Source organism: Triticum urartu, chromosome 3 (genome assembly GCF_003073215.2).
Source record: "Triticum urartu cultivar G1812 chromosome 3, Tu2.1, whole genome shotgun sequence".
NCBI lineage: Eukaryota > Viridiplantae > Streptophyta > Magnoliopsida > Poales > Poaceae > Triticum > Triticum urartu.
In genome coordinates this window covers 462368112-462440200 of record NC_053024.1, presented here as the reverse complement: position 1 = coordinate 462440200, position 72089 = coordinate 462368112, and the positions used below count along the sequence as shown (strand labels likewise).

The 72089-nt window shown below is 43.5% G+C and overlaps 1 protein-coding gene across 2 annotated transcripts; it reads left to right on the top strand.

Annotated features, from left to right (window-relative positions):
* Positions 1-41379: 41379 nt before the first annotated feature.
* Positions 41380-55566, top strand: LOC125544345 (homeobox-DDT domain protein RLT2-like). 2 transcript variants are annotated; one of them, XM_048707996.1, is made up of 18 exons: positions 41380-42223; positions 42325-42852; positions 44417-44493; positions 45288-45797; positions 45887-45979; positions 46063-46227; positions 46333-46555; positions 48146-48246; positions 48851-48937; positions 49389-49523; positions 49616-49771; positions 49857-50063; positions 50154-50858; positions 50932-51474; positions 52339-52962; positions 53049-53153; positions 53845-54096; positions 54407-55566. In XM_048707996.1, exons 1-18 carry the CDS (start codon positions 42022-42024, stop codon positions 55253-55255), a joined length of 5562 nt encoding a protein of 1853 aa, XP_048563953.1. In that variant the 5' UTR covers positions 41380-42021; the 3' UTR covers positions 55256-55566. The 2 variants fall into 2 exon arrangements, with proteins under 2 accessions (XP_048563953.1, XP_048563952.1); XM_048707995.1 differs by having other exon boundaries at positions 41384-42223; positions 54404-55566.
* Positions 55567-72089: the final 16523 nt, after the last annotated feature.

Here is a 72089-nt window from a genome sequence, read left to right as displayed (position 1 = left end):
CCGTTTGATATTCCTTTTCTTCGAAACCCTAAAACAGGAAAAAAAGCAATTCTGGGCTGGGCCTCCGGTTAATATGTTAGTCCCAAAAATAATATAAAAGTGGATAATAAAGCCCAATAATGTCCAAAACAGTAGATAATATAGCATGGAGCAATCAAAAATTATAGATACATTGGAGACGTGTCGGTGAGCGCCTCGCGCTAGTGCGCCACGTGCTCTCCGCCATGCCCGTGCACATCCTCATGCCCATCACCATCAACCTGACTATTCTCAAGAAGATCACGTGGATCATCCGTGACTTCCTATGGCACAGCCGGCGTGACACCAAATCCAACGGCTGCCTTGTTAGTTGGTCGCGTGTTTGTCGACCTCTCGAGTTTGGCGGACTTGGCGTGCGTGACTTGCACCTCACTGGGATCTCCCTGCGCTACTACTGGCTTTGGCTCAAAGCCACCGACCCCTCACGGCCTTGGCATCATCTTCAGCTCCCGATCGACAATGTGACGTCCCGCTTCTTCTGCGCATCCACAACCTGGCACCTTGGTAACGGGAGAACCTGCCTCTTTTGGAGCAACCACTGGCTCGACGGCTAGGTCGTCTTCGACCTCGCCCCCGGCCTTTTCTCTCTTGTGCCGAGTCGGCGCAGGTGACACACCTTGGTATGGGAGGGCCTCGAGCAGCATGCCTGGATTCAAGACATCCACGGCACACTTGGGCTCCCGGAGGTCCTCGAGTACGTCAATCTTTCGCGCAAGCTCCAAGGCGTGATCCTAGCCCCCACGCCTGACAACATATCCTGGCGTTGGATGACTAATGGCATTTACTCGGCCAAATCTTGCTATCATGCTCTCTTTCACGGATCCACTACACCACCCTCCTGGAAGCTTCTATGGAAGAGTTGGGCTCCTATCAATAGCAAGATTTTCCTCTGGCTTGCCTCCCTGGACCGGTGCTGGACGGCCGAGCGCCGCGCATGCCACGGCCTCACGCACGACACCATTTGCATCCTATGCCATCAGGAGACGGAATCCATCGACCACCTCTTAGCTGGATGCGTTTTCACTCGGGTTACCTGGCACGAAATCCTGGCCTGGTGCCGGCTCATCTCCCCGCCCATGGATAGCACGACGACCTTCTTCGCTTGGTGGGCGCTCGCGGCCGACACCTCACCGAGCGGCCTGCGCAAAGGGCTCAACTCCATCGTCACTCTGACCGCTTGGGCCATCTGGAAGCATCGCAACATCGTCATCTTCGACGGCCTTCACCCCTCCACCTATGGTCTTGTGCTTTCCCTCCAGGATGACGCTCGCCTATGGGCTAAGGCCAGCGCCAAGGGACTAGCCGCTATTATTCCTGTAACCTGATCATCTGTAACGAGGCTGAGCATCCTCCTTCCCCTGCTCGCTGCATCCCTCCAAACGCCTTCTTGTGTACGTCTGCATGGATGCCACCTGTACCAACTTCTTTCCCCCTCTATCAATGAAATGATACGCTACTAAGCGTATTCACCAAAAAAACTTAACGATCATTATGCTAAGCTAACGGATGGGTCTTGTCCATCACATCATTATCCTAATGATGTGATCCCGCTCATCAAATGACAACACATGCTATGGTCAGGAAACTTAACTATCTTTGGTTAACGAGCTAGTCTAGTAGAGGCATACTAGGGACACCTTGTTTTGTCTATGTATTCATACATGTATCAAGTTTCCGGTTAATACAATTATAGCATGAATAATAAACATTTATCATGATATAAGGAAATATAAATAACAACTTTATTATTGCCTCTAGGGCATATTTCCTTCACGGGAATGTCGTCGTCGCTGGCCAAGGACTTCAGCAACGCCAGCTCGTCGCGATCGCCGACGCGGTGAGTGCTCTTGTGAGAGCCCTCGTGTACCCATGAGAGCTCGTTCGAGGGCTCCGCGGCGCGCCGGGATATCTCTGCTGCGGCCGTCGCTTCGCGGCGGGACCTGTCTAGTGCTTCTGCGGCCTTGGTCTTTGCTTCCTGATTATATGTCCACCCAAAACTCCTCCTACCGGTCATGGCAGAATGACTTGATAGGAAAGACTAGTTTTGTGGGTGATGAGGAGAGGAACTGTGAAGTAATTTTCGAGTGCGTAGTTTTTATAGCCCGGTGCTAAGTGTGAACACATTTTAGTTTGATAGGTGTGAACAGATTTGCAATTACTTATTACGTTGTAATCTGCAATGTGACGAGAAACAAAGTCAAAATTTATTGATGGTTCTGGGCCTACAAAGCCCATTTCTGTTTTTCTGGCTCATCGCAAACAGTTCTTTTGGATCAACCGTATGCCACGTTCCGGCGCATCAGAAGCCCAAAAAGTGGGCCCACGTTCCCGGATGTATGTGTATGTGTCTGCCCACTATCACACACGGTCAAGATATCACTATCGTGTCCTATGGATGCGCCCTCACGTCTCCCACGGGGTGCCAGAAGGTTGACCACATGGTTGCTCGTCGTTGAGGCGGCCGCGGCGTGCTTTGCTCGCGCTTGTCCGCAGTTTGCTCGCCATTGAGGCGGCTACGGCGCGCTCCGCTCTGGCATCCCTGCGCGCGCTCTGCTCGTCGTTGAGGCAAATTTACAATGGAAATGGTTAATAATTGTCTTACATATTCAAGATAATTTAAAATGCCACATGCGGCAAGGCCCAAAACACTCACGACCTATGTATGCATACAATTATAATAAAATATAGGCTAAAAGGCTGAGCTGGTGGCCTTCCAACGACAGTCTTCTCGGACTCCATGGTCAGCATAGCACCCTTGCAGCCGTTCATTCCAGGTGTCTTGACCCACTTCCGTGTACGCAGCTGCTGGCGCTGGGAGGCTCTTGGGGCTGCTGGGCCTCTTCCAAGAGAGCTTGCCAGCGTTCAATCGCGTGCATGATATCTCCACGGAACCGCTCCAATTCCATGTCTCTGGCCTGGTAGCAAATTTGGTCCATCACCTGCATCCTCAAGATATCACGTTGGCGATGTTCTACTTCATCGGGGACGTCAACTCCGCCAAGGATGTGCTCAAGCCTGGCCACCACATCGTCGGGGTCGAGGTTGACGCGGCTGCCACGGGCAATGATGAAGCCGCAGGCTGCCTGTGTCTTGACTAAATCGCAGAGGTCCTCTGCCCATTCCTTGTGGGGCGTCGGGCTCTCGATGAGCACTGGTGACGGCGGCTCTTCGGGTTGGTCATCGATCATGCCGCCGAGCAGCTCTGGATCTTTTGCACGGTGGAAGGCAAACTTCTCAGCACACCTCCTTTGCAATATGTCGCTTGTGCGCCCAAGGACTGTCACGCCGATATCGTTGTCGATGGATCATGGTGCCTGCATCGACCGATGAAGCTCTTGTTGCCCGACCTGCTCTGGCTCGTTCTCCTCGCCGAAGATGTAATGCAGGTAGGGGTCTACATCAAAGCTTTGGTCATTGCCTGGCATGCTTGGAATAACTAATAGTAGATGGGTGAGGACTAGATTCACGCAGAGTGTCGCGACGGTGTGTTATCGCCTGGGTTATATGCAGCAAGCCATTAGCTGATGGCGGGAAACTGATGAGGTAAGAGGCGTGGATTTTACAATTCACCCATGTGGAGCGTGAGAAGGATTTGCCGGAGCACGGGAATACTAAGTGGAGCACACACACAACCCGAATATCGTATGCGGTGCCACGTGTTATTTATCACACACGTGTTAACATAAGGAAACGTATGCGTAACTTACTAATCATCGCACACGAGTACTCGCAGACGCATCGTGTGCGATACTCCTAGCCACCGCAAGCAACTAGTTTGCATTTTTCAAAGTTTTTTGTACGAACAAAATCACACACGAACTAACTATAGTAACTGTCTGTGTTATAATTTCTCACCGCAAACAGTTCATCTGAGTGGGTTGTTTGCTGCGTATCACACACATCTTGTTTACATGAACCGTTTGTGTTCTTTTGGCTCATCGCAAATGCCGCATATCACATACATCTTGTTAAGTTGAACCGTTTCTGTTCTCTTCCCTAATCGAAAACAGTGTATCCAAGTGAACTGCATGCCGTATATCACACACACCTTGATCTGGATGACTATTTCTGTTGCATTCCCTAATAGCACACAGTTCATTGGAGCGAACTGTATGTTGTATATCGCACACACAATGATATGGCTGCCCATTTATGTTGTTCTGCCTGATCACAAACAGTTCTTCTGGATCAACCGTATGCCCCGCATCGCACACATAACTAAAATATGAACCGTGTTTGATGTCTCCGCCATCGCAAACATTTTGCATCTTTTTTGATGGTTTTTTACATCACCATTTGCGATTAATGCATCGCACGTAGTTTCGTCAAAGGATCTCTGATCGTAGTGTCGCGTTAGCAGCATCCTACATTAGTGAATTCCAAATTTTAACACGGCACTCATATAGTTCTATGTTGCCTCTGTAAAAAATCAAGGGGGGGAGGCAGCGTATATCGTTTCGCACACAAAGGTGACACGTCCCCCCTCGGGAACCATGAGTCTTCTCGAGAGAAGCTCCGGTTTGCAAGAATCTTATACCAAAACTTGTCCAAATGCGGCCAATTTTTTTACCACAGCATGTTGGTGCCATGAAATGACACTATGCCAAGTTTCATGATTTTCAAGCGAGTTTTGAATTTCCAGGAATTTAAAAACCAAGTTTCGCAATGTTCCTGGCCGAGCCACGATACCCAGATGTTCGAATTTCATTCCCATCTCTTGCATGGGACCTATAAATTCGCCCAAAGACACATATGTGTTTTTTCAACAAACTTTGGTGCACTGGAGCATGTGCTTGTAGTTCAAATTTGAACTATGCACATTAAATGCCTAGAAACTCAATTAATGCATTAAAATGCCAAACAAACCCTGAATAATTCCAAATTTAAACACGACACTCATGTAGTTGCATGTTCACTGTACATAAATGTTCTACAATTCAAACACCATCCTTTCCCTCCGTAACGCCATTTTGTCTTTCAAAAGACAAAACATAATGAAAAATCAGGTATACCACAAACAGTTTACTAGAAAAAATCGTGTGGGATGCAATATAAAATATCTTGGTGTGCCGACATGTCTGGCTTACGCAGGAAGCTTTGTCGTCTACAGTCCACCACCCACGCTTGAACCACACTTGCGTGCCAGTTTCTCGCGGCACCGAGCGAAATTTTTCTGCCACCATGAAAATATCTATGTCCCCGCCCCTCCCTCCCACCAAAAGCCACATTTTGACTGTTCCTCCTTGCTTTCCAAGTTCAAACCATCACTGCTGCTTACTGGCAGCTCAGCCTCCTCGTCGGCGATCCTTCTTCTTGCAGCGTCGCCTCCTCGCCGGCTACCCTTCTTCTTGAAGCGCCACCTCCTCGCCTCCGACCCTTCTTCTTGCTGCATGGCCTCCTCGTCGCCGATCCTTCTTCTTGTTGCGGGGCCTCATCGATATGGTCAGGTAATCCACACCCCAACCGCACCATCCTCCTCCTTCCCTGTCCCACATGCCCCGACCGACGTGTGACACCTTTTGCCAAAATCATTGTGTCAGTCCTCCGATTAAGCGCCGCCCACATCCATTTTGCACACAGTATAACGTGGAGCTCAGTAGCATCTGGCAGCAGAGAAGCAAATCACGGCCGCACGTGCGCACGAGGTCGCTATGGCTGCCATGCGTGCCGACCGCCGGATCTTGGAGGAGCACCTCATCTTTGAGGCCACCGTCGACACCGCCACGCGATTGTGTACTTTAAAATATAGCTCGTGTTGTTTTCTCGAGGCCACCGCCAGTGCCTTCTAGCAATTTGTCCTCTATAATGTTAATATGCAATATGATGTTCAGTTAACAGTTTGGTCCTCTGAAATGTAATGTTCACTTAACAGTTTGGTCCAACAATTGCTACATTTTGTAGTACTGTTCTCAAGCATTCTTTGTTTTGTTAACTGTTTTATCTTCTAGTACATGTTTCTATTCTGCAATGTCGTGCCCAGTTAACTGTTTTGGTTCATTTGGTCAGCTGTCCATTTAACTGTTTGGTTCAATTCTGCAATTTGATTTTCATTCATTGTGGGTACAGTTTTTTATTGTTATGCATGTGAGAAATAAATCGAATTTGGCTGTACTCAATACATATTCTACTGATAGTATGGCAACTCTTAGTTAACCTGATCAAGATCTTCCTTATGTGTGTTGCAGGGAAACAATGGGAGACACTGCGGTTTACCATCGAGGTTTGCTCATGCATGGTCCTTTCGCTGATAGCACATTATTGTGCAGTTGCAGGAATGATTCTAATATTTAGGTTTCTTACGATTTGGTCTTGCACATGTAGGTCCTGTTGTCAGAGGCTTAGACCCACTGTTCGACCCATTTTGCATATGGGAAAATGAGATGTCCATGAATATCAGTCAAGTCAAGAAACTCAGAAAGGTTGTTAGGATGAAGAAACTTGCGACGAATAACAGCAAGATCTTTGTTTGCACAATGACGAAGAAATCAGTCAACTATAGGATGGTACTAACTCTTTTACCTTGTTTTTACCCCTTGCGCCATTTCAAAATTTATAACAGCGATTTATGCATATCTTTGTTTTCGGTACTTTTCAAAGCAGTTCACCGATGATTACCTCTCAAACCACCTGCATGGTCAAGAGGCGAGGAAGGTATTCATTCAACACCGACGGTACAATATTGAAGTCTTCCTGAAGAGGACAAAGGTTGGGCGGACAATTATCCATAGCCACTGGCCTAAAGTTGCAAGGACATTCAACATCACTGAAGGCTCAATATTTGCCTTCCACTTCTGCAGTTTCCCAGATGAGATTCATCCGTCTATTTACCATGTATGATGCTACTTTCCAAAGTTTTTTGATGTTGCATGTGAAACTTGGTGGTGTTGTGTAATGGCGTAACCGAGTGCCGAAGCTATCTGATGTAATTCAATTATGAAATCCTGGTTGCCTTTATACGGATATGAAATATCTGGTGTGCTTTATAAGAAATATCAATTTGATTACTACATGGATTATCAATAATAGGCTAATTACTCTATTTATTGGGGTTTTCTATTGCAGAAGGTTACTCAAACAACACCATGGGCGATGAACTCAAACAACCCACACGGTTTCTAGAAAGTAGGTGTGTTCGATCAACTAACAATCTCACACGGCTTCCGGCAGAGAACTGTTTGCGTTAGGACACCTTGCACAAACGTTTCCACACAAAAAACTGTGTGTGATATACATACGAATGGAAATGTTTTTCTGGGATTCACCGTGTGGGATGTACATACTAACGGAAACGGTTGGGTTTTGATGCCTCGCCAGATCGCACACGAGCTCATTTTGCTCAAGCCTGTGTGCCAGGAGGGCCTATCCCCGATGGTTTCTGGGTCGTGTGGGAAGGACCCCCCCCCCTATCGCCCACACTCACTTGGCGACGGTTCCAAACACCGTCACAGAAAGGGGTTAAAAACCATTTGTATAGCAGGTATATGCACTAGTGTTACCCCTGTAAGCATTACTATTGAAATTATTTCGTGAGACAAAATTCACATCTATGGGATCATTATTTTTCTCAATCAAAGTAGATAATGGCACATCATTAGGATCAATATGAGCATTTTTACTAGCAACCAATTTCATAAGTACATCTACTTTATCACTCAAAGTGCTAATTTCTTCAACAGAATTCACCTTTTTACTAGTAGGTGTTCTTTCAGTATGCCATTGTGAATAACTTTTCAATAATATTATCAAGCAATTTGGTAGCTTCTACTAATGTAATTTCCATAAAAGTATCTCCCACGGCGGAATCTAATAGATTTCTAGAAACAAAGTTCAATCCCGCATATTTTTTTATATAAGCATCCACAAACTTAAACCATGAGTAGGGCAATTTCTTATCATTAATTTCATCCTTTCCCAAGATTGGGCAACATGTTCATGATCAAGTTGCTTAAAATTCATAATTTTATTTCTAAGAGAAATAATTTTCGCATGAGGAAAAATACTTGGCAATAAAAGCATCTTTACACTTATCCCAAGAATCAATACTATTTTGTGGCAAAGATGAAAACCAAGTTTTAGCGTGAACTTGTAGTGAGAACAGAAATAATTTTAATTTCACAATATCATTGTCCACATCTTTTTTCTTTTGCATGTCACGCAATTCAACAAAAGTGTTCAGATGGGACGCGACATCTTCATTAGGACTACCGTAAAATTGTTCTTTCATAACAAGATTTAACAAAGCGACATTAATATCACAAGACTCCGCACTAGTGGCGGGAGGAGCAATCGGAGTACTAATGTAATCATTATTATTAGTATTGGAAAAATCACACAATTTGGAATTTTTTTGAGACATCGTAACTAGGAAAATGAGATAACAAACAAATAAAAAGCAAACAAAAAATATTTTTGTATTTTTTTGAAAATGTCTTAGGGTTTAGAAATGTAGGGCACCTGCGTGAAAAGGTCCATGGGCCTCCTGCGGACCTTAGGATCCACGGTCCTCCCACAGGACTTACGATCCATGGGCCTCCTACGGGCCTTAGGATCGATGGGCCTCTTACGGGCCTTAGGATCCATGGGCCGTACTGACCATGCGACAAAACCGGACTGCGGTATGGGCCTTAAATGGGCCAAAATCAGAACGATCCATTTATGGGCTCAGACCATAACGGGTCGTTAGCAGTCTGTAAGACAAGACATACTTAATTCATTCAACGGGCATAATGCGTTGCTAATGGGTCTGATTACATGACATGGTGAAAACGGCCCAATGTGTTAACGGGCCACAAACATACCGATTGTAACCATGGGCCGAATTTGGCCCATTAGCCGAACAAGCTAGTTACGGACTGTAAGTAGTCGTAGCCCATAAATGAACCCAAGAGGTTATGGGCCCTTAGTAGACCGAAAGTTAACATGGGCTAGAAAACGGACAAACTAAACAGTGATCGTTAATGGGTCCAAAGCAGTATACTGTTCATTCTGGGCTAGAATCACTATGGGTCGTAAAAGGGCCCAGATATACAAAAGGCTTCATATGGGCTAAAAGACGTCACAGGCCATACATGGGTTGAAAATGACAACTGACTGAAATCATATTGGATGGCCCACTTGATGCTACTAGGCCTAATTCGGATAGGCTATAACGGGCCTTGAGTTCCCGAGCCGTAAATGGGGTATATGCGAACATGCCATTAACAGGCTTTCTGTGGTCCGACCCGCTAACTTTTGACCAAGTCAAACAAGCCGGCCTTTTAACCTAAATGGCCATTGTTGGGACGTGCCATGTGTCGACGTATCATATGTGTGCCTCATCCATTGGATGGATGACATCTGTCCCAATGCGGACATGACGTGGTTCCTTCGGCCAATGAGAGTTTTACACATGGAAAATCGCCATTGGTCGTTGCTGTTAACTGGTTATCGGATCCAAAACCGGACCCGATAGCTTAACGACGACCCATTATGGTGGCTGCCACATGTCGGTTACCCTTGACGAAAACACTTCCATGATGTGACATTTATCATCATGGAAGTGGACACTTCCGTGATGATGATTTGAGTATTGTTATGGAACACTTCTACTCCCTTCGTCCCATAATGTAAGATGTTTTTGACACTAGTGTAGTGTTAAAAAACGTCCTATATTATGGGATAGAGGGAGTACGACAACACATGTATGACTATCTTGATTCTGTCATAGAATCATCACGGATGTACATGCATGATAGAAAATGTGACCTACTGTGACAAACACGTATCATCACGGAAGTCCTTTTTTGTAGTGATTGTTGTCATCCTAGGCCGCGACCTCGTTGAAGGTCGTTAAGTAGTTCACGTTGTGTTGGCCCAGCAACGGCGATGATCTGTTCCAGCTCCTGGCCGTGCCATCCGTGGAGCTCGCCGTGTGTCTCCACTAGAATGCGCTCCTACTACGCAAGAAGCCCAACAACGACGCCTACTACTTCCGGTTCCGGACCACCTGCATGCCGTGAATCGGCAATGCCCGACACCTTTGACCTCAATGTTGGGCACCTGCGTGAGCACGCCCACGCTCTGCAGCAGCCGGATTGCGGGGCGTCAACGACTTGAGGCAACGATCTCCCCGCTCGGTTGCCAGGAGGCTAGTCCGACACGCAGCTCGATGGCCACTCTAGCACGGACTAGCCTCCTGGCAACCGATGTGTTGGGTACACATGTGGTGTGATGCTTTCTGTCCGCATCCGTTGTCCGTCTTGGCGACTCAAATGAACAAAAGGCGGCCAAAATCCATGTCCATTTGAGTCGCTGCGTTGGAGTTGGCCTTAAGAGCAACTCCAATACCGCGACCCAAACAAGCGTGTGTTTTGTCCGCTTTTTATCCGTTTAGGTCGGCTGCCCACTCGTCGTCCGCCCCCTTTTGCGTTTGGGTCGGTCCTACGCCCAATGCGCGGACACATTTTTGCCCTCACGGTCGGCCTACCATTTTTTCAAACATATGAAAATTTAGCCCTAGCTCACAAATCTAAACAAGATACAAATATCTCATAGTTTCACAACCAAATAAATATGTCATAGTTTACAAGCCAAATAAAAAATTAAATTGTCTCAAATGCATTTAAAAAAATACAGCCGATACATCTATTGGTTGCCAACCTGAGCCCACATATGCTCAACCAAATCATCTTGTAGCTGAATATGAGTTTCCCAATCACACATTTGATGATGGAATTTGGTGAACTATGCAAACGTTGTCGCTCCATGCTCGGGCACAACATTATCACCCTGAAACTGAAACCCTTGGTCATAAATACGTTCGGGTGCTCATCCTCTACGATCATATTGTGCATGATCATGCAAGTAGTCATCACCTCCCACAACTTTTTGGTGCTCCAAGTTCTAGCGGGATACTGAATGATGCCCCATCGAGATTGCAGAACACCAAAGGCATGCTCCACATCCTTCCTAGCACTCTCTTTCTCTTGGGCAAATCTCTTCCTCTTCTCTTCCGCAAGGTTGGGGGCTGTCTTCACAAGAATAGTCCACTAAGGATAGATGCCGTCAGCTAGGTAGTATCCTTTGTTGTAGTGGTAGCCATTGATCTCAACATTGACCTCCGGGCAATTGCCTTTTGCAAGCCTTGCAAACACTGAGCCCTCGGAGCCGCCTCTAGCCGCCGTCTTCCACCACTCTGGCGAACTCTGTCCGCCACCGTAGCTTGTGCTACCTCTTGAGCACTGCGTTGGTTTTCCCTTGAAGAGGAAAGGGTGATGCGGTAAAGTAGCATAAGTATTTCCCTCAGTTTTTGAGAACCAAGGTATCAATCCAGTAGGAGATCATGCTCGAGTCCCACGCACCTACACAAACAAATAGGAACCTCGCAACCAACGCGATAAAGGGGTTGTCACTCCCTTCACAGTCACTTACGGGAGTGAGATCTGATAGATATGATAAGATAATATTTTTGGTATTTTTATGATAAAGAGAAATAAAGATGCAAAGTAAAATAAGCGGCAATAGAAATAGCTAAGTGATGAAAGATTAATATGATAGAAAATAGACCCGGGGGCCATAGGTTTCACTAGTGGCTTCTCTCAAGATAACATAAGTATTACGGTGGGTGAACAAATTACTGTCGAGAAATTGATAGAATTGAGCATAATTATGAGAATATCTAGGTATGATCATGTATATGTGCATCACGTCCGCGACAAGTAGGCCGAAACGATTCTGCATCTACTACTATTACTCCACACATCGACCGCTATCCAGCATGCATCTAGAGTATTAAGTTCATAAGAACAGAGTAACGCTTTAAGTAAGATGACATGATGTAGAGGGATAAACTCATGCAATATGATATAAACCCCATCTTTTTATCCTCGATGGCAGCAATACAATACGTGCCTTGCTGCCCCTGCTGTCACTGGGAAAGTACACCGCAAGATTGAACCCAAAGCTAAGCACTTCTCCCATTGCAAGAAAGATCAATCTAGTAGGCCAAACCAAACTGATAATTCGAAGAGACTTGCAAAGATAACCAATCATACATAAAAGAATTCAGAGAAGAATCAAATATTGTTCACAGATAATCTAGATCATAAACCCACAATTCATCGGATCTTGACAAACACACCGCAAAAGAAGATTACATCGAATATATCTCCAAGAATATCGAGGAGAACTTTGTATTGAGATTCAAAGAGAGAGAAGAAGCCATCTAGCTAATAACTACAGACCCGAAGGTCTGAAGTAAACTACTCACACATCATCGGAGAGGCTATGGTGTTGATGTAGAAGCCCTCCGTGATCAATGCCCCCTCCGGCAGGACGCCGGAAAAGGCCCCAAGATGGGATCTCACGGGTACAGAAGGTTGCAGCGGTGGAATTAGGTTTTTGTGGATGCCCCTGATGGTTTGGGGGTACGTAGGTATATATAGGAGGAAGAAGTACGTCGGTGGAGCAACATGGGCCCCACGAGGGTGGAGGGCACGCCCCCTACCTCGTGCTCTCCTTGTTGATTGCTTTATGTAGACTCCAAGTCCTCTGGATCACGTTTGTTCCAAAAATCACGTTCCCTAAGGTTTCATTCCGTTTGGACTCCGTTTGATATTCTTTTTCTGCGAAACACTGAAATAGGCAAAAAAACAGCAATTTGGGTTGGGCCTCTGGTTCATAGGTTAGTCCCAAAAATAATATAAAAGTGTATAACATATCCCATTTATCATCCAAAACAGAATATAATATAGCATGGAACAATAAAAAAATTATAGATACATTGGAGACGTATCAAGCATCCCCAAGCTTAATTCCTGCTCGTCCTCGAGTAGGTAAATGATAAAAACAGAATTTTTGATGTGGAATGCTACTTGGCATAATTTTTAATGTAACCCTCTTAATTGTGGTATGAAAATTCAGATCCAAAAGATTCAAGATAAAAGTTTAATATTGACATGAAAGTAATAATACTTCAAGCATACTAACTAAGCAATTATGTCTTCTCAAAATAACATGGCCAAAGAAAGTTCATCCCTACAAAATCATATAGTTTGGTCATGCTCCATTTTTGTCACACAAGAATGCTCTCATCATGCACAACCCCGATGACAAGCCAAGCAATTGTTTCATACTTTAGCAATCTCAAACTTTTTCAACCTTCACGCAATACATGAGCGTGAGCCATGGATATATCACTATGGGTGGAATAGAATATAATGATGGGGGTTATGTGGAGAGGACAAAATAAGGAGAAAGTCTCACATCAACGCGGCTAATCAACAGGCTATGGAGATGCCCATCAATTGATGTTAATGTGAGGAGTAGGGATTGCCATGCAACGGATGCACTAGAGCTATAAATGCATGAAAGCTCAACAAAAAGAAACTAAGTGGGTGTGCATCCAACTTGCTTGCTCACAAAGACCTAGGGCATTTGAGGAAGCCCATTGTTGGAATATACAAGCCAAGTTCTATAATGAAAAATTCCCACTAGTATATGAAAGTGACAAAACAAGAGACTCTCTATCATGTAGATCATGGTGCTACTTTGAAGCACAAGTGTGGAAAAAAGGATAGTAGCATTGCCCCTTTTTATTTTTATTTTTTATTTTTTGGGGCCTTCCTTTTTTTTCTTTTGGCCTTTCTCTCTTTTTTTGGGACAATGCTCTATGAATGATGATCATCACACTTCTATTTATTTACAACTCGATACTAGAACAAAGTATGACTCTATATGAATGCCTCCGGCGGTGTACCGGGATGGACAATGAATCAAGAGTGACATGTATGAAAAATTATGAATGGTGGCTTTGCCACAAATACGATGTCAAATACATGATCGTGCAAGGCAATATGACAATGATGAACGTGTCATGATGAACGGAACAGTGGAAAGTTGCATGTCAATATATCTCGGAATGGCTATGAAAATGCCATAATAGGTAGGTATGGTGGCTGTTTTGAGGAAGATATAAGGAGGTTTATGTGTGATAGAGTGTATCGTATCACGGGATTTCGATGCACCGGCGAAGTTTGCACCAACTCTCAAGGTGAGAAAGGGCAATGCATGGTACCGAAGAGGCTAGCAATTATGGAAGGGTGAGAGTTTGTATAATCCATGGACTCAACATTAGTCATAAAGAACTCACATACTTACTGCAAAAATCTACAAGTCATCAAAAACAAAGCACTAAGCGCATGCTCCTAGGGGGATAGATTGGTAGGAAAAGACCATCGCTCGTCCCCGACCACCACTCATAAGGAGGACAATCAAAGAACACCTCATGTTTCAAATTTGTTACATAACGTTTACCATACGTGCATGCTATGGGACTTGCAAACTTCAACACAAGTATTTATCAATTTCACAACTACTTAACTAGCACAACTTTAATATCACTACCTCCATATCTCAAAACAATCATCAAGCATCAAACTTTTCTTAGTATTCAACACATGCATAAGAAAGTTTTTTACTAATCTTGAATACCTAGCATATTAGGACTAATTTCCCAATTAAAGCAAATTACCATGCTGTTTTGTAGGACTCTCAAAATAGTATAAGTGAAGCATGAGAGAACAATAGTTTCTATAAAACAAAACCACCACCGTGCTCTAAAAGATATAAGTGAAGCACTAGAGCAAAAACTATATAGCTCAAAAGATATAAGTGAAGTACATAGAGTATACTAATAAATTCTGAATCATGTGTGTCTCTCTCAAAAGGTGTGTACAGCAAGGATGATTGTGGTAAACTAAAAAGCAAAGACTCAAATCATACAGGACGCTCCAAGCAAAACACCTATCATGTGGTGAATAAAAATATAGCTCCAAGTAAAGTTACCGATGGACGAAGACGAAAGAGGGGATGCCTTCCGGGGCATCCCCAAGCTTTGGCTTTTTGGTGTCCTTAGATTACCTTGGGGTGCCATGGGCATCCCCAAGCTTAGGCTCTTGCCACTCCTTGTTCCATAATCCATCAAATCTTTTACCCAAAAGTTGAAAACTTCACAACACAAAACTCAACAGAAAATCTCGTAAGCTCCGTTAGCGAAAGAAAACAAAACACCACTTCAAGGTACTGTACTGAACTCATTCTTTATTTATATTGGTGTTAAACCTACTGTATTCCAACTTCTCTATGGTTTATAAACTATTTTACTAGCCATAGATTCATTAAAATAAGCAAACAACACACGAAAAATAGAATCTGTCAAAAACAGAACAGTCTGTAGTAATCTGTAACTAACGCAAACTTCTGGGACTCAAACAAATCTACCAAAATAGGAAGACCTAAACAATTTGTTTATTGATCTGCTGCAATTGGAATCAATATTTTATCACGTTCTGGTGATTTTTAATAATTATTTTCGTGAACAGAAAGTTTCTGGAATTTTCAGCAAGATCAAATAACTATCATCCAAGAAGATCCTATAGGTTTAACTTGGCACAAACACTAATTAAAACATAAAAACAAATATAACCAGAGGCTACATCAAATATTTATTCCTAAACAGAAGCAAAAAGCAAAAAACTAAAATAAAATTGGGTTTCCTCCCAACAACCGCTATCGTTTAACGCCCCTAGCTAGGCATAAAAGCAAGGATAGATCTAGGTATTGTCATCTTTGATTTTAATTTTCTTAGCGGAGTGATGCTCGAATCCGGGAGGTTCCTTACGCTTCCCTTCATATTCGTAAATTTTTAGATCTAAAGAATCCAACCGCTTATTGCAAAGGGTAATTAACATATTCATGCAGTGGAGATTTCCGCTAACACTCTTGAGTGGTTCAAGAGATTTTTGTAAAATTTTCGTTACTTCGCAAATCTTCTCAAAAACTTGTGTCTCTTCTTGGGTATTATATGGCCCCTTTTGTGGAGGTAGTGTTCCCACTATTCCCTCTAAAATTTCATGAGCAATACTGGGATCCGTTTCAATAAAATTTTCTTTGGCAACGCAATCCAAGAGTTGTCTATGGGACATATTTAATCCAACATAAAAATTACGAAGCAAAATTCTAAAATTCACCTCTAGGGTGCAATTACGATAAGATTCCATCATCCCAAACCATGCATCTTTTAAATTTTCTCCTTGCCTTTGTTTTAAGTGAAGAACTTCAAACTCGGGAGACAAAGGGGCAGATAAAGGACTAGCCATAACGACGAAGCAAGCAAAAAGAGATGAACTAGAAAAGAAAAGGGGAACGGAAAAAGAGGGCGAAGAAAACAACAAGGGTGAAGAGGGGAGAGGAAAACGAGAGGCAAATGGCAAATAATGTAATGCGAGGGATAAGAGTTTGTGATGGGTACTTGGTATGTCTTGGCTTGTGCGTAGACTCCCCGGCAACGGCGCCAGAAATGGCTCGTTGCTGGGAGTCAAATCTTGACTTGACTTGGCGCGAATCTCCCCGGCAACGGCGCCAGAAATCCTTCTTGCTACCTCTTGAGCACTGCGTTGGTTTTCCCTTGAAGAGGAAAGGGTGATGCAGTAAAGTAGCGTAAGTATTTCCCTCAGTTTTTGAGAACCAAGGTATCAATCCAGTAGGAGATCACGCTCGAGTCCCACGCACCTACACAAACAAATAAGAACCTCGCAACCAACGTGATAAAGGGGTTGTCAATCCCTTCAGGTCACTTACGAGAGTGAGATCTGATAGATATGATAAGATAATATTTTTGGTATTTTTATGATAAAGAGAAATAAAGATGCAAAGTAAAATAAACGGCAATAGAAATAGCTAAGTGATGAAAGATTAATATGATAGAAAATAGACCCGGCGGCCATAGGTTTCACTAGTGGATTCTCTCAAGATAACATAAGTATTACAGTGGGTGAACAAATTACTGTCGAGCAATTGATAGAATTGAGCATAATTATGAGAATATCTAGGTATGATCATGTATATGTGCATCACGTCCACGACAAGTAGGCCGAAACGATTCTGCATCTACTACTATTACTCCACACATCGACCGCTATCCATCATGCATCTAGAGTATTAAGTTCATAAGAACAGAGTAACGCTTTAAGTAAGATGACATGATGTAGAGGGATAAACTCATGCAATATGATATAAACCCCATCTTTTTATCCTCGATGGCAACAATACAATACGTGCCTTGCTGCCCCTGCTGTCACTGGGAAAGTACACCGCAAGATTGAACCCAAAGCTAAGCACTTCTCCCATTGCAAGAAAGATCAATCTAGTAGGCCAAACCAAACTGATAATTCGAAGAGACTTGCAAATATAACCAATCATACATAAAAGAATTCAGAGAAAAATCAAATATTGTTCATAGATAATCTGGATTATAAACCCACAATTCATCGGATCTCGACAAACACACCGCAAAAGAAGATTACATCGAATAGATCTCCAAGAAGATCGAGGAGAACTTTGTATTGAGATTCAAAGAGAGAGAAGAAGCCATCCATCTAATAACTATGGACCCGAAGGTCTGAACTAAACTACTCACACATCATCGTAGAGGCTATGGTGTTGATGTAGAAGCCCTCTGTGATCAATGCCCCCTCCGGCAGGACGCCGAAAAAGGCCCCAAGATGGGATCTCACGGGTACAGAAGGTTGCGGCGGTGGAATTAGGTTTTCGTGGATGCCCCTGATGGTTTGGGGGTATGTAGGTATATATAGGAGGAAGAAGTACGTCGTGGAGCAACATGGGCCCCATAAGGTGGAGGGTGCGCCTGGGGGAGGTGGGTGCGCCCCCATACCTCGTGCTCTCCTCATTGATTGCTTTACGTAGACTCCAAGTCCTCTGGATCGCGTTTGTTCCGAAAATCACGTTCCCAAAGGTTTCATTCCGTTTGGACTCCGTTTGATATTCTTTTTCAGTGAAACACTGAAATAGGCAAAAAAACAGCAATTTGAGCTAGGCCTCCGGTTAATAGGTTAGTCCCAAAAATAATATAAAACTGTATAACAAATCCCATTTATCATCCAAAATAGAATATAATATAGCATGGAACAATAAAAAAATTATAGATACGTTGGAGACGTATCAGCTTGCGAGCCCGACCGCAAGGAGCTCCATCCACCCCACGCCAAGCTACGGGTACGGGTAGGTGCGCCACGAGCCCCGCTTCAATCCTATCCCTCTAGCCTAGCCCCAAACGCCCTCATCGCCGGCGTGAGCTCCGGCGAAGCCCCGCCTCTCTCTGATCTCGCGCTCCCCCTCTCTCTCCTGACGCGCGGGACCCACTTGTCAGTCTCACCACTCGCGCCCGAAGCGGTACGAGTGGAGGCGCCTTTCCCGTTTACGCCTTCGACGTCACCCCCTGGTTTTCTATTTAATTCAAATATTATTCAGAAATTTGACTAAACTTTGACCACCCACCATTTCTAAACCATAAGTCCAAATGATTTGATTCTTTTTGCATTGTCTTTGTTTCAGAAAGCTCTAGCAGCACACCAAAGGGTGGATTTTTCCTTGTTGTCTAGAATTTTTGGTGCTTTTCAGAGAGGTTTTCGATAATTATTTTTTTGGTTTTAAATTCTTTTCAGAAGGAGAAGCTTGTCTTGAAGCAAACCAAGAGGTGTGTGATCCTCCTCTACACTAAGGCAAGCCACACCCGCATTTGGATGGTGTTATTTCAATATCTATGATTTTCTACTTGAATATGAGTTCTTATTTGCATTTAAAATTTCATAAATAAATTTGGTTAATTGCTAGTTACTTTGTCCTACTTGATATGCTTGTTTTAGTTGCTGGTTGAATGCATGAACTTGTTTGGCTAAGTACAGTAAGATTTTGCACTAGACATATTGCTATGGAAGTTAACGATAGTTATTTTATTAAGTGATATTTTCTATTAAAAGATGAACTAATAAAAATATTCCTTGATAATAAAAATGAGTTATAACCAGAGAAGTTTTGAGTCTGAGTATTGCAAGATATTTATGTTGTTTGATCCATGACTAGGAGTTGTTTGCCTTGCATGACGAGTAGTTGCATGATTATGGTATTATATCATGTTATTGATAAAAAGTTTTTATCAAAGCTAAACTTGATTAAGTTCAACTTGAATATGATGTTGATCACATCATGGTGCCACTGAATCAGGTTTTTAATTCAGTGCGACCACATTTACCTTATGGGAAGGTCTTGATTCAGTCCTTTGTTGTGGCTCTCACCGGTGCCTCCCGCGAGGGAAGGTTATGGGCGTGCCTACCCTGGCTCGGTAGACGACCATAACCTTGTGTGCTCGTTTTTGTTTTTATGGTACCTTGTCCCCATTTGGAACCGTTTTGACACGACGGTGGTCGTTGGTGTCTTTGGTAGACACGGGGCCACCCAAGACCTAGACCTGAGAGGGAGTTGGTCGGAGTGGCCGAGGAGAGTGCATGACAAAGGGAGGGTTTCGTCGGAATGCTTTGGTCCACCCGAATGGGCATGCGAGGCCAGGTGTTCCGTAGTGTGGGTAAAGTGCGCTACCTCTGCAGAGTGTATCTAATCTATCGATAGCCGCGTCCTTGGTTATGGGCATAACTCGTGAGTAAGTCACACCATGGATCAACTTTTATAATAAATCTTGCAAACTAAGTGATTGTTGTGATGCATTGTTTTGTGGTGAATCATGAACTCTTGAGGTGTTCAGGAGTGATTGGTTTCAGGTGTGACCCTGGTATGGTCACCGTTTGGTTATGAGGTAACTGTCTGGTAAGCGAGTTCGTGAGACTCGGAGGACGTAGTGTTTGCATTGCATCTATAGTATTTCTTGCATTGATTTAATCTGATTAATTATCATGATATTGTCTGTCATCGTGCTTATGTTTGTTGTGAGCTTGCAAGTACATTCAATGTACCGACCTGGCGTGTTATGCCAACTTTCAGGCAAGTCGGTTCGCATTGGAGCGCATCTCGTGTCTAGGCCGTGTCCACGTCGGTGTCCCTGTGTTATGGAGTTCCACTTCGTCGTTCTTCCGCTGTCGTGTAGTTCGTGTGATTGAGGCCCCAGTCATGTTCATTAAATAATGTACATACTGTCCAGCAGCACCGGGTGTGCCGCTTGGCCTTGTATCTCGATGTAATATCAGACCTATGTAATCCGCTAGCATCAATAAAGCGGTTGTTTCTGTACCATGTTGTTGTGTATTGCCAGAAGACTTGATCTCTGGGCTGGCAATGCAGGGTAAACTGGTTGCTCTGAGCCGGGGTGCCACAATGCTTGGTATTAAAGCCGCGCTAATTGTAGGACACGCTAGACCGTTAGTGCGTTAGTGAAACGGTAGATAGCTTCGTTAGAGTGCCGGTAGTCATAGAAATTGGTTGTTGCATTGCATGCATGTTTATTTGTTGTTATTACTAACCGTACGGTTTGTGAGTGTAGATGGCACCAGTACCGATCTTGTACCATCCTGAGCTAGCTCCGTACACATCGTCGCACCTGCTTCAGAACATGTAGTGACGGCTCTACCCAGAGGGCGCTGATCCAGAGTATCGGGTGTATTGCGAGCATCTGGCCGGTGCATTGTATGAGTATTATGCTGAGGTCACTCTATACCACAGTTCCCCTTCCGGCGCTTACACTCGTTCGACTAAGGGTGGTCTTGCTTTTACGCCATCTCAGGCGGTTCAATTTGCTGCTATCGAGGCTCTTGTAGACTTGCGCTACAACGAGGTTCGCATGCATACTCACCCTGGTCTTTTCTACTACCCATCTCTACACGAGAATGGGAGTATCCGCTTTCCTTTGATTAATCCGGCATGCGATCGTCCCACTAGCCACCTTTCTCGCTACATCACTGCCAGTTATCTCCTGAACTACGAGTTAGCTCGGGAGCTGTCACACGCTCGCGCAGCTCTCGCGGTGCTCGTATGAGGAACCCTCTTCCCGCTGCCATCTATACTGCTCTAGTTCCTTTCGCCTCTGTTCCCCCGGCGACCTCGCAGGGTACCGTTAACCCTCTGACGGTGAACCCTCGCAGTGCTCCTACTGCATGGTCTTCCCTTGCGCTACTCCTGCCGCTCCTATGCTTAGATCACATCCCCCGCCTGCCCCTGAGGGAGAGCCCTCGAGGCAGCGCCAGCATGTCTCTCTTAACCCGGAGGTCTCTACTATCAGTTCAGGATCTGGATCCGGCTCAGGAGACGAGCCTGCAGCAGCACCATCCGAGCAGTAGACCGTTAGAGTATTGATGTAGTCATGAGCATGATGTATGGTTGTAATCGCACTTGTCATGATGCGTAGCTTAATGTATGAGGGTAGTAGACTCGTTGTGATGTTTACTTTCATGTTGGGACTATGTATAATTATGTTGGAACCTTTTATTCGCCTTGCTTTTCATTCGTTGCTTTCTTCTGGGATTTTTCATTGGCTTTTTCTCCCATCTTGGAATTTTCTCATGATGGTTGGTATGTATTGGGGAAACGAAAAATAGGATGACGTGTGGAGGCAGCAGCAACCAAGCTTGTGAGGATGTCCCTGTCCGTCGCTCCGCAAGATAGGCAGGACGTTCCCCTGAGCCATACCCACCACCTCCATCTCCACCGCCACATCCGCCTTCCACTGAGCAAATCTTACGAATGTTTGAAGAAAGAAGGAGCAAAGATCTACTGGAAATACTAAAAAGTGTACAAGTTATTGTTGGGCGAAGTGGAAACCAGAATGGCCATCACTCCAAGCTGTCAGATTTTCAACGAACCAAGCCTCGCAGTTTTAGCCACGCTATTGATCCATTGGACGCCGACGATTGGCTAAGGACTATTGAGAGGAAACTGGAGATTGCTCGCACTGAGGAAGGAGACAAGGTTCCCTTTGCAACACATTATCTCGAAGGAGCTACCGCTATATGGTGGGATAATGCCAAGACAATATGGCTTGCAGACGAGGAAATTACTTGGAAAAAATTCAAGGATCATTTCCGCAAGTATCATATTCCCACTGGAGTCATGAAAATCAAGCAACGCGAATTCCTCGCTCTCACTCAAGGCAGCATGACCGTCAACGAGTATCTGAATAAATTCAACCATTTGGCCCGCTATTATCTCCACGATGTTGCCACGGAAGAGCGGAAGATCAACCGGTTTCTTGGAGGCCTGAATCAGCATCTCAGGTGCACGCTCAGCATGTTTGATTTCCCAGACTTCCTGACTCTCGTAAACAAGGCCCTCATCGCAGAAAGGGAACACAAGCTCCTGCATGATAACAAGCCAACTGTTAACGACCACAAGCGCAAATTCGAGCCGAAGAAGGATATGCAACCAGTGCAAAAGGCTCGTACTTGGCAACAGACTCAGGTGGAGTACAAACCCAACTGGCAGCAGAATGTCAACAAGACTACCACTCAAGTCAAGAATGTCGTGACCAGCCCGGTGCGCGACGACTGTCAGCGCAACAATTCATGCTTCAGCTATGGTCAAACCGGTCACTACGCTAGACAGTGTCCCAAGAACAACAAACAAGTAGCTCCATTTCATCCGCAAGTCAACTACATGGAGCCGTATTCCGCCCCAGATATGGTCCAAGGGCAAATCCATCATATCTCTGCAGACGAAGCCCAAGAGGATCCGAAAGTCGTCATTGGTATGTTTCTTGTTAATGACATACCCGCCGTAATTTTATTTTACTCGGGGGCTTCCCACTCTTTTATTTCGTGGAGTTTTGCTTCCCAAAACAATTTTCCTTGCTCGATTTTGGGAAAGCACATGCTGGTACAATCCCCGGGATCCCTACTCAAAAGCAATCTCGTCTGCCGAAATTTGGAAATTGACATCAAGGGCATCAAGTTTCCAACATCGTTGATAATCATCGACTCCAACAAATTGGATGTCATTCTGGGCATGAATTGGTTAACCCAATACCAAGTATGCATCAGCTGTGCGACCAGAGAAGTTACCCTGAAAAACATGGAAGGTCGCACCACAAGTTTTTATGCCCGCAAGCGCATACGATATGGTTTTCACAGTAGTAGCAGAAGAGGTGGAATTAATTCCAGTGGTCAGTGAGTATCCAGATGTATTTCCTGAAGAATTACCAGGCATGCCACCAGACCGAGATCTGGAGTTTACAATTGACTTGGTGCCTGGAACCACCCCGATACATAAGAAATATTATCGGATGCCTTCCTCAGAATTGGTGGAGTTGAAGAAACAACTGGATGAGATGCTGCAGAAAGGATACATCCGTCCAAGCTCTTCTCCATGGGGATCACCAGCGATCTTCGTGGACAAAAAGGATGGCAATCTACGAATGTGCGTAGACTACCGACAGCTGAATGACGTCACCATTAAAAACAAGTATCCACTGCCGAGGATTGACGATCTGTTTGATCAACTCGGTGGGGCCAAAGTATTCTCAAAAATTGATTTGAGGACTAGATATCATCATCTCAAGATAAAGAAGGAAGATATTCCTAAGACCGCGTTCACCACTCGGTACGGTCTTTATGAATATACCGTTATGTCCTTCGGCCTCACCAACGCCCCTGACTTCTTTATGCATATGATGAACAAGGTGTTTATGGACTTCTTGGACAAATTTGTGGTGGTGTTCATTAATGACATCCCCATTTACTCCAAGAGCAAGGACGAACACAAGGAACATCTTCGAGCAGTTATGCAAAGGCTTCGCGACCATCAACTTTATGCCAAATTCAGCAAATGTGAGTTCCGGCTCCAGCAAGTGGGATTTCTCGGGCATGTCCTCTCGGCAGAAGGAACCTCAGTGGACCCAAGCAAGGTGAATGATGTACTTGATTGGTCCGCCCCCACAATAGTCTCAGAAATCCAGAGTTTCCTTGGACTAGCCGGATATTATCGCCGTTTTATCGAAGGATTCTCCAAGATCGCCAATGACTAAGCTTCTTAAGAAGGATAAGAAATTCGTATGGACTGAGGACTGCAAACAGAGTTTCAATGAGTTAAAAAGCAGGCTGACATCAGCACCAGTATTGACTCTTCCAGACATTTACCGCAGTTTTGATGTCTACGGCGACGCATCCAGAAAAGGACTTGGGTGTGTACTCATGCAAGATGGCAAAGTGGTGGCTTATGCATCTCAACAACTACGACAACGCGAAGGAAACTATCCTACTCATGATTTGGAATTGGCCGCGGTGGTGCACGCTTTGAAGATCTGGAGACACTATCTGATTGGAAAGAAATGCCAGATATTCACCGACCATAAGAGTCTCAAGTATATATTCACTCAGCCCGATTTGAACCTTCGACGGCAAAGATGGCTCGAGTTGGTTAAGGACTACGACCTCGGAATAAATTATCACCCGGGCAAAGCTAATGTGGTGGCTGACGCCCTCAGCCGCAAACTAGCCAACCTTAATGCTCTAATGGATTCCTTGCCTCCTGAGCTTTATGAAGAAATCATGCAGCTCAATTTGGTAATCACCGACACCCGTCTTGCCAATATATTGGAAGTTTCCCCTACTCTCGAAGAAGAAATCCGCAGTGCTTAGGCAGATGACAAGAGGTTGAAAATATATGTCTAGAAGATGCACCAAGGGCATGCATCAGATTTCTCTACGGATCAGCGAGGTTCGCTAAGGTTCCGAGGAAGACTTTGCGTACCCAACCAAGAAAGTCTGAAGAAGAAAATATTGGCAGAAGCACATAAAGCACCATACTCGATTCACCCCGGTGGTACCAAAATTATGAGGACCTTCGTCGGGTATGTTGGTGGGATGGTGAAAGCACAAGTGCTCCCTGGGTGATTTTGGTAATTAATGTCAACATATCTCTTGTTGGACTAATGCTTCTACCTAGTATGTTTCAGATAAGTTCAACAATGGAGTGGCATGGACTAGAGGATGTGGAACCCCTTCAAGATGCTGAGGACAAAGGATTGGCTCAAGCTCAAAGCACAAGACTCTGCATTTCTACTTTAGTGATCCAAGATCACATTGAGTCCATAGGAAAGCCAATACTATTAAGAGGGGGTGAGGTGTTGCTTAATGGCTTACTTGCTCAAAGTTCTTAGTGATATGCTCCACAACCCTCAACTACTTTCTCACAGCCAAATATGTCCCAAACCAAAAGTCAAACTCAGCCCCACCGATTTGATCTATCCAGTGCCACCGAGTTCACTTAACATAAGCCACTGCCAGAAACCCTAATCAATTCGGTCTCACCGATAGGATCTCGGTCTCACCAAGATGGGCTTGCAAACTCTCTGTTGCCTATTACATTAATTTCGGTCTCACCGAAATATGAAATCGGCCCCACCGAGTTTACCTGGCCAACTCTCTGTTTGGCTTATTACCAAAATCGGTTCCACCGAGTTTGTGTAATCGGTCCAACCGAGATGAGGCTTTACCCTAACCCTAGCACATCGGTCCCACCGAGTTGATCAAGTCGGTCCAATCGAAAATCCTAACGGTCACATTATGAACTAAATCGGTCTGACCGAGTTTCACGATTCGGTCCCACCGAGTTTGGTAAATTGTGTGTTGTGGAGGCTATATATACCCCTCCACCCACTCTTCATTCATGGAGAGAGCCATCAGAACATGCCTACACTTCCAACATACACTTTCTGAGAGAGAACCACCTACACTTGTGTTGAGGTCAAGATATTCCATTCCAACCACATAAATCTTGATCTCTAGCCTTCCCCAAGTTGCTTTCCACTCAAATCATCTTTCCACCAAATCCTATCCTATGAGAGAGAGAGTTGAGTGTTGGGGAGACTATCATTTGAAGCACAAGAGCAAGGAGTTCATCAACACACCATTTGTTACCTCTTGGAGAGTGGTGTCTCCTAGATTGGTTAGGTGTCACTTGGAAGCCTCCGTCAAGATTGTGGATTTGAACCAAGGAGTTTGTAAGGGCAAGGAGATCGCCTACTTCGTGAAGATCTATCCTAGTGAGGCAAGTCCTTCATGGGCGACGGCCATGGTGGGATAGACAAGGTTGCTTCTTCATGGACCCTTCGTGGGTGGAGCCCTCCGTGGACTCGCACAACAGTTACCCTTCGTGGGTTGAAGTCTCCATCAACATGGATGTACGATAGCACCACCTATCGAAACCATGCCAAAAATCTCCGTGTCTCCAATTGCGTTTGCACACTTGAATCCCATCCCTGTACATTCTTGCAACTTGCATGCTTTACTTTCCACTGCTCATATACTCTTGTCATGCTTGCTTGATATGTATTGTAAATTTGTGAGCTTGTGCTAAAACTCCACCTCAACCTAAAGAAATTAAAAACTGCAACTTTTATTTGCTAAGAGTCTATTCACCGCCCCCCCCTCTAGACACTTCTTCTCGATCCTTTCAATTGGTATCAGAGCATTGGTCTCCATTGCTTTGGTTTAAACACCTTTGGAGGAAGATGGACGAGTCTACGTTGGGGAGTCTTAGACATAGAGTGCATATTCTTGATGGAGAGTTCTTCCATGAGTGGAAAAATGAGATGCTTGAGATTTTCAATGAATATTATTTGAACAAGTACATTACTAGCCCTTGTGCACCTCATATTGACCCTCTGCATCCCACACCCGATGAGGATCTTGACATGATTCGCAATCTTAGAACTATCAAGCTTATCATTAGAGGATTGCCCACAAATTTAATTGCTAGCTTACCTACTCTTAAGTGTGCCTACACTATATGGAGATTTTTTGAGGAACGATTCCCAAATTATTCCTTGAAAAATCTAGACGAAATTCTCCATAAGTCTATTGCCTTGAGTAAGATGAGCACTAGTGATCCTAAGTTTAATGATTGTCTATTTGAGCTTCGTGATCTCATGCGTGCCGAAGGAGATGTTGGAATTATTAGCAATATCACTTCCGAAGTCATTAGAATTCATAGAGATGAACATTGTTACGGTCATACTTCTAATTAATCACTCTCTCTAGGAATTGATCCACCACATGACGATGTTGAACATGGATCCTATGATGAGGATGATGATAGTGACTATGATCTTGATGATGCAATGAGACACTTTGGTCTTATGGCTAATCTTCGCGGCTACATGGCCGGAGGAAAGGAATGGGTCCTTGATAGTGGATGTACTGATCATATGACCGGAGACAAAGAGATGTTTCGTGAGCTTGCTGAAAACGACGGCCCTCGAAAGTATGTCACTTTTGGTGATAACTCAAAGGGTAAGGTGGTTGGCCTTGGTAAGGTGGCCATCTCACATGATAGCTCCATACAAAATGTTATGCTCATTGAATCGCTTGGCTACAATTTACTTTCCGTATCTAGACTTGCTGACTTTGGTTTCAACGTCCTATTTACTGAAGTAGATTGCCAAGTGTTTTGTAGAGATAATCATAAAATGGTCTTTACCGGTATACGTAGAGGTGATCTTTACATTGTTGATTTCACTAGAAAATCTCAACCTAGAACTTGCTTAATTGCTAAATCTTCTAAAAGCTGGTTGTGGCATAGAAGGCTAGGTCATGTGGGCATGCGAAATCTTGATAAGCTTATTAAAGGTGATCATATCCTTGGAGTAAAAGATGTTATATTTGACAAGGATAGACTTTGTAGTGCTTGTCAAGCAGGAAAACAAGTTGGAAGAAGTCACCCCGTGAAGAACATCATGACCACGAGAAGACCGCTCGAGCTACTTCACATGGATCTCTTTGGTCCCAATGCCTACAAGAGTCTCGATGGTAACTCATTTGGTCTAGTCATAGTCGATGCTTTTTCAAGATTTACGTGGGTGTTCTTTCTTGATGATAAATTGCAGGTCCAAAAGATCTTCAAAAACAACTTCGCTAGGAAGGCCCAGAATCAATTTGAAGTGAAGATCAATAAGGTTCGGAGCGACAACGAAACGGAGTTCAAGAACGCAAATGTGGATACCTTCCTTGACGAAGAAGGGATTTCACATGTGTTCTCGGCTACGTACATGCCTCAACAAAATGGAGTTGTTGAGAGGAAAAACCAGACTCTTATTGAGATGGCAAGAACGATGCTTGATGAGTACAAGACTCCAAAACACTTTTGGGCGGAAGCGGTTGAGACAGCTTGTCATGCAACAAATCGCTTGTATCTTCACAAGCTACTCGACAAGACGGCATACGAGCTCATCACCGGTAACAAACCCCAAGTTGGATACTTTCGAGTATTCGGCTCAAAGTGCTACATTATTGATAAGCATCGTCTTTCTAAATTTGCTCCTAAATCTCATGAAGGTTCCCTACTTGGTTATGGCTCAAACTCTCACACTTATCGTGTCTACAATAATTTCACCCGAAAGGTTGAAGAGACGGTAGATGTGAAGTTTGATGAATCTAACGGCTCGCAAGTAGAGCAATTGCCAATTGATGTAGGAGACAAAGACCCTTCGGAAGCAATCCAAGACTTGTCTATCGGCAAGATTCGTCCAACGGAGGTAAAGAAGAGTACCTCGTCCGTCCAGGTGGAGGCTTCCACCTCACAACAAGGTGAACCAAGAGTCGACATGGAAGCATCCATGAGCGGGACGCACCAAGATGAAGAGAACGAGGAAGTACATCAAGATGAACCTCATCAACCCCCTTCTCCACCAAGACAAGAAAACGACAACGCCAATAATGAAGAAGGTCAAGAAGAAGGACAAGATGATGAAGAAGATGTTCCACCCCGACCCAAGCAAAAGCTCTCACGAGTTCGAGCAAGAGTCTCAAGAGATCATCTCGTCGAACAAATCTTCAACAATATTCAAACCGGGAGAATCACTCGCTCTAAAACTAGTTTGGCTAACTTTTGTGAACATCATTCATTCATCTCTAGCATTTAACCTATGAAGGTTGAAGAAGCATTGGAAGATCCAGATTGGATAAATGCCATGCATGAAGAGCTACATAACTTTGAGAGAAATCAAGTGTGGACATTGGTCGAGAAGCCCGACAACAACCACAACATCATCAGTACCAAATGGGCATTTCGCAACAAGCAAGATGAATACGGTCAAGTCGTCCGCAAAAAGTTCGTCTAGTCGCCCAAGGCTACTCTCAAGTCGAAGGTATGGACTATGGTGAGACATATGCCCCCATTGCTAGACTTGAGTCCATTCGCATTTTACTTGCTTATGCTAATCACCATGATATCACCTTGTACCAAATGGACATTAAAAGTGCTTTTCTAAATGGTGAAATTGAGGAGGAAGTTTATGTTAAACAACCTCCCGGCTTTATCAATCCTAAGAAACCTAATCATGTTTACAAACTTCACAAAGCTCTTTATGGTCTTAAACAAGCCCCTAGAGCGTGGTATAAATGCTTGACCAAGTTCCTTACTGAAAAAGGCTTTGAAATTGGAAAAATAGATTCCACTCTTTTCACTAAAAGGGTTAATGGAGAACTATTTGTGTGCCAAATTTATGTTGATGATATTATATTTGGTTCGACTAACCCTCATTTTAGTGAGAAGTTTGGAAAGGTTATGTCGGAGAAGTTTGAGATGTCTATGATGAGGGAACTCAAATTCTTTCTTGGTTTGCAAATCAAGCAAACTAAGAAGGTACCTTTGTTTCTCAAACAAAGTACACCAAGGACTTATTCAAGAAGTTCAATATGCAAGAATGCAAAGGTATGAATACACCCATGCCTACTAGTGGACATCTTGACTTGACTAAGGACGGTGAACCGGTTGATCAAAAGGTTTACCGCTCTATGATTGGTTCATTGTTATTGTTGGGGAACGTAGTAATTTCAAAAAAAATTCCTACGCACACGCAAGATCATGGTGATGCATAGCAACGAGAGGGGAGAGTGTGATCTACGTACCCTTGTAGACCGATAGCGGAAGCGTTAGCACAACGCGGTTGATGTAGTCGTACGTCTTCACGGCCCGACCGATCAAGCACCGAAACTACGGTACCTCCGAGTTTTAGCACACGTTCAGCTCGATGACGATCCCCGGACTCCGATCCAGCAAAGTGTCGAGGTAGAGTTCCGTCAGCACGACGGCGTGCTGACGATCTTGATGTACTACCGTCGCAGGGCTTCGCCTAAGCACCACTACAGTATTATTGAGGATTATGGTGGAAGGGGGCACCGCACACGGCTAAGAATATGATCACGTGGATCAACTTGTGTCTAGGGGTGCCCCCTGCCCCCGTATATAAAGGATCAAGGAGGGGGTGCGGCCGGCCAGGAGGAGGGCGCGCCAGGAGGAGTCCTACTCCCACTGGGAGTAGGATCCCCCCCCCTTTCCTAGTTGGAATAGGATTCGGGAGGGGGAAAGAGGAGAGAGAGAAGGAAGGGGGGCGCCGCCCCCCTCTCCTTGTCCTATTCGGACTAGGGGGGAGGGGCACGCGGCCCAGCCCTGGCCACCTCTCCTCTCTTCCACTAAAGCCCACTAAGGCCCATATACCTCCCGGGGGGTTCCGGTAACCTCCCGGTACTCCGGTAAAATCCCGATTTCACCCGGAACACTTCCGATATCCAAATATAGGCTTCCAATATATCAATCTTTATGTCTCGACCATTTCGAGACTCCTCGTCATGTCCGTGATCACATCCGGGACTCTGAACAAACTTCGGTATATCAAAATGCATAAACTCATAATATAATTGTCATCGAAACCTTAAGCGTGCGGACCCTACGGGTTCGAGAACAATGTAGACATGACCGAGACACGTCTCCGGTCAATAACCAATAGCGGAACCTGGATGCTCATATTGGCTCCTACATATTCTACGAAGATCTTTTATCGGTCAGACCGCATAACAACATACGTTGTTCCCTTTGTCATCGGTATGTTACTTGCCCGAGATTCGATCGTCGGTATCTCAATACCTAGTTCAATCTCGTTACCGGCAAGTCTCTTTACTCGTTCCGTAATACATCATCTCACAACTAACTCATTAGTTGCAATGCTTGCAAGGCTTATGTGATGTGCATTACCGAGAGGGCCCAGAGATACCTCTCCGACAATCGGAGTGACAAATCCTAATCTCGAAATACGCCAACCCAACATGTACCTTTGGAGACACCTGTAGAGCTCCTTTATAATCACCCAGTTACGTTGTGACGTTTGGTAGCACACAAAGTGTTCCTCCGGTAAACGGGAGTTGCATAATCTCATAGTCATAGGAACATGTATAAGTCATGAAGAAAGCAATAGCAACATACTAAACGATCGAGTGCTAAGCTAACGGAATGGGTCAAGTCAATCACATCATTCTCCTAATGATGTGATCCCGTTAATCAAATAACAACTCTTTGTCTATGGTTAGGAAACATAACCATCTTTGATTAACGAGCTAGTCAAGTAGAGGCATACTAGTGACGTTTAGTTTGTCTATGTATTCACACAAGTATTATGTTTCCGGTTAATACAATTCTAGCATGAATAATAAACATTTATCATGATATAAGGAAATAAAATAATAACTTTATTATTGCCTCTAGGGCATATTTCCTTCAGTTATATCTATGTGCCTCTCGTCCAGATATTATGCTAAGTGTGTGCATGTGTGCACGATATCAAGCGACCCCCAAAGAATGCCATCTTAAGGCTGTGAAAAGGATAGTGAGATACTTAATACATACACCAAATTTTGGCATTTGGTATCCTAAGAGGTCCTCTTTTGATCTTGTTGGCTATTCCGACTCGGACTATGTCGGAGACAAGGTTGATAGAAAGTCCACTTCAGGTACTTGTCAATTTCTTGGTAGATCTCTTGTGTCTTGGTCTTCCAAGAAACAAAACTCGGTATCCTTATCCACTGCCGAAGCGGAATACATTGCCGCCGGTTCTTGTTGCGCTCAATTACTTTGGATGACCCAAACTCTTAAAGATTATGGGATCAGTGTGAAACATGTTCCATTGCTTTGTGACAATGAAAGTGCTATTAATATTGCTCACAATCCCATGCAACATTCTCGAACTAAGCATATTGAAGTTCGTCATCATTTCATTCGAGATCATGTTGCTAAAGGGGACATTGATCTTAAGCATGTTCGTACCGATAAGCAATTGGAGGATATATTCACCAAACCGCTTGATGATAAAGTCTTTTGTCATTTGAGAGGTGAGTTGAACATCATTGATGATTCAAAATTGGAGTAGGAACTCCATTTGGATACATGCAAGGCATGAATCTATGACTAATCCTTGATATTTCTTTCATAATGCTATTCATATGTCTTGGATATATTTGCACCCTTGCATGTTATATAACCCTTGTAGGTACTTGGATGAATCTAAATCTATGAGATTGCAACTCTCTCACATCTTGAGCAATCTCTACATCACCAAGTCCCTACAATACGGTAGTCGATGACACGGAAGCACGAAACCCTTCAACATATCCTTGACAAATTATATGTATAGAATTTCATAATTGTCATTTTGGATACACAAGTGCTCTTCCTTGCAAAACTAACCCATGTAGGTAGATGAACTCAAATTACAAGTGGTGCTCTCAACTCTTGATGAACTACATTAACCTCGAGCAACTCACACAAGTTCGACTACATGACTAGGATCAACACCACCACCCAAGGTATGTCATTCCATCTTAGAGAAGCTTAACCTCAAGTGATAGGTTAAAGCAACTCAACAAGATGTGAATACATCAAATGCTTAACGAAAAATGGTAACCCCATTTTGAGCTTAAACGATGAGTATGACCTACGATCAAGTGTTTTCACTTGACTCCTCGGTCAAAATACTCTAGCATAGGTGACTCAGTACCGCCCAATTCTAGATGAAGTTCTCTAGTGTTTCTCTGAGTTTTTGCATTTTTTCTTTGCATTTGTCCCTTGCATGTTTATTCCCCTTCCATTTATGACTTCATCTAGATTTTTCTTTTCTTTGTTTTGTTCTGCATTCCCTGCATCCAATTCATTGCAAATCTTCCAGCAAATTCCTTGCATATCCTTGTGAGATTTTACCTGCCTAGTGAGCTGAGGTGACAAGTGTTTTTACTGTGACGAACTCGGTCACACCGGTTTGTTTCCTTCGGTCCAACCGAATCCTTTCGGCGCCACCAAAGCACACAACTCGGTGCTACCGATTTCACTACAAGAAAGACAACTTGCCACCTGTTCCTGCATTCTTTTTGCTCCAGCTCCACTCAATGATTCTTGTCTTCTACCAGCATCACATTCGAATTGCTGCTTTGCTTTGTGACTCAAGGACCAAACCCATTTGTAACAAAAATCCAGAAGAACCCTTCTTGGAAATTGATGTCAAAGGGGGAGAGAGAGATCACATCAAAGCTTAATCATTTCTATAGGGGGAGAGAATACTCAGGGGAGAGTGTAAGAAACTCCAGATGCTTGGTGTTCAAGAGGAGATAAGTCACATGTCTTTAAGAGGGGAAAGACATGTTCATAGTTGATTGTTTGCATTAGCTCTGTTTCTTTTCTTTGCTCTACTTTTCTGTTCCCTATCTTCTCCCAGTATCCCATGCTAGATTCAAGGGGAGCAAGACATCTAAGGGAAGGAAACCCTTGAGTTCATTGCACATCTTTACATTTGGGGACATGTCTATATCCAAAAGAGTACTCAGTACTCACTCTCTACATGTCATCCCAGTCTCGGTATTCTTGTGGTTTCTTTGTTTGCTCTGGCTAGTAGATATATCTGTGTTATCTAACCTTGTTTACACAGGTTCATTCCTTCCTAAGCCAACTCAAGACCACAAGGTAAGTATATGCATCACACTCATGTGCATGAGCATTTCTTGCTGATGTACACACTGTTTGCAAGAACGACTCATGAGCATGAAGGTACATTACCTATACTCACATCATTTTCTCTGATGCATATAGCCAAGATACATGTAACACATTGCTTACTCTGTCATGCTTATGCATTCACATGTTCCTATATTCCATATTTACATGATTGCATACATGTAGGGGGAGCCTATGCATGTTACATGTCTTTCCAAAGCTTTACTTGTTATTCTCTATATCTTTATCTAAAGCTTTGATGTATGTTGTCATCAATTACCAAAAAGGGGGAGATTGAAAGCACAAGTGCTCCCTGGGTGATTTTAGTAATTAATGTCAACATATGTCTTGTTGGACTAATGCTTCTACCTAGTATGTTTCAGATAAGTTCAATAATGGAGTGGCATGGACTAGAGGATGTGGAACCCCTTAAAGATGCCGATGACAAAGGATTGGCTCAAGCTCAAAGCACAAGACTCTGCATTTCTATTTTAGTGATCCAAGATCACATTGAGCCCATAGGAAAGCCAATACTATTAAAAGGGGGTGAGGTGTTGCTTAATGGCTTGCTTTCTCAAAGTGCTTAGTGATATGCTCCACAACCCTCAACTACTTTCTCACATCCAAATATGTCCCAAACCAAAAGTCAAACTCGGCCCCACCGATTTGATCTATCCAGCGCCACCAAGTTCACTTGACATAAGCCTCTGCCAGAAACCCTAATCAATTCGTTCTCACCGATAGGATCTCGGTCTCACTGAGATGGGCTTGCAAACTCTCTGTTGCCTATTACATTAATTTTGGTCTCACCGAAATATGAAATCGGCCCCATCGAGTTTGCTTGGCCAACTCTCTGTTTGGCTTATTACCAAAATCGGTTCCACCGAGTTTGTGTAATCGGTCCAACTGAGATGAGGCTTTACCCTAACCCTAGCACATCGGTCCCACCGAGTTGATCAAGTCGGTCCCACCGAAAATCCTAACGGTCACATTATGAACTAAATCGGTCTGACCGAGTTTCATAATTCGGTCCCACCGAGTTTGGTAAATTGTGTGTAACGATTAGATTTTGTGTGGAGGCTATATATACCCCTCCACCCACTCTTCATTCGTGGAGAGAGCCATCAGAACATGCCTACACTTCCAACATACATTTTCTGAGAGAGAACCACCTATACTTGTGTTGAGGTCAAGATATTCCATTGCAACCACATAAATCTTGATATCTAGCCTTCTCCAAGTTGCTTTCCACTCAAATCATCTTTCCACCAAATCCTATCCTATGAGAGAGAGTTGAGTGTTGGGGAGAATATCATTTGAAGCACAAGAGTAAGGAGTTCATCAACACACCATTTGTTACCTCTTGGAGAGTGGTGTCTCCTAGATTGGTTAGGTGTCACTTGGAAGCCTCCGTCAAGATTGTGGAGTTGAACCAAGGAGTTTGTAAGGACAAGGAGATCACCTACTTCGTGAAGATCTACCCTAGTGAGGCAAGTCCTTCGTGGGCGACGGCCATGGTGGGATAGACAAGGTTGCTTCTTCGTGGACCCTTCGTGGGTGGAGCCCTCCGTGGACTCGCGCAACAGTTACCCTTCGTGGGTTGAAGTCTCCATCAACGTGGATGTACGGTAGCACCACCTATCGGAACCATGCCAAAAATCTCCGTGTCTCCAATTGCGTTTGCACACTTCAATCCCATCCCTTTACATTCTTGCAACTTGTATGCTTTACTTTCCGCTGCTCATATACTCTTGTCATGCTTGCTTGATATGTATTGTAAATGTGTGAACTTGTGCTAAAACCCCACTTCAACCTAAAGAAATTAAAAACTGCAACTTTTATTTGCTAAGAGTCTATTCACCCCGCTCTAGACACTTCTTCTCGATCCTTTCAGATGGAATGAAGAAAGACATCGCATACTTTGTGGCCTGTTGCGACATATGCAACAAGGTAAAGGCGGAACACCAAAAACCTGCCGGACTCCTCCAACCTCTGCCGGTATCCCAATGGAAATGGGATGATATCTGCATGGATTTCATCATCGGATTACCAAAGTCTCATCGAGGAAACGATGCAATATGGGTCATAGTGGACACCTTAACAAAGGTGGCACATTTCCTTCCTATCAGGACCACATACCGTGCAAATCAACTCGCACAGCTGTATGTGTCAAGAATTGACACTCTGCATGGAGTACCCAAGACTATCACCTCCGACAGGGGATCTCTCTTCACCTCCGCATTTTGGTCCCGACTACATCAAGCCTTGGGGACCGCTTTGAAATACAGCACAGCTTATCATCCTCAGACAAATGGACAGACTGAGCGAGTAAATCAAATACTCGAAGATATGCTCCGGGCATGTACATTGGCCCAAGGGGCCAAGTGGGAAGACTGTCTGCCCTACGCCGAGTTTTCCTACAACAACAGTTTCCAGGCTAGCTTAAAGATGTCACCCTCTGAAGCCCTGTATGGCCGAAAATGTCGCACTCCATTGAACTGGTCTCAAACCGGAGACAACCGTATTTTCAGGACTGATTTAATGCTCGAAGCAGAGAAGCAAGTCAAGGAAATCCGAGACAGACTACAACTGGCCAAATCCCGAAAGAAGAGCTACTATGATGCCAAACATCGTCAGATCAGCTTCGAACCCAGAGAACACGTATATCTTCGAGTCACCCCTATGAAAGGAGTCAAGAGGTTTCAGACCCGCGAAAAATTGGCACCCAGATATATGGGTCCATTCCTCGTCATGGCTAGATTCAGAACAGTTGCATATCAATTGGAACTGCCACCGGAACTGTTAGAAGTACACAACGTGTTTCACATCTCACAGCTAAGGAGATGTATCTCGCCACCGGAGAAAAGGACTGATATGGCAGAGATAGAATTGGCTAAGGATTTGACTTATGAGGAAAAGCCAATCAGAATATTGGATCAGACAGAAAGGGTCACTCACAGCAAAGAAATAAGGTTTTACAAGGTTCAGTGGGAGCATCACACCAAAGAGGAAGCGACCTGGGAAAGAGAGGAATTTTTAAGGACGGCATACCCAGATTTTTTCGCAAGCAACCGAATCTCGAGGACGAGATTCATCTTAAGTGGGGGAGGTTTGTGACAGCCTGGATTTTGCCTTCTCTCTTTTTCCGGACTTGCCTTCTCTCTTCTTCCGGACATGGTTTTTACCGTGGTTTTTGCCCTGACTTGATTTGGATTTTGGAATCATTTTAAATGGACTTGTCACTTGGGCATATCCTTGACTTTCACCCAAGTGACCTATCTACTCTATTCCTCTTATAAATCCCCAAAATAATCAAATGAATATTTTTCATAAAAGAAAAATATTCATTTTTCTCTCTGAAATTCAATTCAGAAACTTGTGCTCCAAAGCAACCCCAATTTTTCTTGCCCAGAAAAATCTGAAATAATTCCTGAATATTCTTAGAACCTTGGAACACCTTACCATGTGAAAAATTGCAGGACTTTTTGGAATATTTTTGCTATAGAAAATCATTTCTCTTCTGGCCCAAAATCCCAGTTTGTACAGCAAGTACATTTTCCCTTGAGCTTTTGGCCCTGATCTTTCTTGAGCTTAAACACCCTCCTAAGAAACCCTAAAACCCAGGAGATCAGCCCTAATGGCCTTCTAGAAGGTGGCTTAACTTGGCAACCAAGTTTCTGGTCAAAAACTTGCCAACTTGGTTAAGTCAAATCTGGTCGGTCTGAGCATGAGCTATCACCACTCCTAGACTAAAAACTGCATGGACGAGCGCGTAGACAAGGTTTGGCTGCGCTTGGGCGTCGTCTTGACCATGCCAGCTTGGTGACCGTGCGAAGACACTACGCCTGGCAACGTCTCGACGCGCTCTGGCTGGCGCTTTCCTCTCTGTTTCACGCGTGCTCGTTCCAGCGCTCGCCGACGACTGCCGCGCTGCACCAACAGCGTCGACCCATCACCCTTGACCGCTCCCTGGCGCTCGCCGACGCCGGAGCCGCCGCAGCAAGCACGGGGCTGTCGTGGCCAAAATGCCACAGTGTGCACACGCGCTTGTCCACTTCCTTCACTGCCTCCCATGCTCATCCGCGAGCATGGGCAAGCTCCTGCGTTGACGCTGAGCGTTTGCCCCCTCACATTGGAGCTTCTCGTCGCCGTTCGCCGCGTGTCCAGAGAGCTCCAGCGGCGACACATCCCCCATCACTCCGGTTATATATAGCGACCCCGCCTCGAATCCTAGCCAAGCACCACTCCACACCACCTCCAAAAGCACGTAGAACGACCCCAGCTCGGTCGGGCAGGCCTCTGGCCGTCGCCTCGACCAGAGGACTCCGGCGACCTCCGCAGTCCAACCGTCGCTCTCCAATGCCCCTCGAGCTCAAGAAACTGCTTGGGCGGGGTATTGGGGGTCTGCTACTACTGCCTGGACACCGCTGAGCCCTCGGAGCCGCCTCTAGCCTCCGTCTTACACCACTCTGGCGAACTCCGTCCGCCACCGTAACTTGCGAGCTCGACCGCGAGCAGCTCCGTCCACCCCACGCCAAGCTATGGGTACGGGCAGGTGCACCACGAACCCCGCTTCAATCCTATCCCTCTAGCCTAGCCCCAAACCCCCTCAACGCCGGCGTGAGCTCCGGTGAAGCCCCGCCTCTCTCTGATCTCGCGCTCCCCTCTCTCTCCTAACGCGCGGGACCCACCTGTCGGTCTCACCACTCGCGCCCGAAGCGGTACGAGTGGAGGCACCTTCCCCGTTTACGCCTTCGACGTCACCCCCTGGTTTTCTGTTTAATTCAAATATTATTCAGAAATTTGACTAAAATTTGACCAGCCACCATTTCTAAACCATAAGTCCAAATGATTTGATTCTTTTTGCATTGTCTTTGTTTCAGAAAGCTCTAGCAGCACACCAAAGGGTGGATTTTTCCTTGCTATCTAGAATTTCTGGTGCTTTTCAGATAGGTTTTTGATAATTATTTTTGTGGTTTTAAATTCTTTTCAGAAGGAGAAGCTTGTCTTGAAGCAAACCAAGAGGGGTGTGATCCTCCTCTACACTAAGGTAAGCTACGCCAGCATTTGGATGGTGTTATTTTAATATCTATGATTTTCTACTTGAATATGAGTTCTTGTTTGCATTTAAAATTTTATAAATAAATTTGGTTAATTGCTAGTTACTTTATCCTGCTTGATATGCTTGTTTTAGTTACTGGTTGAATGCATGAACTTGTTTGGCTAAGTATAGCAAGATTTTGCACTAGACATATTGCTATGGAAATTAATGATAGTTATTTTATTAAGTGATATTTTCTATTAAAAGATGAACTAATAAAAATATTGCTTGATAATAAAAATGTGTTATTGCCAGAGAAGTTTTGATTTTGAGTATTGCAAGATATTTATGTTGTTTGATCCATGACTAGGAGTTGTTTGCCTTGCATGACGAGTAGTTGCATGATTATGGTATTATACCATGTCATTGATAAAAAGTTTTTATCAAAGCTAAACTTGATTAAGTTCAACTTGAATATGATGTTGATCACATCATGGTGCCACTGAATTGGGTTTTTAATTCAGTGCGACCACATTTACCTAGTGGGAAGGTCTTGATTCGGTCAGTTGTTGTGGCTCTCACCGGTGCCTCCCGCGAGGGAAGGTTATGGGCGTGCATACCCTGGCCCGGCAGGCAGCCATAACCTTGTGTGCTCGTTTTTGTTTTTATGGTACCTTGTCCCCGTTTGGGACCGTTTTGCCACGACGGTGGCCATTGGTGTCTTTGGTAGACACGGGGCCACCCAAGACCTAGCCCTGAGAGGGAGTTGGTCGGAGTGGCTGGGGAGAGTGCATGACAAAGGGAAGGTTTCGTCAGAATGCTTTGGTCCACCCGAATGGGCATGCGAGGCCAGGTGTTTCGTAGTGTGGGTAAAGTGCGCTACCTCTACAAAGTGTATTTAATCTATCGGTAGCCGCGTCCTCGGTTATGGGCATAACTCGTGAGTAAGTCACACCATGGATCAACTTTTATAATAAATCTTGCAAACTAAGTGATTGTTGTGATGCATTGTTTCGTGGTGAATCATGAACTCTTAAGGTGTTCAGGAGTGATTGGTTTCAGGTGTGACCCCGGTATGGTCACCGTTTGGTTACGAGGTAACCGTCTGGTAAGCGAGTCCGTGAGACTCGGAGCACGTAGTGTTTGCATTGCATCGGTAGTATTTCTTGCATTGATTTAATCTGATTAATTATCATGATATTGTCTGTCATCGTGCTTATGTTTGTTGTGAGCTTGCAAGTATATTCAATGTACTGACCTGGCGTGTTATGCCAGCTTTCAGGCAAGTCGGTTTGCATCGGAGCGCATCTCGTGTCTAGGCCATGTCCACGTCGGTGTCCTTGTGCTATGGAGTTCCACTTCGTCGTTCTTCCGCTGCCGCGTAGTTCGTGTGATCGAGGCCCCCGTCATGTTCATTAATTAATATACATACTGTCCAGCAGCACCGGGTGTGCCGCTTGGCCTCATATCTCGATGTAATATCAGACCTATGTAATCCGCTAGCATCAATAAAGCGGTTGTTTCTGTACCATGTTGTTGTGTATTGCCAGAAGACTTGATCTCTGGGCTGGCAATGCAGGGTAAACCGGTTGTTCTGAGCCGGGGTGCCACATCTCAGTTGTGATTCGACGCCGGAGTGTGTCCCAGGATCAAGCCCCTGAGCATTGGCCGCTGCCTACTAAGGTGGTCATGGACGTCCAACACAACATCCAGAAGCTCCTCATCGCCGGATGAAGAATCATCCGAGTCACAAATGAAATTGTGGAAAAAGAGCTCGTCGACAGAGTCCATTGGTACCTTGTAGGCAAACTGTCGAACAACTTGCGGGCGTGGTGGAAGAAGCTGGCCAGTGAAGAGCCTCGCGCCTTCCCTGGACCAGGTAGCAGGTCTGTCAGCGTCCGGCGAGCATGCGGGCGTTTGGCGAGCGAGGTCCCCACGCTTGGGTACTGCATGCGGCGGGGGTAGTGGTGGCGGCGACGTCGGGGGTGCTGCGACGGTGGTATGGCGAAGCGGTGGCGACGACGACGGGCGACGGGAGACGTGCTTGGGGGTGGGGGCCGTGCGTGCGGACGCATGTGCGGCGGCACGGGGGGTGACCGGGTGTGTTGGGCGTTGATGGGAGGAAGATGGAGTGGCTATATGCCACCGACCGGCGGGCCAGAGGGAGGAGTAGACGGGCGTCACGCGTGTTCGTTTCGTGTCCGCGCCGACGCAAACGATTTGGCCTGGAATGGATCATGTGGCGGGCAAAAAGCAAATGCGCGTCCGTTTGATCGACTTTTTTGTGTAAACGAAATGGGTTGGCGCGTTGGAATTGCTCTAACACATTCTCACAAGGAGACTTTTGTTTTTAGTCGACTCCACGAGGAGATTTTTGTTTTTAGTCGATTCCATGAGGAGATTTTTGTTTTTAATCGACTCCACGAGGAGACAGGAGGCCCCACCCACCATCATCCTCATCACGTGCACGACCGATGTCCCAAACCAAACCACCAAAGTCGCCTGGCGGCCGCAGGTCACGCAGAGCCGCGCCCCGCAGAAGATCCCGGCCAGTTCTTGTATCCGCCCGCGCTTCGTCCAATGATCCACCTTCGTACGGGAGGAGCAATCCTATGAACACAACACACGCGCCAGCAGCAACCCCGCGACCCCCAGCCACTACTAGTACTAGTCAAAAGCACAAAAGCCACCCCAGAAGATCAAACCCCAAGAAATCCAAGCACCCACTAATTATTCCACACCCCCCGCATCGATCCACAAATATTCCCCGCACACAACAACAAAACAACGCAGCAGCAGCAGCGGCCAGAATAGAAAAGAAGGCAATAAAAGGTGCCCGAACCCGCGACGAAAAAGAAAGAGGGGGAGAAAAAAGGGTTTGGTTTTTATTAAGCGAGAGGAGGAGGCGAGCAGCAGCAGTAGTACTCTTACTACCCTAGCTAGCATACGATGGAAGCGATCCAAATCGGAACCCAATCCCAAAGGCGCATGAATGATCCACCAGCTCCAGCAGTGGCCCTCCCTGTTGCTGCCTCCGCCTTCCTCCCGCTGCTGCTGCTGCTGTTCCTGTTTTTCTTTCCCCCACATCCCAATCTCCCCTCTCGTGCGCCTCGTCCCCCGTTGTTCGTAGTGTTCAAGTCATCATCATTAGTACTAGTATTAACTGTCCCGCTCCGCTTCGTGGCGAAGAAGATCCGGCCGCACATCGATTCGACTTTTCCTCGCCTCGCCTGGGGCACATAGTGGGAAAGTGCCGCATTCGCTCCTGTTTCTTGGTGCGGGGAAAACCCTACGGGAGGGGAAAGCTTCTGGGTTCCTCTGCTGGAGTTTGGATCTAGGTTTCGGTCCTCGCCGCCATGGACGCCGCCGGCGCCGGAGACGGGCCGCCGCGGGAGGCGCCGGAGGAGAGGACGCCCCAGACCCCTGCGCCGCCGGCCGTGGCCGCCCCGGCCTCCGCCTCCGGGGGCGCCGCGGGCCCTTCTGGCTCCGGGGAGAAGCCGGTGAAGCGCATGATGAAGACCCCCTACCAGCTCGATGTTCTCGAACAGACGTATTTAGGTGCGTGGATTTCGATGTTTTGGGTTCTGCAGAATTTTTTGGGTTGCGTTTCATTCAGCTTTTTTCACGAGGATTCGGTTCATCGTTTTCGTTTCCTGCAGCGGAGCAGTACCCCTCGGAGGCCATGCGCGCCGAGCTGTCAGTGAAGATAGGCCTGTCAGACAGGCAGCTGCAAATGTGGTTCTGCCACAGGCGGCTCAAGGACCGCAAGCCGCCGGCCAAGAGGCAACGGCGGGACGAAGAGGGCCCAGCAACACCTGTGCCCGTGCCGCCGCCTGTGTTGCCGCTACAGGCAATGCCGCTGGCGAGCACCGACCTTATGATGAGCGCCGGCAGTCCTTATGACGAGCCGCTGCTGCCCCTTGCTCACTCCTGTAGGGGAGCTGGACGGTCTTCGGCAGTGCCCAGGATTTCTGCACCTGACATTGGGAGGGACATTGGGAGGAGGTATTATGAGCCATTGCCTGTTATGCTGCCACCACCCGTGGCGCCGATGCAGTTCAGGCAAGCTGAGCTCAGGGTGATTACTTCTGTTGAGTCACAGCTTGGGGAACCGTTGAGGGAGGATGGACCCGTCCTCGGTGTCGATTTTGATCCGCTTCCTCCAGGCGCCTTTGGTGCACCAATCGGTACTTTTCCTAAAATCTATAGTTATTGTGTTCAACATGAGGATTTTGAGCTAAAGAATGCCCAAGCTAATTTGTAGTTGAACTGGGTGGGAACTTTCAGGTCTCATTTGTCCGTGCTTAGTGTGATTTTGCATTCAGGTTTTTTATGTAGACTACTCTTAAACCCATTAATCTTATGCATCGTTTTCTCTATAATGGATTAATGGTGAAGACTTGAATTTAGTTATTATTTGTTACTTCTGTAACTTCCTTTTACTGGGAACTGGAGAGTAATAGTATGGGATTGGAGTGACCGGATGAGTCATTATCTAATAATGAAAAGTAACTGTAGATTATATGTTGGAGAAGAATGATTGATCAACATAAAGCGGAAATGAAAAGTAAGACAAAACATCCCTTCGAGCTTGGATTAAGAGGGCCATGTAGTATAAGACTAAATTGCTAATTTCCTTCTAGTGAGGAGTGATTTAGATAATAACTACTCCTACATATCATAGGATCTTATCAAACAAAGATGAATAACCTTTTTATAAAATAATTTCACTGTCAACCTTGAACTTAAGCAGAAGTTCACTTTTCGATCCTCAAGTCTAAAGCCATTTGATTCGTAGCCTTGAAACATTGAAATCGTCCATTTTTACCCTTGCCCTTGGGTAGTTTCACAAGTGCTGATGTGGCTGCCACGTGTCCACCACATCACTGCCATGTCGTAGCAATGTACCAAGTTCCGTTTATTGATATGTTTTCACCGATTTTTCTTAGCATCTGGTGAATTTTTATTATTATCTTAAATGGTGGAGCTTGTTGGATTTTCGGAACTTGTTCACGTCACTTAAAAGTTAAACTAATGAAAATGAAACCATAAGGGTGAAAATGGATGGTTTCAATAGTTTGAGGTGGCAAGTCATACGGTTTAGAGTTTTAAGGTAGAAAACTGAACTTTTGACAAGTAGACCTTTTTCCTCCTTTGAATGAAATACACAGCAAAAAATAAGGAACATTAGTCGGTAATAACATTCCACCATCACCCTATGGAAAGTGGTTTACACTGGATCAGTCTGTAACACGAAATCCTAAAGTGCCTTGATCAGTGATCAGTTGACTTGCTCAGTGCCGCTTTCCTATGACATCTGTGTGTGTGTGTGTGTGTGTGTGTGTGTGTAAGAGAGAGAGAGAGAGAGCTTTACTACCTTCAGATTGAGCAGACATAGCTGCTGCATACCGATGACTAAGTGTGCAGGGGTGAGCTATGGGCGTGTGTGCGGCAAGCTGCCCACCACCCGAAGTCTGTAAATCTGATCTAGTGGCTAAAATGCGAGTTTGCATGACAGCACCTTGTGTGGGGGTGTTTCATTAGACTCTTCCAGATTATTGTTATACAAGTAAAAAAATAGATACACAGTCAAGCAATCGCCTAATGAAATATAACTAAGGCCTGTACCATTGAGCTTCTCTGTTTGGCGAAAGAAGATTCATGTGTGGTATCTATTGATAGCATGGACAGAGTCACCATTTATTCATAATTTCATATCCTTCTGATTGCTGACATACTTTTCTCACGCAGTTCCGGAGCAGCAAAAGCAGCCTGTCCGATCATATGACGCAAAGATATTTTCTAGGCATGATCCGAATCTCTTAAAGGTAAATATTTAGGAAACTTGCATAAGTAAGTTCATGTATCTTAGTGCCTTATAAGCTTGTAGTGGATTTTCGTCACTGCAAAAATTGTTTCTGTAAGCTACCATTGAGATAATTTTATATGGTAGTTATGAGTTGACATTGTAGTCCATTGTTACATTGTTGGTTTGTATTACTTTTCAGCATATGGATATCATGGTAACTATGCTAATCTATTAGCCCCGATCCAGGAAGTGTATTGTTGTTCCAATGAAATGAGTCCAGTGTATTGTGCTTAACACCAACAACGGAGATTTCATGATCTGGAGTAGGCCATGTATTTGGATCTACCAAATGGTAAAAAACGTTGGTGCCAACACGTGTTGATATGGCATCGTTACTGTGTAGTGCGGGTGTCTTGTCAACGTCATGCACAACCCTTACTAAAAGGGAAATAACACCGAGTTTCGATGCATGCATTGGTTGTGCTCAACTGCAGTTCCAGGTTTTATATGGCCATATTTAGTGGGAACACTTGCTCTCTTTATGCGTGTTACTTCATTGATGTACGTGTGACTCGTTGATACCTTTTCCATTGAAGTTCTCCCTTATCCAATGTTCCTTCTTATTTATAACTATCTTCTCAGCGAGTCTACCACTATCTTGTTCTAATCATCTGTGCCGTGATCTTTATTTTGAGGACTGAAAGTGAGAGCACTGTTGGTGCGATATTTTATTCTAAGGCTTGAGTCCCCCTCCCCCCTCGATTTCTTTCTCAAACCCACCTCTAATTGTTTATGCATCTTTTCCCCCACCAGGTGTCCTCATTTTTGCCCAGCATGGAGCACCCTTTTGTTCCGAATTCGTTTGCTGGGAAGAGAAAATCAACGGTTGGTAATCCACCACCTCAAGTTCACCCTCATGGTGGATCGAGGGCAGTTCATGAGTATCAATTTCTTCCTGAGCAGCCAAGTGATACGTACGAGAGAGCAAGTAGATCTCATTACTATGACACTCCGGTTGAAGCTTCAAATTCGAGGATTCCATCTCTCACTCCAGGACCGCACCTTCTCCATGGATCTGAGGATATGGTGCCTGGTTATGCTTTTGAAGGCCAAGGTCTTCTGCCTCAATCTGGCAGGCCTCAGGTGTTTCCTGCAGTATCGACAGATTACGAGATGAATCAATCTAATAGCAACATTAATTCTGTGCCAGTCGATGGTCAATTTGGTAGTTCTCATGTTGCTGGCTTTGAAGACCCACTTATATCATCGGAAACAAGGGCTTATCATGATGAAGATGCTTCTCGAGTGGATAGGAAGCGAAAAGTATGTTTCTCTCTAACCTCATATATGCATCTTTTTCTTCAGCCTTGGACATTTGTGAGCATATTGAATTTATCTGGCATGTTCTTCAGCATAACGAGGAAGCAAAAATTGCAAAGGAAGTCGAAGCTCATGAAAAGCGGATTAGGAAGGAGCTTGAAAAACAAGACATATTGAGGAGAAAGGTATCTGCTTGTTTTCAATTGATGGATATCATCAGCATATACTATTTGGCTTGAAAGTCATTTATGGTTTCATGTCCTTGCAGAGAGAGGAACAAATGCGCAAGGAAATGGAGAGACATGATCGTGAAAGGAGAAAAGAAGAGGAGCGATTGCTTCGCGAGAGGCAAAGAGAGGAAGAGAGGTTCCAAAGGGAGCAAAGGCGGGAACATGAGCGCATGGAGAAGTTTTTGCAGAAGCAATCTAGACGAGTTAGTTTTTTTGTTCCTTTGAAATAAACTGTAACCCAGATATAGTACTATACTATATGTAGCACTAATTCTGTTTAGCATTAAGATCTGTCTACATATTTGCAGGCAGAGAAACAAAGACAAAAGGAGGAACTCAGAAAAGAGAAAGAGATGGCTAGGCAGAAGGCTGCTAATGAAAGGGCCACAGCACGAAGAATTGCACGGGAGTATATGGAGCTTGTGGAAGATGAGCGCTTGGAGCTAATGGAATTGGCTGCGCAAAGCAAAGGGTTACCCTCAATGCTTTGTCTTGATAGTGACACATTGCAGCAGCTGGATTCATTCCGAGGTATGCGTATTAAGTTTAATTTTAACTTCTTAATACTACACGCCACCGAAGGTCACTTCTAATGTATTTGTAGGAAATAAATCTATTCTCATGTATCCATAGTACAATATAACTAGCACATTAAGATGGACTGAGAAACGTTAGTATATAACACTGTAACACATCTATTAAATTTCTGGGTGAAGCTTGACCACTGAAAAATGTAATATACTTGTTTTTGTAGGGTTAATGAATGCAGATTCATAATAGAGTATAAATCTGTCGAGGCTTGTTTTCAACTTCTACTTTCAGTAAAATTAGATTTATCAAACTAGCCTTAGATCCTAATCACCTAAAGCTTTTTTGGTTAGGTTTGCATATGATCAGGAAAAAACAATATACTTTTTACTAAAAGTCAGCACGAGTGATCCTAAAAATAATTCTTACATGTTTCGTTTCGGTAAACTCAGATGTAGATATCTAGAACACTCTTCTTACCAAGGTGTTCATTCTGTACTATTGTAAGTGAAATACAACAAAATCAAACAACTCCCAAATCGTGCACAAGAACTCATAGTTGAAAATCCACCTCTAAAATTTATTGCCTAAAGAACTGATTAAAGTTAAATGGTGTCTAGTGATCTGAAGTCCGAGTGATTCATTTAATTAGTTAGTACTCGTTTGGTTGTGTATATATCCTTTTACATATGAGTTATGACAGTATCAAAGAAGGGAAAATCTAAATGGTCATTACTGGAGGAAGAGAGCTATGCATGCATGCAGAATCTTACACCTCATACTGACATCACCGACATATTGTACTAAATCCGAGTTTTTGATATGATTTATCTCAAACCGTTAATCCGATTAGCAATCCATCTTTATTTGTGAGTTTGTCTTGATTAGGGCTTCAAAACAAGACCCCATGTTGTTTCGTTTTGATGAATGTTTTTTTGTGGCGCCAGTTCCCAGATTATAGTACCACTGTTGCCATGTTAGCAGTTAACAGTTGCCACATTATAGTGTATGGTTCCAGGCAAATGGCAAAAGTTTATATGTTCTTAGGAAATGCAGTGTTTATGTAGAAACTAGAGTGAGTATTCAAGTGTTAAGAACATTTAAGAGATGGTAAAAACCCTAGGAGTCCTATCATGCAAATCCTTACAGTAGTGGCAACCTGGTAGCCAGGTTATTATAATCTGGTAAATACGTGGCTATAATCTGGCAATCGTTGACGAAAAAAGAAGTCATCGAAACATGTGAACATGGGATCTAGCTTCGAAGATCTCGCCGCAACAAAGCCAATGGTGAAACTGATCGTCAATTGGATTAGTGGTTCGGGAGATATAAGTTTTTAGTTTTAAGAGTTGAGAGAATGTTGCTGATGTCATGCTTACATACTACATGCACACTTCCTCTCTGTTTGCTGCATACATGCATTAGGGGAAAAAAATGGGGCGGCGCCGTGTAAGAGTAGGGTGGGTAAGCTCGCCATGTAGAAATAGATGTGCAACGTCGGCTGCATGCTTTTGTTTAATGCATCATTGTTCCAACACGTGAAGTCTAACTGCACATTGCATTTTTCACCCCCGCCCCGCATTCTTCTTCCAGGCATGTTGAGCCAATTCCCCCCTGAAATGGTGAGATTGAAGGTGCCATTGTCGATAAAGCCTTGGACAGGATCCGAGGAAAGTGTTGGAAAGTTTTTGATGGTAATGGTCTGATTCTTATATATGGTTGTTGCAAAGAGATGTTACATTACACATGCTGCAAAGTGTTGCTTTTATCTTATCAAGAAATCACATATATGTTGCGTTCTTGGTTGTATATCTTTCCTTGTCTTTGACTGTTTGTCAAGTGCATGTGGTAAATACTCCTCTTAATACATTCGAATCAGGTCAATGTGGATATAAACGACGCACCATGATCACTTCTTTTCCAGAGTAACGCATACCATATTCTAGCATTCCATTGCCCCAAGAGATATTAAACCCAGAAGCATTGGACTAGCTTGTTGTTTTATTGAAAAGACATGTTCTGATCTTGTTTTAGATATTTCCATTAGGTGTTGTAGTGTCAAACTGCCAACAGATAGTTAGAACACTTCATTTAATTACTGGACTATGTAGTAAGTTCATATTCATCTGTTAGTTATGTGCTTAGCTCAGTACATCTTTTGCAATTAACATTCTATCGGATAGAACTGCTGGTAATTTTTAAGCTAATGCGCATGCTATTCTAAATTCCGAGTTAGATAGTTCAGTTATGTGTAACTTGATAATATTTGCAGTGAAACTGTTGCTATATGAATTGCAGGTGTGGAAATTCTTGATTACTTTTGCTGATGTCCTCGAGCTTTCTTCAGTTACACTTGATGAGTTTATTCAGTCTCTTCATGATTATGTAAGTGTTTTCTTTGGAGAGGGTAATTATCTGCCCTGGACTGTTCTAGTAAAAGGGACTAGGGGGGTGAATATATTTGTATTGTTTACTTGCTATATTAGGCACAAGAACTTGTATCAACATGTTTGCTGCAAAAAGTTATCACAGTACTAATATTTATAAATTTACCAGCACATTTTTGATAAACATTGACGATCAAACTTGGACCTGATGGACCTTGCAAACCAAACATTGATAGGTTTTTGTATCTAATGTTTGCCATGAATTTGGTTTGTTATTGGCTACTCTGCTGTTTCCATCAATTTTATAGGTGCTATGTAACTACACTCTTTTTAAACCTATAAGTTGTTCGATGTCATCTCTTCTGGCTACCTTTTCTTGTAGATGTTGGTGAAGGCAATAATAGCCTAATAAGTAACGCCATGAGTTAGCTTACTGGATTTGTTTGTAGGATTCAAGGTTGTTGGGGGAATTGCATGTTGCTCTTCTGAAATCTATCATAAAGGATATCGAGGATGTCGCCCGAACTCCATCGGTTGCATTGGGGGTAAATCCAGGAGGTGGCCATCCACAAATTGTTGAAGGGGTGTGTGTGTGCAGATATCCTGAAAGCTCTGATTGTTCCTTCAGATTATTTGTTGTTTGCATGAGATTTATATATTTTAAACCTTTTTACAGGCATATTCTTGGGGATTCAATATACGTAACTGGCAGCGCCACCTCAATCTTCTTACCTGGCCTGAAATTTTACGGCAGTTTGCTTTATCTGCTGGTTTTGGACCTCAACTGAAGAAAAGGAATGCTGAAGATGTTTTTTATCGTGATGAAAATGAGGTTTGTATGCCATCTCATACTTGTGCATGACAAGAAACACTTCTGGAAGAGTTTTAACAAGATTCATATAAAATTTGATATATAGGGCCAGGATGGTCAGAATGTCATATCCGCTCTCCGAAATGGCTCAGCAGCCGTGCGTGCTGCCGCTTTGATGAAAGAAAGAGGCTACACCCATCGTCGATCCCGGCATCGCCTTACTCCTGGGACGGTAAAATTTGCTGCTTTCCATGTGCTTTCTCTTGAAGATAGCAGTGGTCTCACAATATTGGAAGTTGCAGAGAAAATCCAGGTATGCAGCATAAAGATATGCTAGCTTTATCATTGCCTTCTGTTCTTCTATCTCTAATTTAATAGATTTATTTGCTCTTTCTCTGTTCAGAAATCTGGACTTAGAGATCTTACCACAAGCAAGACACCTGAGGCATCTATAGCTGCCGCCTTGTCAAGGGATACAAAACTTTTTGAGCGAACTGCTCCTTCGACATATTGTGTAAAGTCCCCTTACAGAAAAGATCCAGCTGATTCTGAGGCTGTGTTGTCAGCAGCACGTGAAAAAATTAGGGCTTTTCAGAATGTGCTGTCTGACTCTGAAGCTGAAAAAGAGGTGGATGATGTTGATAGAGACGAGGAATCTGATTGTGATGATGACCCTGACGGTGATGATGTGAATATTGAGGTAGGAGATGAGAAGGACCCCCTTCTTGCTGTTAAAGCACAAGGTGTAGTACCAACTGCGACTAAAGTTGGTGAAGTAAAAGGGGATCCAGATGGTTTGGGTGCTGCATTAACTCGACCAATTAGTTCTACTACATCTCGAAAAGATATCGCCATGCTTTCTTTAGGCGACTCCAGTGCAGTAGGTACTTCAAGTGTTTCACCTCTCAGAGCTTCATCAGATCATCCTGAGGTAATCACTGGTGATGCTGAAGATACACAGATCGATGAAAGCAACCAAGGTGAGTCTTGGGTACAGGGACTAGCAGAAGGTGACTATTGTGATCTTAGTGTCGAAGAACGTCTAAATGCATTGGTCGCGCTTGTTGGTGTTGCCACTGAAGGGAACTCTATTCGAGCTGTTCTCGAGGTAAAGATTCTTCAACTATCCTTTCAGTTATCACTTTCTTATTAGGCAACACTTGATTATAAGAGTCTTGCAGGAACGTTTGGAAGCAGCGAATGCCATAAAAAAACAAATGTGGGCGGAGGCACAACTTGATAAAAGACGTTCCAAAGAAGAGTTTGCTAGCAAAGTGCAGTATAATTCTTACACGAGTTTAAAGGCTGATGTTATTCCAGAAAATAATGCCACAGAGACTACTCCAACTCCAGTCCGTAATCTTGATATAGACAATGACGAAAATGCAGGGACTTCAAACAATAATGAGATACTTAATCAACAGAGTAATGCTGGCAATGCATCTTATGAAAGGAATGGCACGGGGCAAGAAACCAGTGCAACACCAGATAATTTATCTGCTCAGCAGTATGCATATGCCGATAAAACACGGTCTCAGTTGAAATCATATATTGGTCATAGAGCAGAGCAGCTGTATGTTTACAGATCGCTTCCCCTGGGACAGGATCGGAGACGAAACCGATATTGGCAGTTTTCAACTTCCACATCACCAAATGATCCTGGTTCAGGAAGAATCTTTTTTGAATCGAGAGAGGGATATTGGAGGGTTATTGACTCAGAGGAGGTATTGATTTTGTTTGTATATATTTGAGCTAACCTGGTTATCATACATAACTCAAAACTGCAGTTTACTTGTCAGAACAGAATTCTGGAGAATATGTTGTTATGCTAATGAATATTCTGCTCTCTTTTTTCTGTGTTATAGTTTTTCAAGTACGATTTAACCTAGTTGTTATACAGCACACTTACAATTTTGTAGTTATCAGAACACATTTCTGGAGAGTATGCAAGTACTATTGTTTTATCTTTTTTCTATGTGTTATATTTTTTCAAATATGATGCACTAGTCCACTTTTGAAGATTGATGCTAGCTTTCAGATCGTATGATTTTTCTTGAACCATTTATGCCCTGTTTAGAGTGCTGGAATAATGTAGGATTATTTTATAGGAAACAGTAAATTCCCACAGGAATCGCGGAAACTCCCTTGTTGTTTATAAGTTCGTAGATGTTGACTTTTAACTTACACCTAACTAGTTTGAAGTTGGTTCTGTACTAAATCCCTCTTTTTAGATGAGCATTTGAATTTAGGTATTTACTCGAATCTACATCGTCCTGGAAACAGCCTCTTGCAGAAATGTAGGGAAAGGCTGCGTACAAAAGACCCAAAGTGGCCGGACCCTGCGCAAGCGGGAGCTACGTGCACCGGGCTGCCCTTACACAATATACAGTCTATGCAGTCTGTGCCTACCTTTTGAAATATATAACCTAACGCTGTTTTGTGTCCACAATGCATACACCGTGTAGAAATCTGAAATCTGTTTGCCTCTGTTTCCAATGTTCCTTTTACAGTCAGCCATAGCAGGATACATATAGTGCATCCATCACATCGTCTCTAATCTGTAGATATTCTGTGTAATGAAACTGCAGGTGTTTGATGCTCTGGTAGCTTCCCTTGATACACGTGGCAGCCGGGAGGCACAACTGCACTCGATGCTGCAAAGGGTTGAGTCAACCTTTAAGGAAGGTATTAAGAGGAAACAAGGCGCAGCCATTGAACAATCAGCTGGAAGGTACCTAAAGAATGGAGCTACTGATACAATGCGTGCAAGTTATCGTAGTGAGTTTGGAAGCCCAAGCAGTACTCTTTCCAGTGTCTCTGCTGATAGCGCCACCACATATTCTGATTCGTTCAAAATAGAGCTTGGACGTAATGATGTGGAGAAGATATCTATCTCAAAAAGGGCGGATAGTTTTTTAAAATGGATGTGGAGCGAATGTTGTGATCGCCAACTGACATGTGCCATGAAGTATGGGAAGAAAAGATGCTCTGCACTGATGCATTCTTGTAATTACTGCTATCAGATTTACTTAGCAGAAGAAAGGCACTGCTCGTCTTGCCATAAGACCTTCAAATCCATTTATAATTATTCTGAGCACACGTCACAATGTGAAGAGAAGAGAAGAACTGACCCTAACTGGAAGATGCAAATTGCAGACTATTCTGTTCCAATTGGAATGAGATTGCTCAAGTTGCAGTTAGCTACCATTGAGGTGAAGTTTCTGTTGGTTGTTTGCTTCTCAGTTTAGCTTACTTGTCCACTGTAGCTGTTTGATGATATATTGGTGTTTTTTTACAGGCTTCGATACCATCAGAAGCACTTCAACCTTTTTGGAGTGATGGATATCGGAAATCTTGGGGTGTGAAGTTGCACTCTACCACATCCGTTGTGGAAATATTCCAGGTTCTGCATTTATTTCTCCCTTACTCTGGACATGTGGTTAGATTTTTTTGTTTGGCAAACATATTGCCTTATGTTAATTGATCTTTGAATATGTTGGCTAGAAGCAATTGTGGTAGATGGTCAAGGCCTTATTAGAAAACAGCCTGAAACATTCATGACAATAAGACTGCATTATTCTGTGTCAGTGAATGTGGGTAATTATTAAATTGCTGAAATAGCTTTGGTTATAACCAGGATTAACCTAACCGTCAAGCTGACTGACCATGGTAGCTTGAACCATGTGGTTTTGAGTTTTGACCACTTCACCAGCAATGCCATCTCTCACTAGCTCCAGCCTTAGCATATATGAATTGAAGCACCAAGGGCAATGCTGATGTAACAGGCATAAACACTTTTCTTGAAGAATTTAGATTGTTTTGACGGCTCATGGCTTCCTATCTTATTACTTCTGTTACTCTCTTTTGGAAACTGGACTATGTTTTTATCGCTCATGGCTTCCTATATACTATTGGAAACTGGCATAGCTTGTTTTGATGACTCATGGCTTCTTACTGTTACCCTCTTCCTGGGTATATTTACACGATTCAAGTACAGATGCTGAAAATTGCGTGCATACTGATGGGTTCATTCTTATTTCATTTCTCTACCTTTTCACATAATATCTGTGCTGATGTTCTTCTCTCCCTTGCAGATGTTGACTCTACTGGAAGGTGCAATAAGACGAGACTACCTGTCTTCTGATTTTGAAACATCAAATGAATTGCTTAATAACTCAAAGACAGAAGATATGCCTTCCCAGAATCCTTCCTCATCACCTGGAACTTCTGTACTTCCATGGGTTCCTGACACTACTGCTGCCATCACATTAAGAATGTTAGACCTTGATTATGCTGTTTCATATGTACAGAATCAAAAGAAGGAGAGAGATGGTGGAGATTCCATGGTAAGATAAAGAGAATACTGCTTTTTGTTGTTTGAACTTTAAGTAGTAACTACTGTATAAAATAGCGTACTATAGTTGCAAAAGTATTCAGCCGTACCAGATATGTATAAAATAAGTAGTAACTACTGTATAAAATAACTACTTGGTCTTTTGCTTGCTTTGTACCTTCTTGCTCTACTATGCATATGCAATTAAATCATGTATTGTCATCAAATGTTCAAGTTAATGACTTGTTTGTATGACATGTACGTTGCTTTTCATGTTTAATGCTACCATTAGTTGTGTGATTTTTTTTCCCTTCCTGCAGAAGCTTGCATCAAGGTATACTGTTGTTAAGAAGGCACAAGATATAGAGCCGTTGGAACCAACTGGTTTTGACCTGTATGATGCAAGGGGGCCTCCCAGTAGTGGCCGCAGGGGTCGTGGAAGAGGAAGTAGAGGAGGTAGCAGGGGAGGAAGAGGTCGAAGTCGAGGTGGAAGGATCCCAAGAGGTATTAGCAGCTCATCTAGGATTGAATTTATGGATGAGGATGCTGCATATGAGAAAGCCCCAAGAAAGAACGCACGTCGAGGACGTGGCCGTGGCCGTGGCCGTGGGCGCGGACGTCGAACAGTTAGGCCTCGGCAGCCATTATCTGAGGGCAGAGGCAGATCGATTCCAAAGGCTCATCTGTTGGGAAGCTTCAGCATGCTTAGCAATGTGAAGCCTTCTGCTGTTGAGGAGTCTCCACGAAGCTCAGGTGCAGAAGAGTGGGGCTTGGAGAGCAGAAGACCGTACATCCAAGGTGAAGGTGACGAGAACAGCTCTGGATCCGAATCAGATCAATCAGAAGACAACGGGGAAAACAGCCAGCCCATGGATGAGGAGTATGAGGAGGAGCAGGTTCCAGATTACTCGAGAGCCTATTCTGGTGGATTGAGACCCCTTGCCCATGTCATGATGGATGATGAGACCGAGGATGATGATGAAGATGCTGAAGGGGACGGAGAGGGTGACGAGGAAGAATATGACGTGAACCATGCTTCCGCCGATGTTGATGATGAGATGGACGAGGATGATGATATAGGTGATGATGGGGATGATGGTGGTGATGGAGTTGAGGTGAATGCAGATGAAGATGAAGGCGCGACCTCATACTCGTCAGAGTACAGTGAATAAGAGCTTCTGTCTCCGGTGACCATTTATGCAGGTAGTGATACTGGTGGACAATAATAAGCCTTTTGCCCCTTTTTGGTGGCATAGTGGGCTAGATGTGGAACGGGGAAGCTGTTGCTCGGTAGGTTGGTATGTATGTAGTACAGCAGTCAGGTTTGTATTGGTTATCTGGTGGCACATCATGGTGGCTGCCTCGACAATCTGCCAGTGTAAAAAGTGTGTGCCTTGTTAGTTTACTAATTCGTTGGAGCAGTGCAATTCCCTCATGTGTACAAGTACAATGTGCCCAAGGCAGAGTATAATTTTTATCAGAAGAGCTGCCTCTGTTCTCCGTTGCATGATATTTCTTCTGTCGGGTGCTGAATCTGGATTTTGTTTTCCATTCTCGCAGGGTAGTTAATTAACGCCGTTGGTCACTGATCCGGATAGCTTGGCGAAAGTGGTTTTGGGAACTGATATAAAAATGTTTGTATTTTTGCTCTCCCCAGGCAGGGCTGGGGTGTGGTCCAGTGTTTGACATTTGGAGCATCTCTATCATCGACGCGGTTGAGCAATAACATATGGTACCGGAAAGCCATAATCGATTGCTAACGACTATGGAGTCTCTCGGGTCAGGGTTGGCATGCCTGGCTTCTCCCATGATTGGGCATGTGTTAGCGTTAACAATGTCTAGTGTAGGCCTGGTTCATGATTACTTTTGCACGATAGATACCGACCTTCCATTTCTCTCGTCTCTTTCGCCCTTAACACCTCTTCGTTTCTCTTGTCACTGGTCGGTCGCACTTAAACACCTCCAGGCAAAACGGTCGCACTTAAACACCTTCAGGCAAAACAAAACAGACGCAGGTCAGTACAAAAATCTCACGAAATAAAAACAGACACAAATGAAACGCGGAAATTAAAAAGCAACACAAAAAAGTGGTACTGATGGCCCCGCCGTCTTCTCGTCAAATCAAATTGTCAGATTTTTTGTGCTGAAACTTGCTCGTTCGGGTTCAAGTTCTAGACTTGAAACGAGCGATCACGTCTTTTTTCCCTCTCACAAGGTGCCTAGGGCAAAGCCTTCCTCCCTCGATCTCCATCGACGAGCCCGTGGATTCACCTCCCCTCCGGTGGTCGGTGGCGGGGAGGAGAATCTTGGTGCCTTGGCTTCGGCTAATAGATCGGTTAGGGGTTTCAATCCTCGCAGGGGCGATGCTAGGACGAATGGTGACGCTTCTTCGAGTCGGTCTTCAAGGCTCCAATCCTTCTCAAGTTGATCAGTTGGGATGGATTAGACTGAGCTTCCACGTAGATTCGTGCCAGCTCTTCGGGACGGCGAGATTAGGGTTTTCATCGTGCGTAAGCAACGACGAGATTTGGTGTCAGATACTTTGGATCAATTCAAAGGTTGTCAACGACGAGTACTTCTTCAGGGCACTAGTCCTTAAGGATACGTGCACGAGTTCTTTTCGGATGTCATCGACAAGGTCAGACCAACTTTGGTATGAACGGCGACATCGATGCGTCGATGACCTGCTCTGGTGCGGCAGTGGTGGTTCGATGGTCCAAATTTTGATGTACTTTCATTCATTTATGTTTGGGATGCTTTGTACTTTTGATCAACCTTTATAATAGATTTGATTCGTTTAAAAAAGTGGTACTCTTTTTTTTTGCGAAAATAATTCTTGTATTACTCAATCAAAGTATAACCATGCTTAACAGCGTCTAAAACGACCTATGATCTCGACCCAAACCATACAACAATTCGGCCCTGAGTCCTCCGAAAGTTTGCCAAAATATGACTAGAGAATTACAACTACGACGGATATGAGTAATACAAGAACTACGTTTGGACATGCTTTCTTTGATCTCTGTAATAAGAAAGGCATATTTTGTTCCGTTTGTTTCTTCACTTCTCAACATGTTTACTGCCTACAAGTTGTCACTTTCAATGTCAATTGGCAGATTGCTTCACTGTAGAGATAGCATGAGTCCCTCCCGGATAGCTAGTATCTCAGCTTCCAACACATCATTGCACGAAAACAGATGTCAACAGGAACTGAAAACTATGCCATCAGTGTGGTCTCGAAGAAGCATACCAATACCATCAATCCCATCCAAAATAGACCCATCTGTGTTTAGCGCGTGACCATGGAGTACTATGAATGGGGGCATTATCACATGTGCGAGCAGTAAGCGGGAAGCACAACTGAACCGGGCCTTTACCTTCACATGATCATCATTTGGGCAGGTCGCAATAGACTGCAAGGAGGATAGATAGCTTGCCAGAAATCTAACAGAAACATCCAATGGAGGGGCGGGCTTTGAGTGCATGATCTCGTTTCTAACATACCAGGTTCTCCAGAAGAGCATTAGAAGTCGAACTCTCATTGGCTCATCTAGCTCACAAAGTAACTGAATGAACCATTCTGGACCCGTATTCTTGATTGATTCAACAACATGAAGAGTCCATTCAACATGCAGTGCACGCCATAGAAATTTTGCATTTTTGCATGTACAGAAAGTATAGAAAGAATCTTCCTCATCATCACCGCGGATAGGGCATAGCAAGGTAGTTTCCAAATTTTGTTTATGTTTGTTGCACCACGTAGAGAATTATTTGCTAAACGCCAATCGAAGCTCAGTAGCTTTGGCGGTGCTTGACACGACCATAGAGCTTTCTAACCTTCACGTCTGCCATCCGTGTGGTGGCTTGAGGAGGCCATGCGCCCATTGTGGAGATCATTAGAAGCCAATCTTTACGCACTCCTCACATTGAAGACACCCCATGGATATTCGGTCCACTTCAGAATTCCATTCATTTGTCAAACGTAACTTGATTGCTGATACGTCTCCAATATATCTATAATTTTTAATTGTTTCATGCTGTTATATTATCATCCTTGGATGTTTTACAACCATTTTATAGCAACTTTGTATCATTTTTTGGGACTAACCTATTGACATAGTGCCCAGTGCCAGTTGCTGTTTTTTCCTTGTTTTTTACTTCGCGGAATATCAGTACCAAACGGAGTCCAAACGCAGCGAAACTTTTTGGAGACCGTTTTTGGACCAGAAGACACCCAGTGGGCCAAAGTACCAGAGGGGAGGCCCCGAGGTGGGCACAACCCACCAGGGCGCGCTGATACGTCTCCAATGTATCTATAATTTTTGATTGTTCCATGCTATTATATTATCTGTTTTGAATGTTTTATATGCATTAATATGCTATTTTATATTATTTTTGGGACTAACCTATTGACCTAGAGCCCAGTGCCAGTTTCTGTTTTTTCCTTGTTTTTTAGCTTCACGGAAAAGGAATACCAAACAGAGTCCAAACGGAATAAAACCTTCGCGATGATTTTTCTTGGACCAGAAGACACCTAGGAGACTTGGAGATCAAGTCAAAAGAGCGACGAGGCGGCCACAAGGGTGGAGGGCGCGCCCAGGGGGGTAGGGCGCGCCCCTAGCTTGTGGGCCCCTCGGTGATCCCCTGACCTAGCTCCGCCTCCTATGTATTCACATATATTCCCAAACCACCAGAAGCATCCACGAAAACACTTTTCCACCGCCGCAACCTTCTGTTCCCATGATATCCCATCTTGGGGCCTTTTCCGGCATCCTACCGGAGGGGGATTCGATCACGGAGGGCATCTACATCAACTCTATTGCTCTTTCGATGAAGCGTGAGAAGTTTACCTCAGACCTACGGGTCCATAGCTAGCAGCTAGATGGCCTTTTCTCTCTCTTGGATTCTCAATACCATGTTCTCCTCGATGTTCTTGGAGATTTATCCGATGTAATCTTCTTTTGCTGTGTGTTTGTCGAGATCCGATGAATTGTGGATTTATGATCGACTTAATTATCTATGAATATTATTTGAATCTTATCTGAATTCTTATATGTATATTTGATATCTTTGTAATTCTCTTCGAACTATCAGTTTAGTTTGGCCAACTAGATTGGTTTTTCTTGCAATGGGAGAAGTGCTTAGCTTTGGGTTCAATCTTGCGGTGTCCTCTCTCAGTGACAGTAGGGGCAGCGAGGCACATATTGTATTGTTTCCATCGAGGATAAAAAGATGGGGCTTACATCATATTGCTTGAGTTTATTCCTCTGCATCATGTCATCTTACTTAAAGCGTTACTCTGTTCTTCATGAACTTAATACTCTAGATGCAGGCAGGAGTCGGTCGATGTGTGGAGTAATAGTAGTAGATGCACGCATGAGTCGGTCTACTTGACATGGACGTGATGCCTATATTACATAATCATTGCCTTGAATATCGCCATAACTTTGTGCTTTTATATCAATTGCTCGATAGTAATTTGTTCACCCACCGTATTATTTGCCTTCAAGAGAGAAGCCTCTAGTGAAACCTATGGCCCCCAGGTCTATTTTCCACCATATTAGTTTCCGATCTACTATTTTGCAATCTTTATTTTCAGATCTATACAACGAAAAACCCAAAAATATTTTATCTTTTGTTAGTTTTACTTATCTATCTCTATTAGATCTCACATTTGCAAGTGACCGTGAAGGGATTGACAACCCCTTTATCACGTTGGGTGCAAGTGTTTGATTGTTTGTGCATGTATTGGTGATTTGTGCGTTCTTATCCTATTGGATTGATACCTTGGTTCTCAAACTAAGGGAAATACTTATCTCTACTTTGCTGCATCACCCTTTTCTCTTCAAGGGAAAAACCAATGCAAGCTCAAGAAGTAGCAGGAAGAATTTCTGGCGCCGTTGCCGGGGAGATCTACACCAAGTCAAGACATACCAAGTACCCATCATAAAACTCTCATCTCTTGCATTACATTATTCGCCATTCGCGTCTCGTTTTCCTCTCCCCCAAATCTAAAACGATTTTCGAAAAGGATTTTCCCTTTTCTTCGCCCTTCTTCCATTCGTCTTTTCGTTTGCCCTTATGTCTTACTTGGTTTGTTTGCTTGTTTGCTTGGTATAATTTTGTGTTTATTGAAAATCAGAAGCAAAGAGTTTATGGATCCTCATACACTTGCTAATCTTTTTAGAAGATCCAATTATGATGAACCAATTGCTAGTGAGTTGAGTGCACTAGATTATCTTTATGAGGTTTTGCTTGAAATTCATGAATCCAAAAATTGTGATGAAGTGTTGAAAGAACAAATTTACGAAGTGATTCACGATAGCTCCTTGAATGAAAAGCATGATTGCAATGATATTATTATAAATTCTATTAATGTCAATTGTGTTAATGATATGCAAAACCCTAAGCTTGGGGATGCTAGTTTTGCTATATCTACTATTTGTTGCAATGATCATGATTGGGGGTGATTCTTCTTATAATCTTGAAAATTTATTTAAGCCCCATGATGAATATGAGATTGATAATAATGTTTGCAATAATACTAAAAGCGGGTTTGGAAGAGTGTCAACTTTTGATCCCACATATTTGGATAATGTTCAATCTTATGAAGTTTTTGATAAAAGTGGGTTTGGAGAGGTCATGACTTTAGTTAATGATATTCCCACTATTTTGGAAGAGTGTCAAATTTGCATGCATGTGGATCATGTAGAGAATTTTTTTATGTGATAGATATATTGTTGAATTTGAATATGATCCCACATGTAATTATTTTGAGAGAGGAAAATACGATAGAAAATTTCATGTTACTAAATTACCTCTCGTTATGTTAAGATTGCTATTGTTTCTTTATTCTTCCTTGCACATGCTAGGTTTTGCTTGTTTCGATAATTTGTTTGCTTATAAAATACCTATGCATAGGAAGTATGTTAGACTTAAACTTGTTTTACATGCTATTTGATGCTCTCTTTGTGCTTCAATTCTTGTCTTTCATGCGAGCATCATTAAAATTATCAATGCCTAGCTAAAAGGCTTTAAAGAAAAGCGCTTTTTGGGAGACAACCTAATATTTTCCTTGATGTTTTGCAATAGATAATTCATCTAGCCTCTGGTTAGATGTGTTTTTGTGTTTTAATTAGTGGTTTTGCCAAGTAAGACCTTTGGGATGGCTTACGGTGATAGTTGATTTGATCTTGCTGAAAAATAGAAACTTTTGCACTCAAGAAAATAATTCTCATTTTTAACAGAAGCGTGATAAAATACTGATTCTTTTTGCAGAAAAATTAAGATACAAATTGCCTCTGTTTGCCTAATTTTTCAATTTTTTTTGGAGTTACAGATTACTACAGACTGTTCTGTTTTTGAAAGATTCTGTTTTCTATGTGTTGTTTGCTTATTTTGATGAATCTATGGGTAGTATTGGGGGGCATGAACAATGGCAAATTTGGAATACAATAGATATTACACCAATTTAAATAAAGAATGAGTTCACAACAGTACCATAAGTGATGATTTATTTTCTTATACTAACAAATCTCATGAGATTTTCTGTTGAGTTTTATGTTGTGAAGTTTTCAAGTTCCCAGTCACGACGTTGTAAAACGACGGCCAGTGAATTGTAATACGACTCACTATAGGGCGAATTCGAGCTCGGTACCCGGGGATCCTCTAGAGTCGACCTGCAGGCATGCAAGCTTGGGGATGCCCCGGAAGGCATCCCCTCTTTTGTCTTCGTCTATCGGTAACTTTACTTGAGGCTATATTTTTATTCACCACATGATATGTGTTTTGCTTGGAGCGTCTTGTATGATATGAGTCTTTGCTTTTTAGTTTGCCACAATCATCCCTGCTGTACACACCTTTTGAGAGGGACACACATGAATCGTGATTTATTAGAATACTCTATGTGCTTCACTTATGTCTTTTGAGCTAGGCAATTTTGCTCTAGTGCTTCACTTATATCTTTTTAGAGCACGGTGGTGGTTTTATTTTATAGAAATTGTTGAACTCTCATGCTTCACTTATATTATTTTGAGAGTCTCTAAACAACATGCAATTTTCTTTGGTTATGAATTTAGTCCTAATATGATAGACATCTGAGAGGGATATAATAAAAACTTTCATATAAAGTGCATTGAATACTATGAGAAGTTTGATTCCTTATGATTGTTTTGAGATATGAAGATGGTGATATTAGAGTCATGCTAGTGAGTAATTGTGATTTGGAGAAATACTTGTGTTAAAGTTTGTGATTCCAATAGCATGCACGTATGGTGAACCGTTATGTAACAAAGTTGGAGTATGAGGTATTTTTTGATTGTCGTCCTTATGAGTGGCGGTCGGGGACGAGCGATGGTCTTTTCCTAATCTATCCCCCTAGGAGCATGCGCGTAGTACTTTTTTTCGATGACTAATAGATTTTTGCAATAAGTATGTGAGTTCTTTATGACTAATGTTGAGTCCATGGATTATACGCACTCTCACCCTTCCACCATTGCTAGTCTCTCTAGTGCCGCACAACTTTCACCGGTACCATACACCCACCATATACCTTCCTCAAAACAAGAACCATACCTACCTATTATGGCATTTCCATAGCCATTCCGAGATATATTGCCATGTAAATTTCCACTGTTCCGTTTATTATGACAGGCTTCATATTTGCCATATTGCTTTGCATGATCATGTAGTTGACATCGTATTTGTGGCAAAGCCACCTTTCATCATTTTTGTACATGTCGCTCTCGAGTCATTGCACATCCCGGTACACCATCGGAGGCATTCATATAGAGTCATATTTTGTTCTAGTATCGAGTTGTAATTTTTGAGTTGTAAGTAAATGAAAGTGTGATGATCTTCATTATTAGAGTATTGTCCCATGTGAGGAAAAAATAAAAGAGAGGCCAAAAGAAGCCAAACAACAAAAAGAGAGAGAAAAGAGAGAAGGGGCAATGCTACTATCCCTTTTCCACACTTGTGCTTCAAAGTAGCACCATGGTCTTCATGATAGAGAGTCTTCTATGTTGTCACTTTCATATACTAGTGGAAATTTTTCATTATAGAACTTGGGTTGTATATTCCAACGATGGGCTTCCTCAAATTGCCCTAGGTCTTCATGAGCAAGCACGTTGGATGCACACCCACTTAGTTTCTTTTTGAGCTTTCATACACTTATAGCTCTAGTGCATCCGTTGCATGGCAATCCCTACTCACTCACATTGATATCTATTGATGGACATCTTCATGGCCCGTTGATACGCCTAGTTGATGTGAGACTATCTCCTTCTTTTAGTCTTCTCCACAACCACCATATTCTATTCCACCTATAGTGTTATGTCCATGGCTCATGCTCATGTATTGTGTGGAAGTTGAAAAGGTTTGAGAACACCAAAAGTATGAAACAATTGCTTGGCTTGTCATCGGGGTTGTGCATGATTTGAATATTTTGTGTGATGAAGATGGAGCATAGCCAGACTATATGATTTTGTAGGGATAACTTTCTTTGGCCATGTTATTTTGAGAAGACATAATTGCCTTGTTAGTATGCTTGAAGTATTATTGTTTTTATGCCAATATTAAACTTTTTTTTGAATCTTATGGATCTGAACATTCATGCCACAGTGAAGAAAATTACATGGATAAATATGTTAGATAGAATTCCACATCAAAAATTCCGTTTCTATCATTTACCTACTCGAAGACGAGCATGAATTAATCTTGGGGATGCTTGATACGTCTCCAACGTATCTATAATTTTTGATTGTTCCATGCTATTATATTATCTGTTTTGGATGTTTTATATGCTATTTTATATTATTTTTGGGACTAACCTATTAACCTAGATCCTAGTGCCAGTTTCTGTTTTTTCCTTGTTGTCACAGCCCTAGGTTAATGCTTGTAATTAGTGGCATTGCATCCATGCATCATGTTTAAATTCCATTTAATTTTGAAATGGGGATGTTCAACCCTAGCACCAGATGAATCTCAACTAGGTTCAAATTCAAATATTTTCAATGAACCCAAAGTGCCTCCAAAAAAGTTCATGACTTTTGATGAAGGTGAAAACCTCTGCCAAAAATGATGAACATATTTCTAGGACATTCTGGATTTTTGAATTAGCTCATATTGTATTTGAATTGGGGCATTTAAATCCTATAAATGTTTTAAATGCTCTAATAATTCTGAAACTAGTTGTTGGCTGTTGGGAGTAATTTTAGCAGTGCCCACAAATATTTTCAGGAGTTTTAAAAATGGTTTAGTATTTTTACTAAATCGAAACAAAACAGAAAAATAGAAACCAGAAAATAAAAAAGAGAGAGAGACTACTGTACCTAGCTTACCTGTCCGGCCCAGCTGGCCCATCCCACTGGCCTTCCCCCTGTCGTCTTCTTCCCCTACCAGGAGGACGAGCGCATGGCCGCAGCACGCCCGCACGCGCCCCGGCCACCTCCTGCTTGCCGCTTCCCCCTCGACGCCCTAGATATGCCACGCGACCCCCTGAGCCGTAGAGATCCCCTACTCCTCCTCTCCCCTCCTCTGCTCTCTCCCCGAGCGCGCTCGTCGCCGCCGCTCGCTGCCACCGTAGCCACCGCCTCCTTCTCATCCCCTCGACGTGCCCCAGAGCTCTGCCACGACCTCTTCCTCGTCTCCATCGAGCTACACGTCGCCGGGCGCCCTGCCCCACCGTCACCGCCGTCGTCTTCAACCTCGGATGCCCGAGATTGCCGATGCCCGCTCGTCATCTCCGACTCCTCCCCGAGCCCATTGAGCTGCTTTGCGAGTCCGCTGTGAGCCCTGGTCCCTTTCCCCCTTCTCCCCTCGTCGTCCGCGTGTCGTAGCACGGTACGACGCGAGCTCCCGTGCCGCCGTCCGCCATGACCGGCAGGCCCATGCTCCTGAGCTCTTCCGCTCGCAGCTGAGCATACCAACGCGCCCAGCGCCTCCCCAGGAAGCCGCAGACCACACCAGCTCAACCTGAGACGTGCCGTAGCGCCTAACCCACTGATGCCCGAGCTCCGGCCGCCGCCTCGCTCGCCGCCGTCGCCAAGTCCGGCCTCCCCAGCATGAACTGATGCCACAGTTTGATGTGCGCACACACCAGCTACGCATAGATGCCCTCGGCCGCTGTTTTGGTTGCCGGAGCACGAAACCCACAGCTCTCCGCCGCGTCTGGCCTCGCCGACAGGTTTTGACCCAGTTGACCTAGGTTTGATCACCGTTTGACCCCCAGTGGGTCACTGACATGTGGGCTTGGCCCCTGCTAACTTTTGGTTAAATTAATAACTAATTTTAGTTAAGCCACTGCTTCACTGACATGCGGGCCCCGCCCGACTAATTAAATTAGGTTAGGTTTAATTTATATTAGGATTAGCCACAACCACTGACATGTGGGTCCCAGCCGTCAGGTTTGACTTGGGCTGGCGCCTTTGACCTGCTGATGTAGTGATGATGTCACTTTGACGTCATAAAGTCTTTTCTGGAATTTAAATAAATCTAAATGATTTAGATTTATTTATTTTCAAAAAATGTTCAAAACTTTGAAAAATCATAGAAATTCAACCGTAACTCCAAATTAAATAATTTATATACGAAAAATGATCAGAAAAATCCAATCTATCCATCTGTACCATTTCCATGCATGTTAGAACAACTTATGGCTTCTGTTTAGGACAAATCATATAAATGGCATTTGCATATCCACATATGGTGTTTGAATTTGAATCTTGAATTCAAACCAACTTCATTTAAATTGTTGCTAGTTGCATTAGCTCAAACCACATCATATTGCCATGTCATGATCATGCATCATATTGTTTCATTGCATCGATTATGTTCCTTCTCTGTTGCCGGTATTTGTCCCCTCTCAGTAGACGCGGTTCTGACGATGAGATCGATGACACCGATGAAGAACTATACAATCTTCAGAAGTGCCAAGCAAGCAAACCCCCTTGTTCATTCCGGTACAATCCCACTCTCTCGCTTCTACTCTCTTTTACTGCATTAGGACTGATAACCCCACAAGTATAGGGGATCACAACAGTTTTCGAGGGTAGAATATTCAACCCAAATTTATTGATTCGACACAAGGGGAGCCAAAGAATATTCTCAAGTATTAGCAGCTGAGTGGTCAATTCAACCACACCTGGAAACTTAATATCTGCAGCAAAGTATTTAGTAGCAAAGTAATATGATAGTAGTGGTAACGGTGGCAAAAGTAACGGTAGCAGTTTTGGTTTTATAGTGATTGTAACAGTAGCAACGGAAAAGTAAATAAGCGAAGATCAATATATAAAAAGCTCATAGGCAATGGATCAGTGATGGATAATTATGTCGGATGCGATTCCTCATGCAATAGTTATAACATAGGGTGACACAGAACTAGCTCCAGTTCATCAATGTAATGTAGGCATGTATTCCGAATATAGTCATACATGCTTATGGAAAGAACTTGCATGACATCTTTTGTCCTACCCTCCCGTGGCAGCGGGGTCCTATTGGAAACTAAGGGATATTAAGGCCTCCTTTTAATAGAGTACCAGACCAAAGCATTAACACATAGTGAATACATGAACTCCTCAAACTACAGTCATCACCGGTAAATATCCCGATTATTGTCACTTCGGAGTTAACGGATCGTAACACATAATAGGTGACTATAGACTTGCAAGATAGGATCAAGAACTCACATATATTCATGGAAAAACAATAGGTTCAGATTTGAAATCATGGCACTCGGGCCCTAGTGACAAGCATTAAGCATAGCAAAGTCATAGAAACATCAATCTCAGAACATAATGGATACTAGGGATCAAACCCTAACAAAACTAACTCGATTACATGATAAATCTCATCCAACCCATCACCGTCCAGCAAGCCTACGATGGAATTACTCACGTATGGCGGTGAGCATCATGAAATTGGTGATGGAGGAAGGTTGATGATGATGATGGCGACAGATTCCCCTCTCCGGAGCCCCGAACGGACTCCAGATCAGCCCTCCCGAGAGAGATTAGGGCTTGGCGGCGGCTCCATATCATAAAACATGATGAATCCTTCTCTCTTATTTTTCTCTCTCTTGAATGTGAATATATGGAGTTGGAATTGAGGTCGGTGGAGCGTCAGGGGGCCCACGAGGCAGGGGGCGCGCCCCCACCCTCGTGGACAGGGTGTGGGCCCCCTGACGTGGATTCTTTCACCAGTATTTTTATATATCCCAAAAATAATCTCCGTTGATTTTCAGGTCATTCTGAGAACTTTTATTTCTGCACAACACCATGGCAATTCTGCTGAAAACAATGTCACTCCGGGTTAGTTCCATTCAAATCATGCAAGTTAGAGTCCAAACAAGGGAAAAAGTGTTTGGAAAAGTAGATACGTTGGAGACGTATCAACTCCCCCAAGCTTAAACCTTTGCTTGTCCTCAAGCAATTCAGTTGACAAACTGAAAGTGATAAAGAAAAACTTTTACAAACTTCGTTTTCTCTTGTTGTTGTAAATATGTAAAGCCAGCATTCAAGTTTCCAGCAAAGATTATGAACTAACCATATTCACAATAACATTTAGGTCTCATGTTTACTCATATCAACGACATAATCAACTAGCGAGCAATAATAATAAATCTCGGATGACAACACTTTCTCAAAACAATCATAATATGATATAACAAGATGGTATCCCACTAGCCCTTTTTGAGACCGCAAAACATAAATGCAGAGCACCTCTGAAGATCAAGGGCTGACTGGAAATCGTAATTCATGGTAAAAGAGATCTAGTCAAGTCATACTCAATGTAAACTAACAATAATACACGCAAATGACAGTGGTGCTCTCCAGCTGGTGCTTTTTTATAAGAGGATGATGACTCAACATAAAATTAAATAGATAGGCCCTTCGCAAAGGGAAGAAGGGATTTGTAGAGGTGCCAGAGCTTGATTTTGAAATAGAGATGAATAATATTTTGAGCGGTATACTTTCATTGTCAACATAACAACTGAGAGATCTCGATATCTTCCATGCTACACACATTATAGGCGGTTCCCAAGCAGATTGGTAAAGTTTATACCCCCCACCACCAACAAGCATCAATCCATGGCTTGCCCGAAACAACGGGTGCCTCCAACTAACAACAATCCTGGGGGAGTTTTGTTTGCAATTATTTTGATTAGATTTGAGCATGGGACTGGGCATCCCGGTGACCAGCCATTTTCTCGTGAGTGAGGAGCGGAGTCCACTCCTCTCGAGAATAACCCGTCTAGCATGGAAGATACAAACAATCCTAGTTGATACATGAGCTATTCGAGCATACAAAACATAATTTTTATTTGAAGGCTTAGAGTTTGGCACATATAAATTTACTTGGAACGGCAGGTAGATACCGTATATAGGAAGGTATGGTGGACTCATGTGGAATAACTTTTGGGGTTTATGGGGTTGGATGAACAAGCAGTATTCCCGCTTAGTACAAGTGAAGGCTAGAAAGAGACTGGGAAGCGACCAGTGATACGTCTCCAACATATCTATAATTTTTGATTGCTCCATGCTATTATATTATCTATTTTGGATGTTAATGGGCTTATTTTTACACTTTTATACTATTTTTGGGACTAACCTATTAACCGGAGGCCCAGCCCAAATTGCTAATTTTTTTGCCTATTTTAGAGTTTTGCCGAAAAGGAATATCCTCGCCGTCAAAATTGGCCACCAGTGCAAATAAACGCGATAGAAAAACAAGAGCATAACTGAAACAACTTCAGAAGAGCTCAAGAAACGTTATCCTGGGTATCCACCATGCTGGCAATAAGCTTAGCAAGCTGATTAGCTTTGTCCTGTTTGGCTCTAAAATCCTCCAACGCTTGCAGTTGCACCAAAAAGTATGCATCTGAATGCTCCAGGGACTTTCGCAGTCCTTCCGCTTCTTGTCGCAGCACAGCTGATCGATGTCTTTCAGCTTGTAGTTGAGACTCAAGAAACTGAACTGATACAGACAGTGAGTTTGAATAGCTTGTGCAAGCGGTAGTGGCCAGTAACTCGAACACTAAACCAAGACAGGACTTTGGGGTTGTCTCGCTGTCTTCAAGATAGTCTTCCTTAGCTGTTTTATCACCTTTGTTGGAGACCAACAAGGATGTGTCACTATCCTGAACCTTATCTGCATTACTTCCTTTACCATTGCTTAATAAGGCACTGAGTCCAAATGGAATGAAACCTTTGGGAACTTGATGTTTGGAACAAACGTGATCTAGGAGACTTGCAGTGGACGTCAAGAATCAATCGATGGGTCCACGAGGCAGGGGGGCGCGCCCACCCCCCTGGGCGCACCCTCCACCCTCGTGGGCCCCTCGTTGCTCCACCGACCTACTTCTTCCTCCTATATATATATATATCCATATACCCCGCAAACATCCAGGAGCACCACGAAAACCTAATTCGACCGCCGCAACCTTCTGTACCCAAGAGATCCCATCTTGGGGCCTTTTCCGGAGCTTCGTCGAAGGGGGCATCGATCACGGAGGGCCTCTACATCAACTCCATGGCCCCTCCGATGATGTGTGAGTAGTTTATTTCAGACCTTCGGGTCCATAGCTAGTAGCTATATGGCTTATTCTCTCTCTGTGGATCTCAATACAAAGTTCTCCTCGATTCTCTTGGAGATCTATTCGATGTAATCTTATTTTGCGGTGTGTTTGTCGAGATCCGATGAATTGTGGGTTTATGATCAAGTTTATCTATGAACAATATTTGAATCTTCTCTGAATTCTTTTATGTATGATTGGTTTATCTTTGAAAGTCTCTTCAAATTAACAGTTTGGTTTGGCCTACTAGATTGATATTTCTTGCAACGGGAGAAGTGCTTAGCTTTGGGTTCAATCTTGCGGTGATCGATCCCAGTGACAGAAAGGGAATCGACACGTATTGTATTGTTGCCATCGAGGATATAAAGATGGGGTTTACATCATATTGCATGAGTTTATCCCTCTACATCATGTCATCTTGCTTAAGGCGTTACTCTGTTCTTATGAACTTAATACTCTAGATGCATGCTGGATAGCGGTCGATGTGTGGAGTAATAGTAGTAGATGCAGAATCGTTTCGGTCTACTTGTCTCGGACGTGATGCCTATATACATGATCATGCCTAGATATTCTCATAATTATTCGCTTTTCTATCAATTGCTCGACAATAATTTGTTTACCCACTGTAATACTTATGCTCTTGAGAGAAGCCACTAGTGAAACCTATGGCCCCCAGGTCTATTTTCCATCATACAAATTTGCAATCTACTTTATTTTGCAATCTTTACTTTCAATCTATATCATAAAAATACCAAAAATATTTATCTTACTATTATTATCTCTATCAGATCTCACTCTTGCAAGTGGCCTTGAAGGGATTGACAACCCCTTTATCGCGTTGGTTGTGAGGTTCTTATTTGTTTGTGTAGGTACGAGGTGACTCGCGCGTAGTCTTCTACTGGATTGATACCTTGGTTCTCAAAAACTGAGGGAAATACTTACGCTGCTTTACTGCATCACCCTTTCCTCTTCAAGGGAAACCAACGCAGAGCTCAAGATGTAGCAAGAAGGATTTCTGGCGCCGTTGCCGGGGAGATCTACGCCAAGTCAATACATACCAAGTACCCATCACAACTCTTATCCTTCGCATTACATTATTTGCCATTTGCCTCTCGTTTTCCTCTCCCCACTTCACCCTTGCCGTTTTATTCGCCGTCTTTTCCTTTCACCCTCTTTTTCCGTTCGCCTCTTTTCCGCTTGCTTCTTGTTTGCTTGTGTGTTGGATTGCTTGCTTGTCACGATGGCTCAAGACAATACTAAATTGTGTGACTTTTCCAATACCAACAATAATGGTTTTATTAGCACTCCGATTGCTCCTCTTACTGAAGCTGAATCTTGTGAGATTAATACTGCCTTGCTGAATCTTGTCCTGAAAGATCCGTTTTCTGGCCTTCCTAGTGAAGATGCCACTACCCATCTAAACAACTTTGTTGATTTGTGTGATATGCAAAAGAAGAAATATGTGGATAATGATATTGTTAAACTCAAGCTATTTCCATTTTCACTTAGAGATCGTGCTAAAGTTTGGTTTTCATCTTTGCCTAAAAATAGTATTGATTCATGGAATAAGTGCAAATATGCTTTTATCTCTAAGTATTTTCCTCCCGCTAAGATCATCTCTCTTAGAAATATATTATGAATTTTAAGCAACTTGATCATGAGCATGTTGCACAAGCTTGGGAGAGGATGAAATTAATGATACGTAATTGCCCTACACATGGATTGAATTTATGGATGATTATACACATTTTTTATGCTAGATTGAATTTTGCTTCTAGAAATCTTTTAGATTCGGCCGCGGGAGGCACTTTTATGGAAATCACTTTAGGAGAAGCTACCAAACTCCTAGATAATATTATGGTTAATTATTCTCAATGGCACACTGAAAGATCTACTAGTAAAAAAGTGCATGCAATCGAAGAGATTAATGTTTTGAGTGGAAGGATGGATGAACTTATGAAACTGTTTGCTAATAAGAGTGCTCCTACTGATCCTAATGATATGCCTTTGTCTACTTTGATTGATAATAATAATGAATCTATGGATGTGAATTTTGTTGGTAGGAACAATTTTGGTAATAACGCGTATAGAGGTAATTTTAATTCTAGGCCGTTTCCTAGTAATTCCTCTAATAATTATGGTAATTCCTACAACAATTCTTATGGAAATTATAATAAGATGCCCTCTTATTTTGAATCTAGTATTAAAGAATTTATTACTTCGCAAAAGAGTTTCAATGCTTTGATTGAAGAAAAGTTGCTTAAGATTGATGAGTTGGCTAGGAACGTGGATAGAATTTCTCTTGATGTTGATTCTTTGAAACTTATATCTATTCAACCTAAGCATGATATCAATGAGTCTCTCAAAGCCATGAGAATTTCCATTGATGAGTGCAAAGAAAGAACCGCTAGGACACGTGCTAAGAAAGATTGCTT

Bases quoted from the DNA above. Each gene is read 5' to 3' on its own strand.
- LOC125544345 (XM_048707995.1), top strand. From the start codon at position 42,022: ATGGACGCCGCCGGCGCCGGAGACGGGCCGCCGCGGGAGGCGCCGGAG. The intron at 44,494-45,287 runs GTAAATATTTAG...TTCCCCCACCAG, and splicing joins ATGATCCGAATCTCTTAAAG to GTGTCCTCATTTTTGCCCAG. The intron at 52,963-53,048 runs GTGAAGTTTCTG...GTTTTTTTACAG, and splicing joins TGCAGTTAGCTACCATTGAG to GCTTCGATACCATCAGAAGC.